We start from the raw sequence: 72,089 nt of genomic DNA, 5'->3' as shown, positions 1-72,089 counted from the left end.
AACCAAGCTCAGTACATATATACACCATCAGAACCAAGGTCCGTACATATATACACCATCAGAACCAAGGTCTGTACATATATACACCATCAGAACCAAGGACCGTACATATATACACCATCAGAACCAAGGACCGTACATATATACACCATCAGAACCAAGGTCCGTACATATATACATCACCGGAACCAAGCTCATATATATATATATATATATATATATATATATATATATATATATATATATACACACACACATATACATATATGTATATCTATGTATATAAACAAAAGAAATCCCACAGCACTACGATGGTTCCAAAAAGTATGTGATTTATTCAGTCAACAGCAGCTGTTGACTGAATAAATCACATACTTTTTGGAACCATCAGAGTGCTGGGGGATTTATTTTGTTTATGTCTTATAACCCACGGATCTGGATTACCTGCTTGCACCCATTATCGTGTTGGAATCTGTCGCAGAGTGCTGCTTATCTCCACACACACACATATATATATATACATATACACACACACACATACATACATATATACATACATACATATACATACACACAGCATCTGAACCAAGCTCAGTACATACATACAGTATCAGACCCTAGCTCAGTACATAAACAGCACCAGAACCAAGCTCGGTAGACATATACACAACACCAGAACCAAGCTCAGTACATATACACAGCATCAGAACTTAGCTCAGTACATAAATACAGCACCAGAATATTACATAGATACAGTACTGAGCTTGGTTTTGGTGCTGTATTTATGTACAGAGATTGGTTCTTGTGAGTATATATTTACTGAGCTTGGTTCTGGGGCTGTATATATGTACTGAGCTTGGTTCTGGGGCTGTATTTATATGCTGAGCTTGGTTCTGGTGCACTTTATATGTTCTGAACTTGGTTCTGGTGTTGTATATATGTACTGAGCATTGTTTTGGTGCTGTATTTTTGTACTCAGCTTGGTTCTGGTGTTGTATAGATGTATGAGCTTGGTTCTTGTGCTGTATATATGTACTGAGCTATGTTCTGGTATTGTATATATGTACTGAGCTTTGTTTTGGTGTTGTATATATGTACTGAGCTTGGTTGTGGTGTTGTAGTTATGTACTGAGCCTTGTTCTTGTGCTGTATATATGTACTGAGCTTGGTTCTGGAGCTGTATATATGTACTGAGTTTTGTTCTGGTGCTGTATATACGTACTGAGCTTTGTTCTGGTGCTGTATATATGCATGAGCTTGGTTCTGTATATATGTACAGAGCTTGCTCATGGCACCGTATCTGCGCATTAGCTGGGAGAGTTATCGCATCTTACTGCGCACGCCGCACTCTCCTCCACCCTTCTCACAGTCCACAGCCTAACTAAATGGGCTGAGCACGCTTAGGATATTGAATGTGCACATATAGGTCTATACGTAATGGGTGAGTTTAATCTAATTAGCGTCGGTAGTTATGTACGCTTTTCACACGAAAACATTCTGGACAGGGAATTTCTGTATTTAGAGTCCACTTTAATATAGGGTGTATTTGGAATATCGTAATTGTTTTATTTTATTATTAGAATAATTTTCCATGGCGCGATCAAACACCGCGACCCCCCCCCCCACGCGTATGTGTTTGTCCACAAAACAGGGAACCTGTTATTAAAAATATAAAATTTTTAATCCCAACCCTGTTTAGATGCCTTGACCAGAAACACTTGACGGATTTTAGACTGTCCTAGTGACACCTCCAACTTCATTTACATATTGAAATAAAGAGAATTATCTTTGCAAAAGAAGATGATAGGATGTCAAACAAAGGTATGTGGGCACATGGTTTTAAGAGGCTCACTGAATGTTGGTACTTATTTGGTAGGAAAAAATTAACTGACAGATTCCCTTTAAAGTGTAAGATATCCTTTAGTGCACATTAGGTAACTGCATAAACAGCAATTCCGTGTTATTGGAAATACTGCCTTTAAAAATTTATGACCTCACAAGGCAGTAGGGCTGGGCAATTTATCGAAAAAAAACAAAGAACGAAACCAAAATTCAGCGCAATTAACTGACATCTTGCACATTTGGTCTTTAAAAAACAAATTCAATAAAATTCCAGGTTTTAACTCTATCTGCATGTTCAGGGTTAGGTATGTATTTTATTAGGCACTTTTGGGGCTATGTGGGGGCAACTATTGGGACGTCGTACAGCATGGGGTATTATCCTGTGAGGGCAGCTATGGGGGACTTTATACTGTGTGGAGGGCAGCTATAGGGGAATTATACTGTATGGAGGGCAGTTATAGGGGCATTATACTGTGTGGAGGACAGTTATGGGGGCATTATACTGTGTGGAGGACAGTTATGGGGAAATTATAGTGTGCAGAGGCAGCTATGGGGGCATTATACTGTGGGGGCAGCAGTTCAGGGGCATTATACTGTCACGAAGGGTCTGTGGACCCATTGGGCCGTATCGCCTTGGCGGTAAGGCAGCTGGCCAACAGAGAGCAGGTGATTGTCTATAGTTCTATAGGTACCTGTGGCAGCTCAGACAGCAGCAGGACAGGCTCGGCTGGGACTTAGGTAGCAGGCGGATGTCAGGCGAGGTGAGGCCGGTCAGACGTGGATGTAGCACAGCACGACTTTGGCACAGCTCCGTGCTAGACCGGGAAGGTATGGATTGCTAGGAACAGGAACCAAGTATAGGTACAGGGACTGGAACAGGAAACACACTAGGAGGCCATCACATAGACAAACTATAGGAAACACAACGCTCAGGCATAAAACTAGGGGGCTGGACCCCTCATAGTCCAGGGTACTCACGGGTCAAAATTCGTCCATGAGGTACGGTGCGCGCGCTGCCCCTTTTATCCCTACGGGATCCGGCAGAGGTGAGTGGACGCGAGCGCTGGCGTCTCCTGAGGAGGCTGGGACCAACGCTTGCCGACTCGTGGCTGCGGCTGTCAGGGGGAGGTTGGAGCTGACAGCCCCCAGCCACGGACATTACATACTGTGTGGATAGCAGTTATAGGGGGCATTATACAGTGTGGATAGCAGTTATGGGAGGATTATTGTGCAGGGGCAGCGATAGGGGGCATTATACTGTGTGGAGGACAGTTATAGAGGCATTACACTGTGTGGGGAGCACTATGGGGGCAATATACCATGCAATCGCAGCAATGGTCACCCACGCGATCATAATCACAGGGCTGGTTATGGGGACTGTGCTGGGCCTAACAAAGTCCCATAGGGCAGTACAAGAATAATTCCTGCTAGGGCATAAATTACGCATGCCCAAATAACTATCTGTGCATCTTACAGAATATGGCCAAAAGTATGTGGACACCCTTCCTAATTATAGCTTGGATGTTTCAGCCACACCCATTGAAAAGATCAACGCATCACTCGCGAACTGCCTCGAGAATCAGCACAAGAATTATAAGAATGGGCTTCCATGATCGAGCAGAGGCACACAAGCCTTATTTTACTATACGTAATGCCAAGCGTCAGCTTGAGTGATGTAGAGCATGCTGCGGCCGGAGCAGTGGAAACTTGTTTTCTGGTAAGATGAATCTGGCAGTCTGATGGATGTATCAAGGTTTGGTGGATGCTAGAAGAATGCTACCTACTGGAATGCATAATGCCTTCTGTAAAATTTGGTGGAAGAGGGGTAATGGTCTGAGGCTGCTTTTAATGGCTTGGACGAAGCCCCTTGTTTCCAGTAAAGGGTAATGTTAATGTTATTGCTACATCATACAATTGTGTTCTTCCAACTTTTTGGTAATAGCTTGGGGTAGGCCCTACCCCTGATCCAGCATAACTGCTCCTGTGCACAAAGAGAGGTCCTGAATGAGATGGTTTGACCAGTTTAGTGTGAAGGAACTGGAGTGGCCTGCACAGAGCCCTGACCCTAACTGCACTCAACACCTTTGAGATAAAGTGGAATGCATATTGCATGCCAGACCTTCTCGTCCAGCATCAGTGGCTGACCTTACAAAAGCACTTTTGGCTGAATGGCAACAAATTTCCAGACACCCTCTAAAATCTTGTAGAAAGCCTTCCTAGAAGAGAGGAGGCTGTTAAAGCAGCAGAAAAGGATCCAACTCCATATCAACCTTTAGGCCAGGTTCCCATAGGTCAGATACGCTGCGTAAAAACTGTGAGGCGTATCCGACCTGGAACCCACAGCACCTTCCGCGGAAAGCAGCGCTGGAAAAACTGTTCATACTTACCCCCTCCCTCTCTTCTACACGTAATGCGGCCTCCTAAGAGGATGTTGCAGACCATGTGACGCTGCAACCTGTGATTGGCTGCAGCGGTCACATTTGATCAAACATCATCACAGGAGGCCGGACTGCAACAAGTAGTAGGGAGTTCTGCCGAAAAACTTGCCTTTCTGCTGCAGGTTTTGCATCCCCATGGAATTCAATGGGGAAAACCCGCAACAGAAAACTGTTTAAAGAGGCTCTGTCACCAGATTTTGCAACCCCTATCTGCTATTGCAGCAGATAGGCGCTGCAATGTAGATTACAGTAACGTTTTTATTTTTAAAAAACGAGCATTTTTGGCCAAGTTATGACCATTTTCGTATTTATGCAAATGAGGCTTGCAAAAGTACAACTGGGCGTGTTGAAAAGTAAAAGTACAACTGGGCGTGTATTATGTGCGTACATCGGGGCGTGTTTACTACTTTTACTAGCTGGGCGTTCTGATGAGAAGTATCATCCACTTCTCTTCAGAACGCCCAGCTTCTGGCAGTGCAGATCTGTGACGTCACTCACAGGTCCTGCATCGTGTCGGCACCAGAGGCTACTGTTGATTCTGCAGCAGCATCAGCATTTGCAGGTAAGTAGCTACATCGACTTACCTGCAAACGCCGATGCTGCTGCAGAATCATCTGTAGCCTCTGGTGCCGGTGTCCTCGCTCGTCTGACAAGATGCAGGACCTGTGAGTGACGACACAGCGTGATCTCTCGAGAACACGGCTGTGTCTGCACTGCCAGAAGCTGGGCGTTGTGAAGAGAAGTGGATGATACTTCTATACACAACGCCCAGCTAGTAAAAGTAGTAAACACGCCCCGATGTACGCACATAATACACGCCCAGTTGTACTTTTACTTTTCAACACGCCCAGTTGTACTTTTGCAAGCCTCATTTGCATAAATACGAAAATGGTCATAACTTGGCCAAAAATGCTCGTTTTTTAAAAATAAAAACGTTACTGTAATCTACATTGCAGCGCCTATCTGCTGCAATAGCAGATAGGGGCTGCAAAATCTGGTGACAGAGCCTCTTTAAATTGACATGCTGTGGATTTAAATTTTGCATCGTGGGTAATATTTAATATATTAAAGTTTACACTGCATTTTTTTCCGCAGCGTGTGGGCATGAGATTTTCTAAATCTCATCCACTTTGCCGCTACTGTAAATGCTGCAGAATTTCCTCACGCGTTTACACTACGTGGGAGCCCCGCCTCATGGTTTTGGAATGGGAGGTCTTACAAGCTTATAAATGTGTGATATTCAGGTCTTCACATACTTTTGGCCAGATAGTATGAAATATCTTATGCCTATTCACTATGTATAACCTTATTCAGTGCAAAGGAAAACCAGATTCTGGCAAAAGAAAGTGGCAATGTACCCTATTCGTGTAATGATGCACAATTATTTTTACGGTCTTAAAAAAAACAACACAAAAAGGCTCTTAATTTTTTTTAAGCTTTTATTATTACAGGGAAAAAAAAAACGTATACGTCAAAACTTACACCCTTTGATGAATATTTAAAGGAGTCTTCTTCTATAGACCGAGCCCTTCTTTGAGTGTTTTGGCATTGGATGGAGAACTATGCAAAGAAAGCAGTGCTGAAAAATTAACTCTCAAATAAAACATTTTTGTTTGTGTTTTAACAGTCACATTCTTTTATGCATGAATTCATTGCACCACGAACCGCTATGATTGCAGCCTTAGGCCCCCTACACACGGCCGTGGCTGTAATCCCAATCCGTGATTACGGCTACGGCCGGCCGTGCTCCCATTATAAAGTATGGGGGCACAGTCCGTAAAATAAAAAATAGAACACGTCCTATTTTTCTGCGGAGCCTTTCTATTGCTTCCCATAAACATACGGGAAGGGGTCCGTGGGCAATAGAAATTAATGGGTCCGTAATTGTGGATCAAAATTACAGCTGTGTGCATGGAGCCTTAGACCATATTCAAACGGTCCAAATGTGAACGCATTTTAGCGTCCGTATTATGGCTTCAACACTCCCGCAGGTCAACTGAACCGAACGAAAATCAACTTAAGTGTTCTATGGCGATCTAAGTTCACCTAAATTGTACCACGGAAGTACCGGGCGTTGCGGCCATAATGCAGACCCTAAGATTTGCCCGCCTTAAGGCTGTCAGAATTCATATTTGTGTATTCACATGTTGCGGATTGAGTAACACGTGTATAATTTTTTCCGCAATGTGGGAATACAGTATTATTTGGCCGTTCAAGAATTATGATAGGCATCCCCCGACACACTGCGGTACATGTCAAAATAAGAGTTTTCTTAAAATTTGGCATGTTACTTCTTGAAGCTGCTAACAAGAGCAAATTCAAGCGAATAACATTTATTAGCTATTCACTGTATATGTGATGTTAGATTAATGGCGGTCCGACAACTGGGACCTCCTTCAATCACTAGAATGGGGACTCCAGTCCCCCCCCCACCCAACTGTGATGAGGAAGTGTCTGTATGAAGTGAAGTTCAAGCATGCGTGCTGCCGCTCAATACAAGTCATTGGAGTGAGAACATTTGGCTGTTCCTGTAACGCTATTGCAGTTGTGTAGATTAATGGGGATTGGGGTTTTTAAGGCATTTGATCCCCACCTTTTGCTTAATTGAAGGAGTCCAATCGCTCAGCTAAGTGCTCCCTTCCCCCATTCTGTCATTTTGACGGGTCTGCAATAGAGACTGCAGATCATTTTGTGTACAATGCAATACTAAACCATAAAAGAATCTTTTGACTCCAAAAAGCTGAAACACTGCAGTCTATGATGTTTTGTTGATCCAGCTGCCCTAAGGTGTGCGGTGCCTGATGAAAGCCGCTTTACTCATTACTGCTCTTCCCCGAGTGCGGAGTCTTGTTCTGTGTATAGAACTTGTGATCAATACTTACGTAGCATGAGCCAAGCTCAGTGTCTGCTGCTGAAAGAAGGTGGCAGTGCTGCTAATGGGATAAAGTGCACACTACTTCACTACACATCACAAAAACATGAATTGTAGAGTCAGCAAATGCACTGCACCCTCCTCTTGCTGCAGTCCCCCTGTAGGACACCCATCAGCAGCAGTGTCATAGCAGGCGTAGCTAATACAGGAGATTTTACGGCTTGCCAAGCATTGCAGATGCAACTTCTCCTCTGCAGCCTGCTGTTTATTGTGGGATCCCATTATTTACTACTGTAACTAAACACGGCCATAACTGTTTCATCTGGTCATCAATAACCAATAGATTAAGAACAGAAAATCTGTTCCACCAGTTTAAAGACATTAAAATGATATTAGGTTGCCAGTCGCTGCATACCCACGAGCTTTGTCCTGATCTCCCATTCATCTCAATGAAGAGTAATGAGGCATGTGCAGCCACCCCTCTAAAATTCACAACTCCTCATTTTTGGGATCAGTAGTGACAGAGGATTACATACATACATACATACATACATACAAGACGACTAGTCCAAAAGCAAAGATAAAAGTTAGGGCCCCTGTCAGATTTTGCTTGACACCTCCACATTAGACGGTCCTAGTGCCACCATGCATTTTTAGCTTTCTTGTTTTTTTTAATATTGTAGAAACTGTGGCGATCACAACCCTGTGCCGGTTCGCACAACCCAATAGAATAAAGACGAGACTGAAATGGAATGAACCCCATCTCGCCAGGGGCCTTATTGCTGCCACATGGGCTGCCTCTATCGTACGTATGCCATAGGGAAGTGGTTAGAGTGGCCCAATTGACATGTCATAAAAGTTAATCATGGCAAAATCTTTTTAGGTTCTGACTCCTCATACACATTACATGGTCAGCCAGTCCCATTGAAATCGGCAGGTCCGGCCAAGATACATGTAATGTGTAAGACCAACCTAAACGCTAGTTTGGCTCGACTTGGCCGAGTGTGTTTGTGTTCTCAAAAGTGATAAAGTCGCTGTCAAAGACCTCTGGCAGTGGCTTATACCCTTACAAACAATAGATTTAGGCATGTTAAATACTAACTTGCCCGACCCTTCTTTCCCCTGACATCTGCCTTTGTCATACATATTAGATGGTGATGCAGCAATAGCTATGGGTGCTTAACAGATGGGTGGACACATTGCTCTAACCAGATCTATAATTGGGGTATACAGGATTTGTGATCTGTTGTAGATTTTGTATACTGGACAGTGGACATATAATAGCACACATAAGGCTCTTCACTTTTACTACTGCTTATGGTCTTTACCTTTTCCAATGTTACCTATAGATTTGGGATCCAGTTCTAACTTCTGACATGCACATCCTACCATCAAATGCTCAAGAATTGCAAAAAGTTCTAATTTTTGTTTGAAGTATTTATAAAACCCAGAAACCCGACAGCCCAGTGAATAGTGGTGCAATGCTTTTTGCTTCAGCATTCAAAGAGGTATCTGAATTTTGCTGTAGTGTCAATGAAACTGTTCTGTTAATGAAACTCTCCAGTCATTAAGAGGTCAACACGAGCATGTGTTTTTCCAAGGCAGAACACTCCCCGATAGCATTAAGGCTCATTCACGCTTATGAATACGTATTAATTACGTTTTTTTCATTGAAGAAACGTTGTTAATACATTTAAATGGTTTTATTGACATTTGATCCAAATACAAGTGTGAATGAGCCCTATATACAATTCTGTAGGATTAATGCGACGAAGATAATAACACATTACAGTAAAAGCTCCAACTAATCCCTTTGAAACCCTCCCTTTTATCTTCAGATTAACCTTAAGACTGAAGCATGTTTCTTTTTGACACATACACAATTTGCTATATTTGACGGTGAGCTCTTATAGACAGGTCTGGCACGCCGGACATGAAACACATCCATAATGCATGAGATTGTCAGTCTTCCAGCGAGACGTGTGTGACTGCAGCCTTATATGGAGCGGTTGGGGATTCTCTCCAGCCCTCCGCTTGTGAGGGGGTGGAGAGAGGGTGATGTGCTATCCTACGCTCAATAGTGCTTTCCGGAGCCATCATCACAGGGAACAAAATGATTGTTTGCCTTAGGTGGGAGATGAAAGCAAATCCCCCCCCCCCCTCTCGTTGATGCACTATGGAAACTACGCTCATTCAAAACACATGACTTGAAAAAGGAGAAGGAGAAAACAGAGGGAAGACAAACACGTGTCATAACTACATCCCACAGGCAATACAGTGACCTAATAGGTGTAGTAGCTATATACACGAGATGTGGGATACCCGAGACATGTCCATCAATGAGAAATAGACAATTGAATGCGTTTCTCACGGGTTTCTTCCTCTTCGACCGGTTCTGACTGGGCAGCCAAAACTAATCTATGACCTATAGACCTGCATTGGGGTATAGCTTTTTACTTCCTGCATCTCTATAGTCTCTGCTATTATCATAGCGATCCCCGGGAACATTAGGTTGTTTACCTGTAGCTTTATGGGCAGATAAGCACTCCTAAAAGGGTCTCCTGCTATGAAACACGTAACATAGGCAAATGCTGAGCAAGCTGCTGTGCTCCTGACTGTGGCACAAACACTTTGACCCCGCTGAGGACAGGGAGGAATGCATGTGCATTCATTGTACGGCGCTGAAACAATATTTGGCACTATAAAAAAAAGAAAAAAGCTTGCATCAATGATTTTTGAGCGTTTTTTTTTTTTTTTAGGATCTATTACTCCAAGGAGAGATCTATATTAGAGAAGTCATCAGTGTATCACAGGGCTTCTACATCAGGACAACCGGTCTATGTTTTACTAGAGATCCCCCTACTGGGTCTCATGCACATATTTAGGATCCATATTTCATGGATCCTAAATGCAGAGCAAAGCCTTTGACCAGGACCATACGGAGAAGAAAAAAACGTAGCATTCTTTATCAGATGCCATACACTGGACTAGGTTGGAAAACGCAGTCCAGGATATAGTAGCGTACACAGAACTCTGCAGCCCGCAATACAGGTCCGGATTATGGGCAGAAATGAACGCATTCGCGTGGAAAGAGCTGGCATTCAGAAGGACCAGGAATTCCATTTTTGATAATGGGCGCTGTGTAATAAAACATTTCCTCTGCCATGTTGCTGGAGGGAAAATGTGTAAGCCCTGGTATTCTCCCTGGCAATAACGTCTGATTGTTAAGGGGTTCAGCAGCCCGACCCCCAGGATCAGCTCATGCTTGCGGGAGCAAACGGTGGGTGTTTTGCATGTTCCCAGCAATGTTCAGAGTAGTACTACACGCCTGCTGGGAGTCGTATGACTCACTCTGATCCTGGTAAACAACAAGGGAGCCTCCCATGTACATTTGTTTACAGGCGACTTTCCCATGGCCATTACACCAAACCTAATGCAATGTAAGCCTGTAGAAATAGCAGGATCGCAGCTCGCTCAGGCGACATAAACAGGACATATATACATCCATTTATTCTTAGAGGACATATAGCAGCAGCACTTCTACTCTCTGGGTGGTATTCTGCCACGTGATGGTCCACAAGCCCTCACCACTCAGCCTTGTGAAGGGGGAAGGGAGTGATCATCATTATCTCCACTACTACTGAGCATTAACCCTTCACACCCCAAGGTGGTGTTGCTTTGCAGTATAAACATGAATCACTAAGGTACGCTTACCGATGCACCACATCCCTCCCCAGCGCCAGAAGGGTTAAAAGGGGCGCCCCTGCTGTCTGCACACACACATGGGGTGAGTGCAGGGAGGTCACACTGTATCATGCATTCTACGCCGTCATCTCCGCACTATTTACATCACGGTCACGACGCAGGGAGTGACACATCAATATAGCGGCCCTCTAATGAATCACTCATACATAATGGAAAATGAGTGGGGCACATACGGGCAGGAACCCCGAGTCATTCTCTTACGTTGGCACTTGACAGCTCAGTCTAAGGTGGGGGTGGGGAGGAGAAAACGTTAGTAGACGCCGTCTGCACATTCAGCCCCTCCCCCTCCAGTCATATATGGTGCGCTCTTCCCTGTGTAAATAAGACGCTGCTGATAGAAGGACGCGCGCGCCCCCCCCCCCCCCCCCGCTTGATATAAGTGCGCTATATACCAACGGGCTAAAGGATCCGTAGGTGAAATGGCTGCTTTCTTTCATGCAGCAACAATCTGTCAAAAAATGTGATCTACCAAATCTTGTCATTTATCAATCACACGTGTCAATCAGTAATGGGTGTTTGTCCTTTACTTATAATGCTATTTTCTACAATATTGGCACACATCATAGCTGCTACACACACAGCTCTGCATCATAGCTGCTACACACAAAGCTCTGCATCATACCTGCTACACACACAGCTCTGCATCATACCTGCTACACACAGCTCCGCATCATACCTGCTACACACACAGCTCCGCATCATACCTGCTACACACACAGCTCCGCATCATACCTGCTACACACACACACAGCTCTGCATCATACCTACTACACACAAAGCTCTGCATCATACCTGCTACACACACAGCTCTGCATCATACCTGCTACACACACACAGCTCTGCATCATACCTGCTACACACACACAGCTCTGCATCATACCTGCTACACACACACAGCTCTGCATCATACCTGCTACACACACAGCTCTGCATCATACCTGCTACACACAAAGCTCTGCATCATACCTGCTACACACACAGCTCTGCATCATACCTGCTACACACAGCTCCGCATCATACCTGCTACACACACAGCTCCGCATCATACCTGCTACACACACAGCTCCGCATCATACCTGCTACACACACACACAGCTCTGCATCATACCTACTACACACAAAGCTCTGCATCATACCTGCTACACACACAGCTCTGCATCATACCTGCTACACACACACAGCTCTGCATCATACCTGCTACACACACACAGCTCTGCATCATACCTGCTACACACACACAGCTCTGCATCATACCTGCTACACACACAGCTCTGCATCATACCTGCTACACACAAAGCTCTGCATCATACCTGCTACACACACAGCTCTGCATCATACCTGCTACACACACAGCTCTGCATCATACCTGCTACACACACAGCTCTGCATCATACCTACTACACACAAAGCTCTGCATCATACCTGCTACACACAAAGCTCTGCATCATACCTGCTACACACAAAGCTCTGCATCATACCTGCTACACACAAAGCTCTGCATCATACCTGCTACACACAAAGCTCTGCATCATACCTGCTACACACAAAGCTCTGCATCATACCTGCTACACACACGCAGCTCTGCATCATACCTGCTACACACGCAGCTCTGCATCATACCTGCTACACACAAAGCTCTGCATCATACCTGCTACACACAAAGCTCTGCATCATACCTGCTACACACACACAGCTCTGCATCATACCTGCTATACACAAAGCTCTGCATCATACCTGCTATACACACACACACACACACACACACACACACACACAGCTCTGCATCATACCTGCTATACACACACACACACACACACACACACAGCTCTGCATCATACCTGCTACACACACAAACCTCTGCATCATACCTGCTACACACAAAGCTCTGCATCATACCTGCTGCACACACACAGCTCTGCATCATACCTGCTACACACAAAGCTCTGCATCATACCTGCTACACATAAAGCTCTGCATCATACCTGCTACACACACAAAGCTCTGCATCATACCTGCTACACACAAAGCTCTGCATCATACCTGCTACACACAAAGCTCTGCATCATACCTGCTACACACAAAGCTCTGCATCATACCTGCTACACACACACAGCTCTGCATCATACCTGCTATACACAAAGCTCTGCATCATACCTGCTATACACACACACAGCTCTGCATCATACCTGCTATACACACACACACACACAGCTCTGCATCATACCTGCTATACACACACAGCTCTGCATCATACCTGCTACACACACACAGCTCTGCATCATACCTGCTACACACACAGCTCTGCATCATACGTGCTACACACAAAGCTCTGCATCATACCTGCTACACACACAGCTCTGCATCATACCTGCTACAAACAAAGCTCTGCATCATACCTGCTACACACAAAGCTCTGCATCATACCTGCTATACACACACACACACAGCTCTGCATCATACCTGCTATACACACACACAGCTCTGCATCATACCTGCTACACACACAAAGCTCTGCATCATACCTGCTACACACACAAAGCTCTGCATCATACCTGCTACACACACAGCTCTGCATCATACCTGCTACACACAAAGCTCTGCATCATACCTGCTACACACAAAGCTCTGCATCATACGTGCTACACACAAAGCTCTGCATCATACCTGCTACACACACAGCTCTGCATCATACCTGCTACACACAAAGCTCTGCATCATACCTGCTACACACACACAGCTCTGCATCATACCTGCTATACACAAAGCTCTGCATCATACCTGCTATACACACACACACAGCTCTGCATCATACCTGCTATACACACACACACAGCTCTGCATCATACCTGCTACACACACAAAGCTCTGCATCATACCTGCTACACACACACAAAGCTCTGCATCATACCTGCTACACACAAAGCTCTGCATCATACCTGCTACACACACACAGCTCTGCATCATACCTGCTACACACACAAAGCTCTGCATCATACCTGCTACACACACAGCTCTGCATCATACCTGCTACATACACAGCTCTGCATCATACCTGCTACACACAAAGCTCTGCATCATACCTGCTACACACAAAGCTCTGCATCATACCTGCTACAAACAAAGCTCTGCATCATACCTGCTACACACAAAGCTCTGCATCATACCTGCTACACACAAAGCTCTGCATCATACCTGCTACACACACACACAGCTCTGCATCATACCTGCTATACAAAAAGCTCTGCATCATACCTGCTATACACACACACACACAGCTCTGCATCATATCTGCTATACACACACACAGCTCTGCATCATACCTGCTACACACACAAAGCTCTGCATCATACCTGCTACACACACACAAAGCTCTGCATCATACCTGCTACACACAAAGCTCTGCATCATACCTGCTACACACACACAGCTCTGCATCATACCTGCTACACACACACAGCTCTGCATCATACCTGCTACACACAAAGCTCTGCATCATACCTGCTACACACAAAGCTCTGCATCATACCTGCTATACACACACACAGCTCTGCATCATACCTGCTATACACACACACACAGCTCTGCATCATACCTGCTATACACAAAGCTCTGCATCATACCTGCTATACACACACACAGCTCTGCATCATACCTGCTACACACACACAGCTCTGCATCATACCTGCTACACACACACACAGCTCTGCATCATACCTGCTACACACACACAGCTCTGCATCATACCTGCTACACACAAAGCTCTGCATCATACGTGCTACACACAAAGCTCTGCATCATACCTGCTACACACACATCTCTGCATCATACCTGCTACACACACAGCTCTGCATCATACCTGCTACACACACAGCTCTGCATCATACCTTCTACACACAAAGCTCTGCATCATACCTGCTAAACACACACAGCTCTGCATCATACCTGCTATACACAAAGCTCTGCATCATACCTGCTATACACACACACACAGCTCTGCATCATACCTGCTATACACACACACACACACACACAGCTCTGCATCATACCTGCTACACACACAAAGCTCTGCATCATACCTGCTACACACACAAAGCTCTGCATCATACCTGCTACACACAAAGCTCTGCATCATACCTGCTACACACAAAGCTCTGCATCATACCTGCTACACACACACAGCTCTGCATCATACCTGCTACACACAAAGCTCTGCATCATACCTGCTACACACAAAGCTCTGCATCATACCTGCTACACACACAAAGCTCTGCATCATACCTGCTACACACAAAGCTCTGCATCATACCTGCTACACACAAAGCTCTGCATCATACCTGCTACACACAAAGCTCTGCATCATACCTGCTATACACACACACAGCTCTGCATCATACCTGCTATACACACACACACAGCTCTGCATCATACCTGCTATACACAAAGCTCTGCATCATACCTGCTATACACACACACAGCTCTGCATCATACCTGCTACACACACACAGCTCTGCATCATACCTGCTACACACACACAGCTCTGCATCATACCTGCTACACACACAGCTCTGCATCATACCTGCTACACACAAAGCTCTGCATCATACGTGCTACACACAAAGCTCTGCATCATACCTGCTACACACACAGCTCTGCATCATACCTGCTACAAACAAAGCTCTGCATCATACCTGCTACACACAAAGCTCTGCATCATACCTGCTATACACACACACACAGCTCTGCATCATACCTGCTATACACACACACAGCTCTGCATCATACCTGCTACACACACAAAGCTCTGCATCATACCTGCTACACACACAAAGCTCTGCATCATACCTGCTACACACACAGCTCTGCATCATACCTGCTACACACAAAGCTCTGCATCATACCTGCTACACACAAAGCTCTGCATCATACGTGCTACACACAAAGCTCTGCATCATACCTGCTACACACACAGCTCTGCATCATACCTGCTACACACAAAGCTCTGCATCATACCTGCTACACACACACAGCTCTGCATCATACCTGCTATACACAAAGCTCTGCATCATACCTGCTATACACAAAGCTCTGCATCATACCTGCTATACACACACACACAGCTCTGCATCATACCTGCTATACACACACACACAGCTCTGCATCATACCTGCTACACACACAAAGCTCTGCATCATACCTGCTACACACACACAAAGCTCTGCATCATACCTGCTACACACAAAGCTCTGCATCATACCTGCTACACACACACAGCTCTGCATCATACCTGCTACACACACAAAGCTCTGCATCATACCTGCTACACACACAGCTCTGCATCATACCTGCTACATACACAGCTCTGCATCATACCTGCTACACACAAAGCTCTGCATCATACCTGCTACACACAAAGCTCTGCATCATACCTGCTACAAACAAAGCTCTGCATCATACCTGCTACACACAAAGCTCTGCATCATACCTGCTACACACAAAGCTCTGCATCATACCTGCTACACACACACACAGCTCTGCATCATACCTGCTATACAAAAAGCTCTGCATCATACCTGCTATACACACACACACACACACAGCTCTGCATCATATCTGCTATACACACACACAGCTCTGCATCATACCTGCTACACACACAAAGCTCTGCATCATACCTGCTACACACACACAAAGCTCTGCATCATACCTGCTACACACAAAGCTCTGCATCATACCTGCTACACACACACAGCTCTGCATCATACCTGCTACACACACACAGCTCTGCATCATACCTGCTACACACAAAGCTCTGCATCATACCTGCTACACACAAAGCTCTGCATCATACCTGCTATACACACACACAGCTCTGCATCATACCTGCTATACACACACACACAGCTCTGCATCATACCTGCTATACACAAAGCTCTGCATCATACCTGCTATACACACACACAGCTCTGCATCATACCTGCTACACACACAAAGCTCTGCATCATACCTGCTACACACACAGCTCTGCATCATACCTGCTACACACAAAGCTCTGCATCATACCTGCTACACACAAAGCTCTGCATCATACGTGCTACACACAAAGCTCTGCATCATACCTGCTACACACACAGCTCTGCATCATACCTGCTACACACAAAGCTCTGCATCATACCTGCTACACACACACAGCTCTGCATCATACCTGCTATACACAAAGCTCTGCATCATACCTGCTATACACACACACACAGCTCTGCATCATACCTGCTATACACACACACACAGCTCTGCATCATACCTGCTACACACACAAAGCTCTGCATCATACCTGCTACACACACACAAAGCTCTGCATCATACCTGCTACACACAAAGCTCTGCATCATACCTGCTACACACACACAGCTCTGCATCATACCTGCTACACACACAAAGCTCTGCATCATACCTGCTACACACACAGCTCTGCATCATACCTGCTACATACACAGCTCTGCATCATACCTGCTACACACAAAGCTCTGCATCATACCTGCTACACACAAAGCTCTGCATCATACCTGCTACAAACAAAGCTCTGCATCATACCTGCTACACACAAAGCTCTGCATCATACCTGCTACACACAAAGCTCTGCATCATACCTGCTACACACACACACAGCTCTGCATCATACCTGCTATACAAAAAGCTCTGCATCATACCTGCTATACACACACACACACAGCTCTGCATCATATCTGCTATACACACACACAGCTCTGCATCATACCTGCTACACACACAAAGCTCTGCATCATACCTGCTACACACACACAAAGCTCTGCATCATACCTGCTACACACAAAGCTCTGCATCATACCTGCTACACACACACAGCTCTGCATCATACCTGCTACACACACACAGCTCTGCATCATACCTGCTACACACAAAGCTCTGCATCATACCTGCTACACACAAAGCTCTGCATCATACCTGCTATACACACACACAGCTCTGCATCATACCTGCTATACACACACACACAGCTCTGCATCATACCTGCTATACACAAAGCTCTGCATCATACCTGCTATACACACACACAGCTCTGCATCATACCTGCTACACACACACAGCTCTGCATCATACCTGCTACACACACACACAGCTCTGCATCATACCTGCTACACACACACAGCTCTGCATCATACCTGCTACACACAAAGCTCTGCATCATACGTGCTACACACAAAGCTCTGCATCATACCTGCTACACACACATCTCTGCATCATACCTGCTACACACACAGCTCTGCATACCTGCTACACACACAGCTCTGCATCATACCTTCTACACACAAAGCTCTGCATCATACCTGCTAAACACACACAGCTCTGCATCATACCTGCTATACACAAAGCTCTGCATCATACCTGCTATACACACACACACAGCTCTGCATCATACCTGCTATACACACACACACACACACACACACACAGCTCTGCATCATACCTGCTACACACACAAAGCTCTGCATCATACCTGCTACACACACAAAGCTCTGCATCATACCTGCTACACACAAAGCTCTGCATCATACCTGCTACACACAAAGCTCTGCATCATACCTGCTACACACACACAGCTCTGCATCATACCTGCTACACACAAAGCTCTGCATCATACCTGCTACACACAAAGCTCTGCATCATACCTGCTACACACACAAAGCTCTGCATCATACCTGCTACACACAAAGCTCTGCATCATACCTGCTACACACAAAGCTCTGCATCATACCTGCTACACACAAAGCTCTGCATCATACCTGCTATACACACACACAGCTCTGCATCATACCTGCTATACACACACACACAGCTCTGCATCATACCTGCTATACACAAAGCTCTGCATCATACCTGCTATACACACACACAGCTCTGCATCATACCTGCTACACACACACAGCTCTGCATCATACCTGCTACACACACACAGCTCTGCATCATACCTGCTACACACACAGCTCTGCATCATACCTGCTACACACAAAGCTCTGCATCATACGTGCTACACACAAAGCTCTGCATCATACCTGCTACACACACAGCTCTGCATCATACCTGCTACAAACAAAGCTCTGCATCATACCTGCTACACACAAAGCTCTGCATCATACCTGCTATACACACACACACAGCTCTGCATCATACCTGCTATACACACACACAGCTCTGCATCATACCTGCTACACACACAAAGCTCTGCATCATACCTGCTACACACACAAAGCTCTGCATCATACCTGCTACACACACAGCTCTGCATCATACCTGCTACACACAAAGCTCTGCATCATACGTGCTACACACAAAGCTCTGCATCATACCTGCTACACACACAGCTCTGCATCATACCTGCTACACACAAAGCTCTGCATCATACCTGCTACACACACACAGCTCTGCATCATACCTGCTATACACAAAGCTCTGCATCATACCTGCTATACACAAAGCTCTGCATCATACCTGCTATACACACACACACAGCTCTGCATCATACCTGCTATACACACACACACAGCTCTGCATCATACCTGCTACACACACAAAGCTCTGCATCATACCTGCTACACACACACAAAGCTCTGCATCATACCTGCTACACACAAAGCTCTGCATCATACCTGCTACACACACACAGCTCTGCATCATACCTGCTACACACACAAAGCTCTGCATCATACCTGCTACACACACAGCTCTGCATCATACCTGCTACATACACAGCTCTGCATCATACCTGCTACACACAAAGCTCTGCATCATACCTGCTACACACAAAGCTCTGCATCATACCTGCTACAAACAAAGCTCTGCATCATACCTGCTACACACAAAGCTCTGCATCATACCTGCTACACACAAAGCTCTGCATCATACCTGCTACACACACACACAGCTCTGCATCATACCTGCTATACAAAAAGCTCTGCATCATACCTGCTATACACACACACACACAGCTCTGCATCATATCTGCTATACACACACACAGCTCTGCATCATACCTGCTACACACACAAAGCTCTGCATCATACCTGCTACACACACACAAAGCTCTGCATCATACCTGCTACACACAAAGCTCTGCATCATACCTGCTACACACACACAGCTCTGCATCATACCTGCTACACACACACAGCTCTGCATCATACCTGCTACACACAAAGCTCTGCATCATACCTGCTACACACAAAGCTCTGCATCATACCTGCTATACACACACACAGCTCTGCATCATACCTGCTATACACACACACACAGCTCTGCATCATACCTGCTATACACAAAGCTCTGCATCATACCTGCTATACACACACACAGCTCTGCATCATACCTGCTACACACACACAGCTCTGCATCATACCTGCTACACACACACAGCTCTGCATCATACCTGCTACACACACACAGCTCTGCATCATACCTGCTACACACAAAGCTCTGCATCATACGTGCTACACACAAAGCTCTGCATCATACCTGCTACACACACATCTCTGCATCATACCTGCTACACACACAGCTCTGCATCATACCTGCTACACACACAGCTCTGCATCATACCTTCTACACACAAAGCTCTGCATCATACCTGCTAAACACACACAGCTCTGCATCATACCTGCTATACACAAAGCTCTGCATCATACCTGCTATACACACACACACAGCTCTGCATCATACCTGCTATACACACACACACACACACAGCTCTGCATCATACCTGCTACACACACAAAGCTCTGCATCATACCTGCTACACACACAAAGCTCTGCATCATACCTGCTACACACAAAGCTCTGCATCATACCTGCTACACACAAAGCTCTGCATCATACCTGCTACACACACACAGCTCTGCATCATACCTGCTACACACAAAGCTCTGCATCATACCTGCTACACACAAAGCTTTGCATCATACCTGCTACACACACAAAGCTCTGCATCATACCTGCTACACACAAAGCTCTGCATCATACCTGCTACACACAAAGCTCTGCATCATACCTGCTACACACAAAGCTCTGCATCATACCTGCTACACACAAAGCTCTGCATCATACCTGCTATACACACACACAGCTCTGCATCATACCTGCTATACACACACACACAGCTCTGCATCATACCTGCTATACACAAAGCTCTGCATCATACCTGCTATACACACACACAGCTCTGCATCATACCTGCTACACACACACAGCTCTGCATCATACCTGCTACACACACACAGCTCTGCATCATACCTGCTACACACACACAGCTCTGCATCATACGTGCTACACACAAAGCTCTGCATCATACCTGCTACACACACATCTCTGCATCATACCTGCTACACACACAGCTCTGCATCATACCTGCTACACACACAGCTCTGCATCATACCTTCTACACACAAAGCTCTGCATCATACCTGCTAAACACACACAGCTCTGCATCATACCTGCTATACACAAAGCTCTGCATCATACCTGCTATACACACACACACAGCTCTGCATCATACCTGCTATACACACACACACACACACACACACACACAGCTCTGCATCATACCTGCTACACACACAAAGCTCTGCATCATACCTGCTACACACACAAAGCTCTGCATCATACCTGCTACACACAAAGCTCTGCATCATACCTGCTACACACAAAGCTCTGCATCATACCTGCTACACACACACAGCTCTGCATCATACCTGCTACACACAAAGCTCTGCATCATACCTGCTACACACAAAGCTTTGCATCATACCTGCTACACACACAAAGCTCTGCATCATACCTGCTACACACAAAGCTCTGCATCATACCTGCTACACACAAAGCTCTGCATCATACCTGCTACACACACACAGCTCTGCATCATACCTGCTATACACAAAGCTCTGCATCATACCTGCTATACACAAAGCTCTGCATCATACCTGCTATACACACACACAGCTCTGCATCATACCTGCTATACACACACACACAGCTCTGCATCATACCTGCTATACACAAAGCTCTGCATCATACCTGCTATACACACACACAGCTCTGCATCATACCTGCTACACACACACAGCACTGCATCATACCTGTTATACACAAAGCTCTGCATCATACCTGCTACACACAAAGCTTTGCATACCTGCTACACACACAAAGCTCTGCATCATACCTGCTACACACAAAGCTCTGCATCATACCTGCTACACACAAAGCTCTGCATCATACCTGCTACACACAAAGCTCTGCATCATACCTGCTACACACACACACACAGCTCTGCATCATACCTGCTATACACAAAGCTCTGCATCATACCTGCTACACACAAAGCTCTGCATCATACCTGCTACACACAAAGCTCTGCATCATACCTGCTACACACACACACACACACAGCTCTGCATCATACCTGCTATACACAAAGCTCTGCATCATACCTGCTATACACAAAGCTCTGCATCATACCTGCTATACACACACACAGCTCTGCATCATACCTGCTATACACACACACACAGCTCTGCATCATACCTGCTATACACAAAGCTCTGCATCATACCTGCTATACACACACACAGCTCTGCATCATACCTGCTACACACACACAGCTCTGCATCATACCTGCTACACACACACAGCTCTGCATCATACCTGCTACACACAAAGCTCTGCATCATACCTGCTACACACAAAGCTCTGCATCATACCTGCTACACACACACAGCTCTGAATCATACCTGCTACACACACACAGCTCTGAATCATACCTGCTACACACACACACAGCTCTGCATCATACCTGCTACACACACACAGCTCTGCATCATACCTGCTACACACACAGCTCTGCATCATACCTGCTACACACAGCTCTGCATCAGACCTGCTGCACACACATCTCTGCATCATACCTGCTATACACACACACACACACACACACACAGCTCTGCATCATACCTGCCACACACACACACACACACACACACACACAGCTCTGCATCATACCTGCCACACACACACACACAGCTCTGCATCATACCTGCTACACACACAGAGCTCTGCATCATACCTGCTATACACACACAGAGCTCTGCATTGTGTAACGCAGAGCCGTGCGAAGGGGGTGATTGCACACGGTTCAGAGATGTACGGTGCAGAGCTGTGTGTGTAACATGTAGGTACGGTGCAGAGCTGTGTGTGTAACATGTATGTACGGTGCAGAGCTGTGTGTATCATGTGTGTACGGTGCAGAGCAGTGTGTATCATGTACGTACGGTGCAGAGCAGTGTGTATCATGTACGTACAATGCAGAGCCGTGTGTAACATGTACGTACGGTGCACAGCTGTGTGTGTAACATGTAGGTACGGTGCAGAGCTGTGTGTGTAACATGTAGGTACGGTGCAGCGCTGTGTGTGTAACATGTAGGTACGGTGCAGCGCTGTGTGTGTAACATGTAGGTACGGTGCAGAGCTGTGTGTGTAACATGTAGGTACGGTGCAGAGCTGTGTGTGTAACATGTAGGTACGGTGCAGAGCTGTGTGTGTAACATGTAGGTACGGTGCAGAGCTGTGTGTGTAACATGTAGGTACGGTGCAGAGCTGTGTGTGTAACATGTAGGTACGGTGCAGAGCTGTGTAACATGTATGTACGGTGCAGAGCTGTGTAACATGTATGTACGGTGCAGAGCTGTGTAACATGTATGTACGGTGCAGAGCTGTGTAACATGTATGTACGGTGCAGAGCTGTGTAACATGTATGTACGGTGCAGAGCTGTGTAACATCTATGTACGGTGCAGAGCTGTGTAACATCTATGTACGGTGCAGAGCTGTGTAACATCTATGTACGGTGCAGAACTGTGTAACATCTATGTACGGTGCAGAACTGTGTAACATCTATGTACGGTGCAGAGCTGTGTGTGTAACATCTATATACGGTGCAGAGCTGTGTGTGTAACATGTAGGTACGGTGCAGAGCTGTGTGTGTAACATGTAGGTACGGTGCAGAGCTGTGTGTGTAACATGTAGGTACGGTGCAGAGCTGTGTGTGTAACATATAGGTACGGTGCAGAGCTGTGTGTGTAACATATAGGTACGGTGCAGAGCTGTGTAACATGTATGTACGGTGCAGAGCGGTGTAACATGTATGTACGGTGCAGAGCGGTGTAACATGTATGTACGGTGCAGGACTGTGTAACATGTATGTACGGTGCAGAGCTGTGTGTGTAACATATGTACGGTGCGGAGCTGTGTGTGTAACATGTAGGTACGGCGCGGAGCTGTGTGTGTAACATGTAGGTACGGCGCTGAGCTGTGTGTGTAACATGTAGGTACGGCGCGGAGCTGTGTGTGTAACATGTAGGTACGGTGCGGAGCTGTGTGTGTAACATGTAGGTACGGTGCGGAGCTGTGTGTGTAACATGTAGGTACAGCGCGGAGCTGTGTGTGTAACATGTAGGTACGGTGCGGAGCTGTGTGTAACATGTAGGTACGGTGCGGAGCTGTGTGTAACATGTAGGTACGGTGCGGAGCTGTGTGTGTGTAACATGTAGGTACGGCGCGGAGCTGTGTGTGTAACATGTATGTATGGTGCGGAGCTGTGTGTGTGTAACATGTAGGTACGGTGCGGAGCTGTGTGTAACATGTAGGTACGGTGCAGAGCTGTGTGTGTAACATATAGGTACGGTGCAGAGCTGTGTAACATGTATGTACGGTGCAGAGCGGTGTAACATGTATGTACGGTGCAGAGCGGTGTAACATGTATGTACGGTGCAGGACTGTGTAACATGTATGTACGGTGCAGAGCTGTGTGTGTAACATATGTACGGTGCGGAGCTGTGTGTGTAACATGTAGGTACGGCGCGGAGCTGTGTGTGTAACATGTAGGTACGGCGCTGAGCTGTGTGTGTAACATGTAGGTACGGCGCGGAGCTGTGTGTGTAACATGTAGGTACGGTGCGGAGCTGTGTGTGTAACATGTAGGTACGGTGCGGAGCTGTGTGTGTAACATGTAGGTACAGCGCGGAGCTGTGTGTGTAACATGTAGGTACGGTGCGGAGCTGTGTGTAACATGTAGGTACGGTGCGGAGCTGTGTGTAACATGTAGGTACGGTGCGGAGCTGTGTGTGTGTAACATGTAGGTACGGCGCGGAGCTGTGTGTGTAACATGTATGTATGGTGCGGAGCTGTGTGTGTGTAACATGTAGGTACGGTGCGGAGCTGTGTGTAACATGTAGGTACGGTGCGGAGCTGTGTGTGTAACATGTATGTACGGTGCGTAGCTGTGTGTGTGTAACATGTAGGTACGGTGCGGAGCTGTGTGTGTAACATGTATGTACGGTGCGTAGCTGTGTGTGTGTAACATGTAGGTACGGTGCGGAGCTGTGTGTGTGTAACATATAGGTACGGTGCGGAGCTGTGTGTGTAACAGGTATGTACCGTGTGTTTTCTGATGTTGATAAAGTACAAACCACCATTACCTGCTCATGAGGACGTTTCAGAGGTAACCACAAGGAACTCCTCCAGCAGCGCAGCCTGACTCCTCCTACACATGGTCGTGACATCATGAAAGGTCCTTCAGCCCACTAAGCCCGCCTTCCCCTCCCCTTGCCCGTTTGTGAGTGTTCACTGTCGGTAACTTGGTACGTCACATGTTGTTTTGCTTCTCTACTTCAGTCACTGGATGAGATGCGCTATTTACACGGTGACCGATACCAGGAGAGTAAGCGTATGGCTGGCAGCCGGAGCTGAGGAGCATGGCTGCACCTGACAGAACTGCTGCCTGTTTATTCCCATTCTACTGCTGCACTTCAGGAGTAAACAGCGTCTGAGGCAACGTCGGGACTCACAACATGTTTTTACGGAGCTGAGGACTCTCCTTCAGGAGCGCTGTAAGGTCTGTCACTTGTCTTGTGTAAACAGCTCAGTACTCTGTATAGCGTTACTATGTCTTCATTCAGAGATCTCCTTATTTTCTGCTGCATTGGTATTACTGTAATGATGCACTGTCCTGTGCAGGAGGCTTAGATCAGGTGTGTGTATATATATATATATATATATATAATATATATATATAGTGCGTATTCAGCTATGTGTATAATGATGCACTGTCCTGTGCAGGAGGCTTAGATCAGGCGTGTGTGTATATATATTTATATATATAGTGCATGTTAGCTATGTGTATAGTGATGTCCTGTCCAGGAGGCTTCGATCAGGTGTGTGTGTGTGTGTATATTTATATATAGTGCGTATTCAGCTATGTGTATAGTGATGCACTGTCCAGGAGGCTTCGATCAGGTGTGTGTGTGTGTGTATATTTATATATAGTGCGTATTCAGCTATGTGTATAGTGATGCACTGTCCAGGAGGCTTAGATCAGGTGTGTGTATGTGTGTGTATATATATATATATATATATATATATATAGTGCGTATTCCGCTGTGTGTATAGTGATGCACTGTCCTGTCCAGGAAGCTTAGATCAGGTGTGTGTGTGTGTATATATATATGTATATATAATATAGTGCATATCTGCTATGTGTATAGTGATGCACTGTCCTGTGCAGGAGGCTTAGATCAGGTGTGTGTGTGTGTGTATATATATTTATATATAGTGCATGTTAGCTATGTGTATAGTGATGCACTGTCCTGTGCAGGAGGCTTAGATCAGGCATATGTGTATATATTTATATATAGTGATGCACTGTCCTGTCCAGGAAGCTTGGATCGTGTGTGTGTATGTATATATATATATATATATATATATATTAGTGCGTATTCAGCTGTGTGTATAGTGGTGCACTGTCCACTTATACAGGAGGCTTATATTAGGCATGTGTAGAGAGTGGATTACGTAGGTGTGTGTATATAGATTGCTAATACACCTCCTAGTGTGTGTGTGTGTGTCATATTTGCGAATGTGTATGCACGTGTGTGTATGTTACTGGATTATTACTACATTCATTGTAAATCGCTCCCTGAATTTACTACACCTTACTCAAGTCTTCTCTTTTTTTTCATGTTGAAGGTCAAGGTAACGCAGGTGGAAAACTACTAACGCATTATCTGTCATCATCCTTGCGACTGAACTTAAGCAGCAGCGGTTCGGAAGTAAGAAGAGGATGGCCAGCCCTCCCACTCCAGGACAACCAGTCCTCCTTGCTGCTGGCTCTAATCTCAACCACAACAACAACAACAACAGCACCAGTGTAAAAAAGTGTGGCTATTTACGCAAGCAGAAGCATGGCCACAAGCGTTTTTTTGTGCTGAAAGAGCCCGGAGAGGGGTGCCCTGCTGCCAGGCTTGAGTACTATGAGAGTGAGAAGAAGTGGAAGAGCAAGTCTGCAGCAGCCAAAAGGGTAATTTCTCTGGACAGCTGTCTTAATATTAACAAGAGGGCAGATGCTAAAAACAAGTACCTGATTGCCCTTTACACTCGGGATGAGTATTTTGCTGTGGCAGCAGAGAACGAGCAGGAACAGGAAAGCTGGTATCGGGCTCTCACAGAGCTGCTTGGCACTGGCAGAGGAGAGGGAGACCGAAATGGCTGTGTAGGTACCGGTGGATGCTGCTGTTCAGGAACTGCCAGCTGTGGTACAAGCTGCAGCAGCCACCTGACACTGAGTGAGGACCCAAACTATGGACTAATAACACCAGCCAATGCAGCCTACAGAGAGGTCTGGCAAGTAAACTTGAAGCCCAGGGGTCTGGGCCAGATTAAAAGTCTGATTGGTGTGCATCGACTTTGCTTGTCTGCAAGAAGCATCTGTTTTGTGCGTTTGAATAGTGAAACTCCCTCCGTGACCCTTCAGTTGATGAATATCCGACGTTGTGGTCACTCAGACAACTACTTTTTTGTAGAGGTTGGTCGTTCTGCTTCCACTGGACCAGGGGAGATCTGGATGCAGGTTGACGACAGCGTGGTTGCCCAGAGCATTCATGAGACTATTTTGGAGGCTATGAAGGCCATGAAGGAGTTGGCTGAATTTAGGCCTCGCAGTAAAAGCCAGTCTTCTAGCTCTAACCCTATTACAGTCCCAGGCAGACGGCATCATACTCCGTTGCCTCCAAGCCAGACAGGACTGGCCCGAAGGACCCGTACAGATCTTCCTCCCTCTTCTTCTAGTGTTCCAATAAACCAATCTTCCCGACTCCGAACTGCTAGTGAAGGAGATAACTTGAGCAACAGGACAGTCGTAAATAGTCCGTTAAGTCCTAGTATTCTCCGAGCACCACTAAGCCGTTCCCATACATTAAGTTTGGGTGGTCGTAGTGGAAAATTGTTTCCAGCACCAGGACCCTTACAGCACAGCAGGTCCATGTCCATGCCAGTTCCCCGGTCTCCACCAACTGCTGCAAGCCCAATCAGCTTATCCTCTGGAAGCAGTGGTCATGGGTCTGCCTCTGATCCCCTTATTCTCCCACGACCTTCTAGCTGCAATGCTTCAGCATCTGGGTCACCTAGTGACACAGGTTTCATGTCTTTGGATGAATATAGCTCTAGTCCAGGAGAATTGGCACGTGCGTATTTGAGCTGTAGAAGTGGAACTCCAGATTCTATTTCAGGTACTCCACCCCAAACGGGGGACATGAATGGATACATGTCTATGGATAAGCCATTTCCAGGTGGCTGTGTATGTCCTGCTCGGCGACTAGAATGTTCAGCACTGGAAAAGTGTCCCCGAAAGAGAACATACTCCTTAACAACCTCAGGAAGACAGAAAGCAACAACTCCTCAACTTTCCTCTGCTTCCCTTGATGAGTCTACTCTGATTCGTGCCACATTTAAGGGAAGTCCTGGTCTTCTGTCCTCATCTCCCAAGACACACCACCCCTATCGAGAAGACTATGCAGATGTGGAGATTGGGCGTCATGAGGATGATGGGTATATGCCAATGAGCCACGGTGCTGCTACTGTTTCTTCTTCCACAGATTATGTTGCGATGAGCCCAGCTAGTGTGTCTGCACCTCAGCAAATCCTACACCCACGTTCTTGCACTGAGTTCTCTGCAGGTTCCCAGGAGGATTCACCAGACGGTTATATGCCTATGTGGTGTGGTAAAAAAGCACGACCAGTATCTGTGCACCATCGACTTTCACCTGCAGAGTCGCCATCATTTACTCCTCCTGATTATTTCTTCATGCAGCCTAAAAATAATTGTTGCTGTCAAAATCACACAATACCACCTCAGACTATTAGCCCTGCAGATGCGGAACCATATGTAATGATGAGGTCCACTGCTTGTTCTCCACATGGTCGAGTAGCTCGACCATCCCGGCTTGCGCTGCGCACGCTGCCCAGTATGAGTGAGCATCCTCCAGAACCACCTAGTCCACCTGGAGGGGAATATATTCATATATACTTTGGAGAAACAAGGTCCCAAGATACTCTGACTTTGCCTCCTCCACCTGTTCTTTCAGGTTCTACATCTCTACCTGCTGCTGAAAGTCCATCATCTTCATCGTCTGGATCTGGACCTCAAGAATCTCCAATTTCAGACTACATGAATTTAGATTTTTGCCCTCCATCTCCAAAGTTAAAAGTCTCCTCAAATTTATGTCCAAATTCAGACTACACAGAAATGAGTCCAAGGAAGGCTCCACCACAAACATCTCCTCCTGCATCTTTAACGGATAATAAAACATTACCTATAGACAGTACTGTTTCTAGTGTGCAGCGCCTTACTTTGCTAATGGACCAGATGAATGGGGGCTTTAATCTACATAGTCCTCCCCCAGATCCTAATAGGGGTGCGAAGGTCATTCGGGCAGACCCACAAGGTGGGCGGCGTCGCCACAGTTCTGAGACTTTCTCATCTACTACCCAAGTGACTCCTGTATCTCCTTCCTTTGCACATAGTCCCAAGAGGCATAGCTCAGCCTCAGTGGAGAATGTGTCCCTAAGACCTGGAGAGACATTAGAGGCTGGTGAATGTGGCAGTCCTATGTGCAGGGAAACCTCAGCTGGATTCCAAAATGGACTGAACTACATTGCCATTGAGTTGTCGCCTGAAGAGCGAAACCTAGTGCTGCTAACACAAGCCTCTTCCAGGGGGCACTTACCCACTCTTGGACTTGCCAGTATGGACATTGGATCCTATCCAAGCATAGACTTCCTGGGACATAGGATGAAGGGTGCCACCACTGGCAGAGGTGAGGCATTAACTTTTCTGAATTAATATTCCTAATCTGTCTTAATGTAGCCAGAAGATGTGTAATCCATTAACAGCCTATATACAATAAGCATGTATAGCAATACATATATAACACAAGTGTGAAAATGACTTTTTTCTTTTATTTAGTAATGAAATGCTCATGATTCTTCTCGGAGTGACGGATGTGAGTAGCTTGTTATTGAGTGCATCGATTACTCCATATCATAGAACAATACAGCTAGAAGTGATACCATCTCACATGGGATAAGAATTAAACAGCAGTGTTCAGAGTAGCTTGTCAACTTCCATGTGGTGTTGTAACTATAAGTCTGAGTTCACGTCCAATTGAGCACTACGTTTGGTGTATACACTGGAAAATGATTCCGGCGTATATGCTAAACATACATAAGGCTCCATTCACCACGACGGAGGTCAAGAGTGTCCTTTTGGTCTCCGCCAGACTAGTCGGTATACCTTTTTTTTTTTTTTTTAGGTTTATAAAAAAAAAACTGTATAGAAAAGCGCAGTCAATCAAGTTTTTCTATGTAGAGACATCCCACCAAAAATGTATACTGTTCGGAATACATTCCCCCCCCCCCAAATATTGGAGCCTATACATATACAATGGCATATATAAAATCCTTCGTTCAGAGGTATACATTGGATCAGATGTGATCAGAGTTTTAATAATGGTTGCCCACAGTATTGGAGACTTCCTTACTTTGCATTGGCTATGGTGTGTAGAGAAGTCCTGCCAAGACCTTACAGGACGAGACATCCTGTAAGGTTAAAGTCTTCTGAGTTATAAGGGTATTATTTATGCAAATTCCTAAATACGAGCTGAAGGATTTTCTACTTTAATTCTTTTAGTTTTGAAAATTTTGTTATTCAAAACCCTAAAAAACATTTCTCTCTCTCTGTATACGGAGAAATCAAAGGCTTGATGTCTTTTAACCTTTAACCAGATGGTACATAGACCATTCTTTCTATTCTGCCTGTCAATGACATGGGGATAAAGAGGTCAGCCATCTCTGTCAGCACTATTCTTCCTATGCATTTGATTGGGTAGCTTTTACTCCAAAACCTAGCCTCCCAATTCCAGAAAGCTTGGGTTGTTTTGTGGATCGGTGGAATACTTGATTGATGAGTAGTATGTCTCTAGACACCCACCGTGCATGTCATTGCGTAGTTCTCATTCAGGGTAAATACTACTTTTGCTGTGCATTGCAGTATTATTTGCTAAATCTGTTTGTTCTCTGGACTTTGCACTTGTAACTAGATTGAGGTGGCTTAAAAAAAAGACGACTTGCTGAAAATAAGCCCATTTACATGGAGAAATTGTCTCTTTTAATATTGGGTCGGTGTGACAGATAAACATGTTTGTTTGTTACATGATGGTTACTTTTTACACAATATTGTGTTAGGATTGTAACAAAATGATAGGAAATCGCATTCCATGGATATAGGACTTGTTACTTGGGAAGCGCTTTTCTCTCAATGAATGTATGTTACACAAGATGATATTCATGCGTCTGAAACCGGTTTCATAAACCAAGAGTATAAGCTCCGGAAGTGCCATGTAATCCTCTTTTGTAAGGGAAAGGTTAAATAAGTGAAATGTTTCCACTCTGCACATAGTCTGCAGTTATGGAGGGGAAAGTGTCAATGGCTCCTTAGTCTGGCGTCTACTCTTCTACTGTTACGTTGTAATTCGGATATTGCTTATTGTTGACATTTATGAATGTCTTCTTTCTGCTGCTCAGATATTGGCGTTTTTTCATTTGCTTGTCAAAGCGTTGCTTCTAGTTCTGCTTTCCCTGCTCAACCATTAAAGAGCAGCTTGTCAGAGATTAGCATTGAACGGGGAGGGTTCATTCTTGTTTTGCTTTGTAAAAGACTCTTGTGAATTGTGTACTAGTCCTTCTTCTCTTTTTTTTTTTTTTCTCCAATGGGACCTGCAAGTGGTCTGGTTGTGTAGTAAATAAAAGGATTGCAGTCTGACGCTTGCACGCTCAGCTTGCATAGAGAAAAAAATGGAAATATTAGGAAATGCCAGATATATACCAACCTCTCAGGGAGGCTGAAACCTGGCAAATATGTAGAAAATATGATAATTGCAGAGCAGCGGCTTCATTAATAATTACAGGAGTTTACATCTCAGCCCCTTATCGGAATTCTATATTTTGTAATTGCCGAGATTTCTTGATCGCCTCTGCTTTACCTCTTGGTACAGTAATTCTACCCTCCCCCTACTTGTTTATCTTCTCCTCCCCCCACCCCCCCTTCTCTGAATCCAGGCACCAGACTTCACTAGAGCTCAAAGCTGTGGTTGGATTGAACCCACTAGTGCCAAGAGCTTTGGCATGTGCTTGCTTTCTGCTTTAGAGAAAAAGGGGTTCGCAGTGCCACACCATTTCTTGTATTCCGAACATGCAGCTTTCTAATGGATCAAATGCCAATGTTGCTTACCCTTGTGGATATGTTAATTTTGTGTTTTTAGTGTCTAAATGTATCTCAATGTTTACCATTTCATACATCAATGTTTTCCAACCAGGCTTCCGTAGAAGACCGCAACAGAAAGAAGTGTCCCCTTTACAGCAGGGGTTGGCTAGTTATAGGGGTCCCCTGAGGTGAACATTTTAGTTAGAAGGTTCCTCTGTGATAATACGGTTGAATTGCTGCCATACGCACTAGTGACAATGAAGGGGACATTTTCTACCATCTGGAAATGGCTACATTTGATAAAAAGACAATTGTTCAGTTCAGTCATGAGCATTTCAGCTTTGTATGCTTGAGTTTAGATACACTAGCTTGTGACATAAAGCCCTTACCAGACATTAATATCTCTGTTATTAGCGTAAACTGATTGATTTAGAAGTGTAGGCTCATGGTAAGGACACAGAATGTATCTGATCACGTTCAGTTATTCAATTCTTTGATATCCATTTAATGCAGCAGGATGTAGATCACTAAGGTTCAAGTGAGAATCTTTTTGTGCTTGCTCTTATATCAATAAACGTAGCAAAGATGGTGAAGGTTTTTTTTTTTTAATTTGCCTTCGCTATATGAGGAATTTCACATTTCTAGTAGTTATCCTATTGGCAAACTACAGGTTTTGTTTGTCTGTCAATTTCACCAGCTTGGAGCATTTAGTGCAGCTCTGTAAGGCCCTGCTAGTAATTCCCTTAAAGCGTACCTAACCTTTCAGGTGACGTATCAGAATAAGCTGTCAGATGTGTGTACATGAGGAATAACACTATTTCTGGCCATTGTAGGATTTGTATTCTGCATTTTTTTTAGCAGTTTTGCCCTCTGCAGGCTCTATCTATAATTCTCAGTTTTCTCTGAACTAGTGGGTGGCCTAAATGCTACCATGTCTTCTATACACAGCCCACAGAAAATAATCTTGCCCTCCTATCTCTATCGTGTGTGTGTGTGTGTGTGTGTGTGTGTGTGTGTATATACTGTAGCCGCATGGAGGAGATAATACAGCAGTAAATAGTAGGGTAGCTGAGAATCCGGCACTGGGGTGAGACCGTAAGCCCTTATGCACACGACAGGGTTTCTCGGCCGTCACACAAAAAACGTCCGTCACACGGCTGCAGTAGGAACAATAGACCCCTAAATGGGGCTATTCACACGACCGACTTTTTGACAGCCCGGGAAACCCAGCCGTCAAAAAAGGGACATGCCCTATCTTCGTCCGTTCTCCCTGTCCGCCTGGCTTCCATAGAAGTCTATGGGGCCGGGTAATACACGGCCATCACTTGAATGTGTCCTGAGTGACGGCCGTGTCTTCTGTCGCTCGCTCTCGCCTCCTCCTACTCACAGTGCGAAGTGCATGTGAGGAGGAGGAGGAGGAGGGTATTTTTTATTTTTTTTGCTCCCTGTAGGAGCGGAATCCCTAATCCCCGGCCACAGCTTCAGAAATGCTTTGGCCGGGGATTGGGGATTCCGCTCTAGCAGAAGTCCCTGACCTCACTGTGTCCATATATGGGGGCTGTGTGGCACTGCCTACAGAGGGAAGTGTGTGGCAAAAATGTACAAATGAAATTAATCCGATTTTTAAAACGGACAAGGAAAAAAACTGATGCAAGACGGGTCAACATCGGCCGTTAAAAATGGCAACACGGCCCGGAACCGATGCAAACCGGCCGGGAAAAACTGCCGATTTTATCGGCAGACACTTGGACCCTGTCGTGTGAATAAGGCCTAACACTTACCAGGAAGCTGCAGCATGTCTATGTGTATCTTTCTCACTTTGCTCCTGTTTTTCCCTCCCCTCTCCATAGACTTGTATTGGCAGCATGTCTGTGTCTCTTGTTCTCTCTGCTCTCCCTTCCCCTTTCCGTAGACTTGAATAGGCAGTGTAGAGACTCGCCTCCACCTCTTGCAGTATGGCTGTAACTAGGGACAGTTTGATTGACAACAGCGGGATGGACAGCAGCTTACAGAAATGGAGACACCTAATGGCAGTAACTTCACACAGAATTTGCATTGCCGGTGCAGCGAGCGCCGATCAACTAGACATCGTTGATCGGCGCTCGTTTGCTCTCGTCACACGGAGCTATAGATGGGGACGAGCGGTCGTTACTCCGATCACTGGTCCCCATACATTATTATCATGTCGGCAGCGCGTCTCTGTGTTTGCACAGGGAGATGTGCTGCTGACAACGATAATATTTTACTTTTTTAAAACGACACGACCAGCAGATGATCCAGTGTTCGCACCTTCATCTGCTGATCGTTCCCCTGTTTACACAGGGCAATTATCAGCAACGAGCGTTCTATTAATGTTCGTCTGCCCGATAATCGGCCTGTGTAAAACCCACTTTAGTGTCAATGTTATATCATTATATAAGGGCATTGCTATTCATGCAGATCCCTAGGGCTCGGTTTCTACACTGCCACTACCTCTGCTCCGCAGGATTTCCATTTTGATTACAAAAAAAAGTGCAGTCTCGAGCACTATTCTATGTGTTTAACGAAAAAAAATAAAAAAAAGATGGAAACCTGATGGATGCTTCATAAATTAATGGGATCCACCTGGAATTGTTGGAAAGTGGAATCCTTGGTGCTAATGGGAACAGAGCCCTAGATATTGTCTTGCGTTCATCTACTAGCAAATGGCTCTTTCAATATACGTGTGTGAAAAAAAATAACCTGAGCGAAAGGAGACTCCAGGCCTCAACAACATGTAGTAACAGAAAAGTTACAGATTGATGTATTATTGAGACACTCAAACAATACATAATGTGACAGCCTAACAACCTGAAACCTTCATTAAAATTGTCCAAGAATTGTCAGATTACACGAGCTCATCGCATGTAAACCTATTGTAAGATTTCGCTGAGATCTTTAATATTTTGTTCTTGGCCCCATAATCCCCCATGATCTGCCTCTATAGACACTCTGACTGAGATTGGTATCTTGACAGAACATTAAACAGGCAAAGACAACAACATATCCTTATATAGAACCCTTCTCGTGAGCTGAAATCTAAGCAGTGCATTCTTTAGACCTGGCCAAGTCCTCTTTACGCTACCCCGGTACTAGAGGCAGCATCTGGAAGCTTAGGAAAACCAGATACTACAGGCACTGTCTCAGGCTGCACAGCAGATCCTAAATCTGTATTTACTGATTGTAGTAAAGTACATGTGTAATGTCATAGATTTTCGTGCAGGCGTATTGTTATAGTAAACATAACACTATTACGAATGAACATGCAAGATAATGATACTTGAACACAATATGTACGCTTGACAACATCCATAATGGCGATAAATTGATTGTAATATACTGTAATAAATTGATGGACCGTGCAATATAAGCCTGACACATTTTACGTTGCAGACTGGTCGACGTTGCCTATAAATGATCTGTAGTTTGGTAACCCAGACACCAGCAGATGTTCTCAATTTCAAGGTGGACGAGTTGCAACAGTCATACTAAATGCTGCAAACTGGCATAATCTATAGGGCATCATGTACATGGCAGAGCTGTGCACAGAGTCGGTGTGGTGGCACACCCGAGGCCCTAAGACTCCTTTCTACGCAGCTGTAGACACTCCGTGTGCCATTGTGTGGTGCTCTGCATTGCAATGTTTTTCGGAAATATTCTTTCCTAAAATCAATGCTTTTAGGGGAGAATTCTTCCACAATTCCCTATGGAATATGCCACAATCATGCCATAAGGCTGGGTTCACTGAAATTTCTAAAACTGTGACTATGAAAGCAGAAAATACCAGGCTAGTAGGCAAAGAGTACATCGATAAATCCCCAAGTTTCCCATAGCGAATGTTATTAGCTATATACATATTTTAGTATATTACACCTGCAATTGCAGCAGATAATAAGATTTGAAGAAATGTTCTTCTTTTTAGTCTTGGTGGAATAAGTTATTTGTGTTTTTGTTTGCGAACGTTTTACTTTTGCAGTCTTCTGATACAGCTATAGGTCTGTATACTTGTTATTTGTTAAGTTTCCACGTAAGGGTCTGTTCACATAAACGTTTGCCTTCCGTTTGGGCTTTCCGTTAATCTGTTCCGTCGGAGAAATAGATGAACGCAAAGACAAACGGAAGGTATTGTTTCCGTTTGCAATACCATTGATTGCAATGGTATTTTTTGGTTTTCAGTTCGCGTCTGTTCTGCTAGGTTTTAGTTTGTTTTTTTTTAACTGAAACAATAGCGTAGTGTGCTGTTCTATTATTTCTGTGAAAAAAATGGAAACCTAGAGGAACGGACTCAAAACTCAAACCATAAAAATACCATTGGAATCAATGGTATTGAAAACGGGACGGGGACAAAAAACAAACCCAGAGTGCTTTTTTAGTTAACAGAAATGACAACCATTTTTTGTTTTTTTTTGTGTGTGTTCAGCCAAAAATATTCCCTTTGATCCCCGTTCCACTAGCTACACCGCATTATGCCCGGATTTTAGAATCGAGGTTTCCAGTGATACACTGAACATTTTTGTTTCATTCTGGCGACGTTGTTTCAGATTATAAATAATAGATTGGCTTAATATGGTAATTCCTAGAGCTTGTCTGGGCCATTGCCATCACGGTCTGGTTCAGCAATGGGCTTGGAAAATTGGTTGCACATTTGTAGGAACTTCTGCATAATTGTGGCATCAGTCAGTGACCACAATAAGCAAATGCTGTTTTTGTATATATATTTTTTTTATTATTTTTTTAAAGACCAAAAACTATTCATTTACATAAAAAACATGTTTTGGGCATTACTTATGTGATTTTATTTATTTTTACTTTTCAAATATTCCTACATGCAAGAATAGAAGGCCCCATAATATTACATAAGCCTGATTTACTCCTTAGCTTATTCAGCTAGCGGTATTGACAAACACCGTCTGCTGCGCTTTACATACGGGCTCGATGCTGTGGACTCTGGCATGTTATGTTTTTGTAGGGGTTGGTGTAAATATTTGGGGTTTTAGACTCTGACCTTGAAACTGGACTGATGAAGGTCAAGTGGAGTTGTTCTGTGTTTTTTCTACGATAAAAGCTATTCTCATGTCTGGTGTGTTAGAGTTGTGTTTCTGCATAAATACGGTTACACAGAAGAGTTTAGAATAAATAGTGTGCGGATATTGTGAATGGAGTGTTTGTTTTAAAATAAACCTAGAACAATGGTTGCTTAAGGCAAAGGAAGTGCTTAGCTTGAGGATTGCCTTTTATTACTTTGAAGATAGGACAAGCTTACATTGACTTTCTCTATATACAGAGGAGAGAACATTGCAGATATTTTATGATGAGCCACAACCCGTGTGTGATCAGAAGAACTCAAGGACAAATGTCCCCTGAGAAATTCTACTTCATGTGGCTATCATTTTGAGTAGCCTATAAGTTAAAGGGGTTGTCCATCAGCACATGATCTGTGGGTGTCCGACCCCTGTACCCCGCATCGATCAGCATCTCCGGCTGCCTCCAGGCATCTGACGTACATGCCGGAAGCAGTTGGCTCTGGCCACGGAATATTCAAGTGAATAGGAGCGGACCTGCAGTTCTGCAGCACAGCCGCTATGCTATGTACGGAGCCAACTGCTTCTGGCTCCATACGTTGCATAATGGGCAACAACATCGAGTGGCCGCAGGCCAAAAGAGTGGCTGATTGGTGTGGGGTCAGGGTGTCGGACCCACACCGATGATATACTGATGACCTATCTGGTGGATAGGTCATCAGTTGTCTGGTAGTGGACAAACCCTTTAAGCACTAAAGTTTCTGTTTTCAGAGAACTGGATGTTTTAGTATAAGGTTGTTTTTGTCACTTTGTATAAAGTGGTTTTTAAATGTATTTATCTGCTTAGTGACGCGCTTGTGTTCCTACTAAAGCATTGTTAGGTTTTGTTTTTTTTAATGTTTTTAAATGATCGTTCAAGTTTTGTGAAAATAGCAGAGCTGCTTATAGACCTGAATGCTGCAGAGCTGTTTTCCCAGCCATGAGAACTTGAAATTGGAATTTATGATTCATAATTTTCTTCTAGCATTTGACAAACAGATGCTCCATATTAGCTTGTAAGGAATGCAGGCGGGTACGAACGTGAAGACTATTTCAAAGAGAAGTGATATATAGTAATAGACTTCAAAGAGCAGTAAGATGCCAGCAATATAACACCTCACTACCACATCCATTAGTCTAGTAGAATAAACTGGTTGTTTTGAACAATGAGTTGCTCACACCTCTCGATAGAAAGTTCCTTGATATGAGTAGCTTCTGTTTGTCACTATCTGTACATCTTCATAGTGCTATGATAAATACATGACACTCACTGAAACACAAGTTAGCTGCTTCTTGGCAGCAGCGTCTCCGGCAGATGTAAACTACAGCTTAGTGTTTGCTAAGGCTAATTAGCCATACAAGACTCCATGGTGTAACCTGTATACGCAGTGCCATGCGTAACACATCTCTGATGTAGTAAATGTACGTGGCCAGAGGAGCCTTAGAGGGCTGTTCCACAGGATAGGTGATATCTGGTCACTGGGACCTCCACCAATCACTAGAACGGGGGTACCAAGATCCCCGTTCCTCTTAGTCTGTATGGGACTAATGGAGACCGCCGAGTACGGCGCTCTGCTGTTTCCATCAGGCCCATAGACATTGCGTGGAATGGCAGCGCACATGCTGAATTGCCGCTCTATTCAAGCTCCTCCTCCCTGTGGGGAGAGCTCGGAACTCCATTCTAGTGATCGGTGAGGGCCCCAGCGTTCAGACATTTATCTCCACCTATCCTCTGGATAGGAGATAAATGTCTATTGCAGGAGAACCCTTTAAATGCAGATGAATGGGGCATGGCATGAGTAAAGAAAGATGAATGATATCTGGAAGGTTACTGCTAAAACCGTATAAGAGAAGAAAGGGGAAAAACAATATGGCAAGCACTGTTAGTTATTACTGGCTGGGTCTTGAATTGATCCCAGTGTAGTACCCAGGTCCTTCATATCTGACTACTAAGTAGCTGTAATAAAGGCAAAAAAGGATGCTGCCCTTAAAAGACCCCAGGCTTTGCCTGGGAGTGCGGGATTAGACTGCTGAAGCTCAGCATGTGCAGTGTGCCGAAATTGTAGTCCAGGTCACTGCATGTCTGAATAATCTGTTTTATTGGGAGTGCAAAGGTACTTGTTTTCTGTGCATGTAATTCTGTATGAGCAGATGTGAGGACCGCGGTTTGGGGATCATGCTTTTTGGTTCCATCAAGTAGAAAGTGAAGTGAGTGTTTTTTATATAGTTTTACAATACAATCACGCCCACACTTTGTGTGTGTGTGTGTGTGTGTGTATATGTGTGTATATATATATATATATATAATATATGTATGTATGTATGTATGTATGTGTCTATCTTTTTTTTTAATCCAGACGATATAATACTTTAAAGGATATGTTAATCTTATATAACAGGATCATTGACTATCAGTCATTTTTTAGGCCGATATGTTGTGTTTGCATTGATGGAGCAAAGGGCAATATATTGACAATAACAATGTTCACCTTTTGAAGACATCTGCATTAATCTGTACAGAGTTCCACCATAAAGCAGTCTTTATCAGTCTCTCCAGAACTGCATTGACATCGACTACATTTCTAATGACTTATTGAATTATAAATCATTTTGTGTTGATTTTCTTTGAATCTGCACTTGCCTTCTCCTTCCTGCCTGGCTGCACAGATCTATATGGTGAAAGCTCCAGTGATTTCCTCACGATCCAGTTACGTTATTTGCTGAGGTTGCTTACAGACATTCGGAGGATCTCCCATGATGACATTTGCATAGAGAGCTGTTTTAGTTCTACCAATCAGTAGAGATTCAATGTTGTTGTTTACATTTGTCCAAGTCCCATTCACATCTTGCAGGAGAACGCTTCCTTCCTCGGCAGATGGCAGCCTCCGGGCCATGCACCTGCCATGACAAGCAAGACACACTAGTAATCTACCCCGGCTCTGCTGCTGACAATAGGCTAATGATTGCTGCCATCTGCCTCCCCGGCCTACCACAACATAGAGGAAGAGATTTCTTCTTTCCAGAGTCAACAATGACAACGCAAGTGAGATTAGAGGACAGTGCAAGGCTTGTTTTGTAGGGGCTTAGTCTGAGCTCAGCACTGGGTACTATCGCTTTCATTCTGCAACAAGGAACCCCTGGGAATTTTTGATGGGCATGTTAAATATTGTTCACAGGCTTTTTTTTTTTTTTTTTTCCCCCTCTTACCTGTGTTTTTTCTGCTGCGCCTTGTGCCCATGTACTATGATACTTTCTAATCAACATTCAGAAAATGCAAAAATATCTATACAACCCTCTTCCTGACTGTTGTGCACACTTAAAAGCTGGTCAAAGTACATTTCAAGAATATCTGTAGTAAACGGCTTGCAGACTGGAATGTGTAATCTTGTGGAGCAGGTTCAAAGGGTTTAGAAAAAACATGTTGGAATTCATCATTTCACCAGGTCAAGACGGCACGCACTTGTTAGAGTAAACGCTTTTGGATTTTCTTTATATAACATAAAAGCACTAAACTAGTTACTTACTTTTATTTTTGACAGGGAGTTTAAGGCTACATGCCCACGTTTTGCTGCAAGAAATTGCAGGAAAAAATAACGCACCCGAAGGTTAGTTTTTTGATGCGTAAATAGCTGTTTTTCCGTGCTGCCGTTTTGCTGCAAATTTATTTAGAATTACAGGGATTCGAAAGCGGAATCGCAAGATAATTTGAAATGCTGCGGTTTTCGAAAATACGGGCCAATTTATGTCCCGAAAAATACCGTGGGGTGGAAACGAAATTACATGGAATCTCATAGACTTTGCCGGGACTGTATTACGCTGCCTTTTTTCCAAATGCGAAACCGCACATAATGTGCATTCGGCCCAAGGAGTATTGTTTTTGAAATTCTGTACACCTACACAGAGCAAAAAGTATACAAAATATAACATTTGAAGAATGAATGTGTGTGTGTGTACTCCAAGTTAAAACCGCAAGTGACATGAGAGCTTACCTCAAGTCTTCCAGTTATTTTTCCATTCAGGGTCTAGTCTAGACAAGGTAGCACTATGGGTTCCTTGAAATAGGCCAAGATGTTCTTGCTAAATTAAAAAAAAAAAATGTCCAAACATCACCCAGAGTTTATACAGTATTAAGGAGGATTATATGACGCATGGATTAGGCATTGTTGAGCAGCTTGGTTTAATGGATAGGGTCAGAGATGGTGGCATTAGTGTAATACTGAACTGGCTGATACCAGTATCTACAGGGAAAGTTCGCTATAACTCACAAGATCCAAGTAAGGCACATGTTCTATGACTTCCCTAAGTCACGGATTAACCACAAATCGCTGAATATTGCACTCCGTATGTGTTAGTAGAATTTTGTGTCCAGTCTTTAATAAACTGTATGGGCCCTAAATGCTCAACATTTATATTATTTCCTCATTGGTTTTGAATTATTGCCTATGGAATGAAGAGTTGTAGTTTGCAGACTGAGCGACACATAACTTTGAGGTTACTACAGGATAAGTTTCGCATCCCTTTCTGCACATATTTGCTGAGCAAACTCCAAGCTGCCGTTTGAACTTCTCATGAGCTATGTTCTGTTTGTGCCAAAAGCAGCCAAGGAACACTATGCCATAATAGCCGTTTCATTCATTCGTTCATAGTTACTAGACGTCAACCGTTTTTGTACAAAACCCGAATTTGATAGTAATCTTGTGTCAGGTGTGAGTCACAGTAAGAGTATAACATGAAGAGGTATATAGCCAACAATGCCACTGAAGGCTCTCTATCTGGGTGGTTCACCATCGGCTACCACTCCTGTCCAAATGGTGACTCCAGATATCAAGCCTGGGCAACTCCCTACATTATCTAGCCAGAGCTGACTACCACAAGATTCCTGGGACCTCCAGCAACCAGCTGTAATGTGTGGGGATCCCAGCAGCAAATGTTCAATTCCCCTGCAGTACCACTTAAAGAGGCTCTGTCACCACATTATAAGTGCCCTATCTCCTACATAAGGAGATCGGTGCTATAATGTAGGTGACGGCAGTGCTTTTTATTTAAAAAAAACAAAACTATCTATTTTCACCACTTTATTAGCGATTTTAGCTTTATGCTGATGAGTTTCTCAATGGACAACTGGGTGTGTTTTACTATTGACCAAGTGCGCGTTGTACAGAGGAGTGTATGCCGCTGACCAATCAGCATCATGCACTCTTCTCCATTCATTTAGGCAGCGCATAGGGATCCCTTTAGATCGCTATGTGCTGTCTTATACTAACACATTAACAATGCTGAAGTGTTTAGACAGTGAATAGACATTCCACGGGATGTCTATTCACAATCTCTGCACTTCGTTACTGTTTCTATGGTAGTTACAGCTGAGGAAGCGTGATCTCGTTGTAACCTGTCATTTACCGCGTAATCTCGCGAGATTACGCTTGCTTTGCTGTAACTACCACAGAAAGAGTAACGAAGTGCAGAGATTGTGAATAGACATCCCGTGGAATGTCTATTCACTGTCTAAACACTTCAGTATCGTTAATGTGTTAGTATAAGACAGCACATACTGATCTAAAAGGATCCCTATGTGCTGAGGAAATGAATGGAGAGAAGTGTATGACGCTGATTGGTCAGCCTCATACACTCCTCTGTACAACGCCCACTTGGTCTAAAGTAAAACACTCTCAATGGACAACTGGGCAACTCATTAGCATAAAGCTAAAATCGCTCGTAATGTGGTGAAAATAGATAGTTTTTTTTAAATAAAAAGCATTCCTGTCACCTACATTATAGCGCCCATCTCCTTATATAGGAGATAGAGCCTCTTTAAAGTGCCCTGTCACCACATTATAAGAGAACCTTTCACCTCCCCATACATGTGCAGCATGTAATGGGGACGGCTGCACAAACCCTGTACTGTCAAGGGGGCGTGTTACTATGGCTGTGAGACTGTCCAAACAGATATGGACAGTGCCACAGCAAAAGCGAGGAGAGGGAGTGTGCGATTGCAGTCTTTTCACCCGAACTGGCAAGGGGGCGTGTCACTGCTACAGACAGTGTAAGAGCTGGGGAGCGTTTAAACTGTCCGTAGCAGAAACACGCCCCCTTGCCAGTTCGGCAGAAGACTAATCTTGAAAGCTGAAGAGTGAGAGCGTGCGCGCACACTCTGTCCTCGCTCTTGCTGCAGCACTGTACATATCTGATTGGACAGTATCACAGCCATAGTAACACGCCCCCTTGCCAGTACACATCCTGTTGACTGTTCAGGGGGTTATTTAAATATCGGGCGCCAAATTGGGGAAATAAGATTGTGAGCCCCATTAGGGACAGGGACTGATATGAATAAAGGCAATGTATACATAGCACCAACATATTTCACAGTGCTGTATAGAGAACTATAAATAAATAGCTTAAATCAATGGAGTGTCTATGTAATGCAAGGTCGTCCTGAGTCCTTCAGGCTCTCCATTTTTTTTTATTTTTTTTTCTATACCTGCTTTTCTAATTGATTAGAGGTCCTAAATGATAGGCTCAACTCTGTTAACTCCGAATGCTTTAAGAGGACCTGTCACTAGGCCATATAAGTTAAACTAGTTAACTGACCTCAATAGCGCTGTCTCAGCTGACTGAGTGTAGCTATCTTTCCTGACTCTGATTCTGACCAATCAGCGTGAGGCAGCTTAAAGAGGCTCTGTCACCAGATTATAAGTGCCCTATCTCCTACATAATGTGATCGTCACTGTAATGTAGATAACAGTGGTTTTTATTTTGAAAAACTATCATTTTTGAGGAAGTTATGAACAACTTTAGATTTATGCTAATTAGTTTCTTAATGCCCAACTAGGTGTTTTTTAACTTTTGGCCAAAGTGGGCGTTGTAAAGAGGAGTGTATGACGCTGACCAATCAGCATCATACTCTTCTCTCCATTCATGTCCATTTGTATTCACAGCACAGCGTGATCTCGTGATCTCACGCTGTGCAGTGTGAGTAAGTCCCACAGAAACTTTACTGAGGTGTCGGGAGTGTGAATAGACATCGCGTCCTGGCTGTAGGTGATGTCTTTTCACTCTCGACACCTCTGTAAAGTTAATGTGGGTGTATGTGGCAGCACAGCGCGATCTCGCGAGATCACGCTGTGCGGTGAATACAAATGGACATAAATGGAGAGAAGTGTATGCCGCTGATTGGTCAGCGTCATACACTTCTCTTTACAACGCCCACTTGGTCAAAAGTTTTAAAAAAAAGCCCAGATGGGCATTAAGAAACTAATTAGCATAAATCTAAAATTGTTCATAACTTCCTCCAAAAATGATTGTTTTTCAAAATAAAAACCACTGTTATCTACATTACAGCACCGATCACATTATGTAGGAGATAGGGCACTTCTAATCTGGTGACAGCCTCTTTAAGGACAGTTCACACCCTGTTGGCTAACTGAATACAGGAAACCAACACAACAGTGGGCCATATCTCTGCAACGGGGGTCCAGGAAAAAAAAACAGGGATGGGATCGGGGAGACAACGCTGATCAGGTCAGTTAACCAATTCTACTTATGACCTAGTGACAGGTCCTCTTTAATATTGTATTTAAAAATGTTTTCTCTAGATTGGATAAGCCCCTTTTAAAAGTTGCCAGAAATTGAAATTTTGAGCATTGATTAGCAGATTGGTGCAACCTTTTCCCAGTCTCCTCTGCTAATATTTGTATCCGTAAATATCAGGTAGTTTATAAAATAGACATGTATTTAGCTTCAGCTTGACATGTACATAAACACCAATCCAAGAACCAAACAAGTCTAAATGTTTTAATTTGAATAGAAAGAGATTATCATTTTTCCCTGCACATATGAAAAATAGATGTTTTGCTGGCTTCTGGTGATGTGTGTGTTCATTGAGAGCCCTGGGGCGGACACAAAGCTAGACTGTCAAACTGAGATTGTGTTTGTACAGTAATATAACCGAAGGCTAATGTGTAAACCCTCTGATGGGCTGGGATACTGCAGCCGTCCAGGACAGCCTTCCTTTCATACTTACAGGCATAGGACTTTTATTCAGAACACTTTGATCATTGGATTTTCTTGAGAATGTTTTGGGTTGTTTGTTTTTTTTTTTTTTTTTTGTTTTTTTTGTGACGCAAAAAAAATAATTTGAGTTTTAAGTTCTAGGAAATTCTCATTTCACCTTGGTTAAGTGCATATTAATCCGTAAGGAAGTTTGGAAATGCCTTTGCTTCAAAGTTCCGCATAGCAACGTTCCCATCATGAACATGAATGCAGACTACTTTACTAGAAATCTAGTTCAGTTCACGTTTGTATAAAATGTATACATATCTACATGTAAAAGTTCTCTTTAAATGTGCAGATTTGGTAAAACAAACTCTATAAAGACGTATTAAGGCAATATTTGCATGTTGACCTAATTTTTCCATCAGCGTAAGCAGTTCAACCTTCGCTTACCTTTTGTTTGAGGGAATCTCCTTGTGTACTTAAAGTAAAGGAGATCGTCAAGTCTTGAGCTGATGATGAGGTTGAAGATTTTCCCACGTCATCACAGATCTATATGATGCAAATATTAATGTGCTGTTGATCTAGGACATGATAAATCAACATCACATTCATTGTAATACCAAGTGATTTATGGCATGTAATTCATGTATATAGTTGAGCAAACATTGAGCAACTCCTTTGGCAAACTTTCTTTCAGTGCCGGATTCAGACCGGAAGCAGGAATTTCCCTTTTTTCCCTCTCTTGTGACAGATGGGCAACAGTAAAAGCAATAGACAGCTGTTCAGACTTGTGGCAGATCACAAGAACACTGGGAAATACCTTAACCCTTTCAGCATCTGCTGGTGTTGACCACAAGCAAGTTAAGCAGACGGCAACAACTTTTAAAGTTTGCCATTAGTTTAGATTATTAATATTGTTATGATTCCATATTGCCCACAACAGATAACTGTAGCCACTACAGATATACACTTTTTGTTGGTTTAGGCTGCCCAGATCTAACATAGAAGTCACATGTTCTAGGTCTTTTGAACATTTTGTAATGGGTTTATAGAGTCTGTGCTATAGTATTTTGTGTCCGGTCCATTTCCAGTATTGTTCATGTATCCTGGACAGCACAGTGTGATTTCTTTGTGGATTAGCAGTGAACAGAGGAGGTTCAGGTGAGGCATGCCACTGCTTTGCGTGATGTAACCTGATCACAGGTGAATAATTCAAAAACACTTCTGGAAAGCACTTTAGGGAAACCAATATTTCCTGCAGTTCTAATCCGGTGTAATTTACATGCTTACTTGACTTCAGAATAGACTAGTGTAAGGCCTCATGCACATCCGCAGGCTGCATTTTCGTGCTGTGCCCCCATACAAAGAATGGGAGCACGGGCCGTGAAGAACAAAAAGTAGGACATGCTCCATAATTCCCATCAAGGTTCTACGGCACGGACGCCCTTCCGTAGAGATACGCAAAGGTGTCCGCGGCCAATACAACTGGGTGTGTCTGTAATTGCGATCCGCTATTACGGAGATTATTCACGGTCGCGTGTATGGGACCTAATGCTGTGTTCACGTCCAGTTTAGTAAACCCGTTCGGAGTTTGTTCCAAATGTAACCTAGGCCCCATTCACCCAATGTAGGCCAAAAGAGTGTCCTTTTAGCCTCTGTCGGCGTGGTATGTGTTTTCATACCCCTTTTCACTCTAGGACTGCGTTTTACTATACAGTGGGTCACCGCCAAAAAAAAAGTATGCCTTTTAGCATTTTCACTAAATGTTTTTCAAATGAAATGATATTTCATGGATTCTCTTCTGGTATACAGTACGTAGCTTACTGCTTCTGTTTGTTGCTGTTAATTTAATACTTTGTCACTAAAGAGGTCATAGAATTCAAGTGTAGTGTTAGGACTTGTTAGGGCAAAGCCCCACGTAGCGGAATTGCTCTTGAATTCCGCTGCGGACACTCCGCAGCGTTAATCCGCAGCGGACCCGTTTCTCCATTGCCTCCCACTTCTTTTTAGTAGGCTTCGTTTAGACGAGGCTGAAAATTCCGCTGCGGAGCATAGGCTGCGGTGCGGAATTTGGTGTCTGCAGCATACAATGGATGTTGCGGACCAGTGGCGGACTGGTTGCGGACTCATTGCGGAAGTTCTCCATTGACTTCAATGGAGATTCTAAATTCCGCAATGAAGTCCGCAGATGTCATGCACATGTTGTGTGCTGCGGATGCGTATTGCTTTTTTAATATGACATTTCTTCATTCTGGCTGGACCTATGTATTTATAAGTCTACAGCCAGACTGAGGAAGTCAATGGGGCTCCCGTAATTACGGGTGACTGTCTGCACCCATATTTACGGGAGCGTTGCTAGGCGACGTCAGTAAATAGTCACTGTCCAGGGTGCTGAAAGAGTTAAGCAATCGGCAGTAACTGTTTCAGCACCCTGGACAGTGACTACCGATCACAATATACATCAACCTGTAAAGAAATAGAAGTTCATACTTACCGAAAACTCCCTGCTTCTTTCTCCAGTCCGGCTTCCCAGGATGAAGTTTCAGTCTAAGTGACGGCTGCAGCCAATCACAGTCTGCAGCGGTCACATGGACTGCCGCGTCATCCAGGGAGGTCGGGCTGGATGCCGAAAGAGGGACGCGTCACCAAGGCAACGGCCGGTAAGTAGGAAATTATTTTACTTTCACTAGGAAAAGTGCTGTGCCTACTCTCTATCCTGCACTGATAGAGAGAAGGGAAGCACTTTCACCTCAATACGCAGCAGCCAGTCCGCATCAATTTACTGCACATTTTGGGCAGATCCGCCACAGAATCTGCAACGCAGATTCTGTGCGGCATTGATGCGGACAGTTGCGGAGGAAAACCGCCACGTGGGGGCATGCCCTTAGGGTGTGTTCACATCAGCGTTCGATTTCCATTGATGGGTTCCGTTAGGCCTTTCCGTCGGAGGAACCCATCAACGGAAAGGCAAACGGAAACCATAGCTTCCGTTTGCATTCCAATTAATTTCAATCGTAATGCTTCTGTTGCAAATGGTTCCCGTTTGTCTCCGTTCTGTAAGGTTTCCATTTTGACAGTCGACTGCGCTACTTACGCCATAAAAAGGGAAACCTTACGGAACAGAGACAAACAGAAGCCATTTGTAACGGAAGCATTACCATTGAAATCAATGGTAATGCAAGCTACGGTTTCCGTTTGCCTTTCCGTTGATGGGTTTCTCTGACATAAAAAGGTCTGACGGAAACCGAACACTGATGTGAACAGGCCCTTACTTGCTGTAAGTTAGTGGCATAGGAGACATTCACAGCTATGTGTACTGGACTAAGTGTAAAAAAATATTCTCAAAGTAGACAGTCGCCTTTTAAAGCACACTCTAGCTTTGAAGTATGATAAAGCTGGTAAAAAGTTATTTACATGCCTAAAAATTTTTGCACGTGTAATAAATAATTTCTTCATTTAATGCATTTCAGAGTGAAGGCACTGGCTCCAAACCTCACCACACTACAGAAGAGATCTGTGGGCCTACATTGTGACCAAATGCTGCTAAAGTCTCACTCTTTCCGCTCCTGCGGTTTGAATTTGTTTCCGCTCAGGTACACATGTGGTGGACATACTTCAGAAACTTACCATGACACAGACCTGCTTCATTCATTGAATGGCATTATTTATATTCTGTCATTTTTACACGGACGACACGAAACCAACCATGTACTTTCAAGTCCACATTGAATGACGAGGCCTTCATCAAACTTCCTTATTTATTCTTCAGTAGACCAGGACATGGCAGTAACATCAGACGACTTTGAAATGACAAGTACCAGTCGCCCTACCTCAAAAAACAAGTGAAAATAATAAATCAAGAGGTTTTTTTTTTTGTTTTGTTTTTGGTTGTGCAATGAAGTTTTTTTTGGAAATAGAATTATATATGACAAATATACACTATATTGCTTGATGGATCAAAATGATTGGCTGCACAGTTTACTTGGAAAACGGACACACCATGGCACCAAGTGATTAGGGAGCTTTAAAAAGAAAGCCTTGGTGCACACATGCTGTTCATGATTCCAAAAGTGGACCAAAAATGGTACTCTAACTGCTACACGGTTCCTTGGAAATTCTAGCAGATTACTGTATGTACAATAATAGCAGCCAGTGGAAAATGGTGATTTGTTAGGGCGTACGTAGATTTTATGTGCTGATACACTTACTATTATCATGTCCTAATAACTTCCTCATGTTTTAGGTACTTTTTACTATAGCCTACATTGATTTTAATATTGATTGTAGGAATACAGACGCACACTTGGCTGCATTGCTCTTAACCAAAAACTTCCAAATGTTTCCCATTCTAGAGTATTTATCCAAAGTGCTGCGCTGTTCCAACACTGTAATGATCGGCCTGGTCATATGGCACGATACTTCCTGGCTGAACAAATCCCTGCAGTCATGTCTTGCGGATGTCACATAGTGACATCGTTTGACATGTGACTATTTGCATACTCAGAACGTGGTACGTGCACTTTTTGTTTTCAGCATACTGGAGCATGCAGTGTTTGCAACATCACACATATAAAAAAGCGCTGCAGTTTTAAATATCAATATTTCACAGCCTATTTTTTTTATGGAAATTTTATGACAGATCTTTAATTAAAGGGGCCATAGCTTGTTTTTATCTGGTACAAAGACACACCATGCCCATTTTTATTGCTAGAACTTTCCGCCACTTGGAAAAAATCTGTAACGTCGCAATCTTGCTGAATGTCTCCGATTTTTTTTTTTTTTTTTTTTTTTTTTTTTTTTGGGCAATTTTTTTTTTCCAGTGCAAACAATCTGTGATGTCAAGTCGGATGGTGGTGGTCAACAATTAAAGGACAAAATCATTGTCTTGGCTTTGAATATGTAATGATTACATTGAAAAGCTTCATGTCTTCCTACTTGCTCAACAAAAGTCTTACTAACAAGGATTGTATTGCCAGACATAAATGAATGTAAATTCATATCTTTTTCTATTGCTCCTTTTTATAGTTTGATTCTTGTTGAAAGAGGAAGGTAGCGCTTCATAAAACGATGCACAGGCCTCGAAGTAATCGGCCTGTTTATGGAAACCTGTATAGTGTAGTTTTCTATATAAATATAATGTAAAGATGTAAAACTTTGTAAACTATTTTGGCCTAGTCTGCAAATGATTAGAATTAATATTTGCTACATACGAACCACAACAGCACTGATTGTTGTTAGCTGCTGACGTCAAGATATGATTTATACTGAAAATACAATGTCGAAATGTCTATGGATTGATTTACTAGTGTAGTTGGGCACAACCGGCTTAAATCTTGCCAACTCTGTAAATTTCACATAAGGCATATGCAATATTTAAATCTGAAGTTTAGTTTACAGAATGCAACCAAAATGTACAGGTTTTGCAGAAACCCCATAATGTATATTTAAATATTTGTACATTCTTGCCCAGTGTCCCTTAAATTTAAAATATTTTGCTATCATAAACGCAAGTTATCAAACAGTATTTTATTCTCTCTCTACTGGGTACATAATGTTTCTGAATATCAAGATGTTAAATTTATTTCTATTTGTGGTATGACAAGAGACTTAACTTATCTTGCAGTGTCTTCCAATGTACAGTGGAAATATATATATATATATATATATATATATATATATATATATATATTTCCTATAAATTAATGATGAATGATGCGATGCTGCTGGAGACAACAAACAAAACTAGGATAGTGCATTGTATGTAGTCTTTATTGATCTTGGATGCTGTCTTAATAGCCATATGCAATAATTATAAACATTATTTATGATTAGGATTTGGTTTTGAGTGTGCTTTCTGTGGATTTGTAACTTCAAATATGATATTATTATTATTCTAATTTATTCTTACATTTTTCATTATATGACTTAATTGGGATTATGGCGTGCACCGCTACAGTTAATGTCTGCTATAATTTATTATATTCATTATTAAAAAAAATCTGACAAAACGGTGCTGTCAGTTCTCTATAGTCTATATAATGTTTTTGTTTGACTTATGCCATTTGCTGATCATGCTGAAAAGTACTTTTCTTTGCCACCTTTTATAACCATAAAGATATGGGTGAATTTTATAAGTAAACAGTCCTTATCTGCTTTCGATTTTCACAATTTTTTTTTTCATATGCATTAAAGGTGTAAATAAAGTTTGTTAAACTTTCACTGTATTCGCTCATAGTTTCTTTTATTTATATATATATATATATATATATGTGTGTCCGTGTAGTGCCTAAGAGCCATCATTGTGGACAACTACTTGCGCTGATGTATGTGATTCCCACCTTGTTTTGACAGGTTTTTTTTGGGGGGGGGGGTTTATGGCCCTGTTCGCATCCTGGATGTGGGTTTGTGTTTGCCAGAGAAGCTCCCAGCGTGCACGCTAAATGGTGTCCATAGGTTCCCATCAGCCTGACGGAGGGCAAAAAAGTGTCCTTTGGGCCTGGTGTACATTCTTTTCATTTATTTTTTTGTCTTTTATATATAATATATGGACTATGCTATTCCAGTCACCCCCTACTTTTAACATACGTCAGGAGTAGAGATGAGCGAACCGGGACAACCGAACCCGGTTTCGGTCCGAACTTCAGGAAAAGTTCGGTTCGCAGCGAATCCGAACTTTACCGGGTTCGGCCGAACCCGTTTTGACCGAACCCGGCTACATTTTGGCGCCTGCCACATGTTACATCTAAAATGGAGGATTACAGAAGATCACCTGACATCAGGCTACCCCATAATGCCTTGCAAACGGCTCTCCCAGCCTATCGGGAGGCAGCATAGGGGCGGGCTCAAGCCTGCAATAAAAGTCTATGCACGGAGCTCAGCGGCCATTTTACAGACAGGAGCTGTAGGAATAGCATCTCTGTGCAGTAAGGGAAAGCTTTAGGAATCTAAAAGGCAGGAATTCAGAAATCGAAGGGGCTCATCCACTACTCACTACTCAGCCAGTGTGTGAATACGCTTTTATAAGGGGCTCATCCCCGTTGCATCCAACTTGCAATACAGGCAGCCTAGTAGTACTATAAGGCCCAGCATTCCCTGAGTGCACTGCAGCGAGGCTGATTGAAATTCTCATTCATTGCCATTTGCCAAGCCAGTGTCCGTGTGTGAATACGCTTTTAAAAGGGGCTCATCCCTGGAATAACAATCCAACTTGCCATACAGGCAGCCTAGAAGTACTACAACGCCCAGCATTCCCTGAGTGCACTGCAGCGAGGCTGATTGAAATTCTCATTCATTGCCATTTGCCAAGCCAGTGTCCGTGTGTGAATACGCTTTTAGAAGGGGCTCATCCCCATTGCATCCAACTTGCAATACAGGCAGCCTTTGTAGTAGTGGTAGTAGTAGTACTACAAGGCCCAGCATTCCCTGAGTGCACTGCAGCGAGGCTGATTGAAATTCTCATTCATTGCCATTTGCCAAGCCAGTGTCCGTGTGTGAATACGCTTTTAAAAGGGGCTCATCCCTGGCCGTTATTAACAGGATAACAATCCAACTTGCCATACAGGCAGCCTAGAAGTACTACAACGCCCAGCATTCCCTGAGTGCACTGCAGCGAGGCTGATTGAAATTCTCATTCATTGCCATTTGCCAAGCCAGTGTCCGTGTGTGAATACGCTTTTAAAAGGGGCTCATCCCTGGAATAACAATCCAACTTGCCATACAGGCAGCCTAGAAGTACTACAACGCCCAGCATTCCCTGAGTGCACTGCAGCGAGGCTGATTGAAATTCTCATTCATTGCCATTTGCCAAGCCAGTGTCCGTGTGTGAATACGCTTTTAAAAGGGGCTCATCCCTGGAATAACAATCCAACTTGCCATACAGGCAGCCTAGTAGTACTACAAGGCCCAGCATTCCCTGAGTGCACTGCAGCGAGGCTGATTGAAATTCTCATTCATTGCCATTTGCCAAGCCAGTGTCCGTGTGTGAATACGCTTTTAGAAGGGGCTCATCCCCATTGCATCCAACTTGCAATACAGGCAGCCTTTGTAGTAGTGGTAGTAGTAGTACTACAAGGCCCAGCATTCCCTGAGTGCACTGCAGCGAGGCTGATTGAAATTCTCATTCATTGCCATTTGCCAAGCCAGTGTCCGTGTGTGAATACGCTTTTAAAAGGGGCTCATCCCTGGCCGTTATTAACAGGATAACAATCCAACTTGCCATACAGGCAGCCTAGAAGTACTACAACGCCCAGCATTCCCTGAGTGCACTGCAGCGAGGCTGATTGAAATTCTCATTCATTGCCATTTGCCAAGCCAGTGTCCGTGTGTGAATACGCTTTTAGAAGGGGCTCATCCCCATTGCATCCAACTTGCAATACAGGCAGCCTTTGTAGTAGTGGTAGTAGTAGTACTACAAGGCCCAGCATTCCCTGAGTGCACTGCAGCGAGGCTGATTGAAATTCTCATTCATTGCCATTTGCCAAGCCAGTGTCCGTGTGTGAATACGCTTTTAAAAGGGGCTCATCCCTGGAATAACAATCCAACTTGCCATACAGGCAGCCTAGTAGTACTACAAGGCCCAGCATTCCCTGAGTGCACTGCAGCGAGGCTGATTGAAATTCTCATTCATTGCCATTTGCCAAGCCAGTGTCCGTGTGTGAATACGCTTTTAGAAGGGGCTCATCCCCATTGCATCCAACTTGCAATACAGGCAGCCTTTGTAGTAGTGGTAGTAGTAGTACTACAAGGCCCAGCATTCCCTGAGTGCACTGCAGCGAGGCTGATTGAAATTCTCATTCATTGCCATTTGCCAAGCCAGTGTCCGTGTGTGAATACGCTTTTAAAAGGGGCTCATCCCTGGCCGTTATTAACAGGATAACAATCCAACTTGCCATACAGGCAGCCTAGAAGTACTACAACGCCCAGCATTCCCTGAGTGCACTGCAGCGAGGCTGATTGAAATTCTCATTCATTGCCATTTGCCAAGCCAGTGTCCGTGTGTGAATACGCTTTTAGAAGGGGCTCATCCCCATTGCATCCAACTTGCAATACAGGCAGCCTTTGTAGTAGTGGTAGTAGTAGTACTACAAGGCCCAGCATTCCCTGAGTGCACTGCAGCGAGGCTGATTGAAATTCTCATTCATTGCCATTTGCCAAGCCAGTGTCCGTGTGTGAATACGCTTTTAAAAGGGGCTCATCCCTGGAATAACAATCCAACTTGCCATACAGGCAGCCTAGTAGTACTACAAGGCCCAGCATTCCCTGAGTGCACTGCAGCGAGGCTGATTGAAATTCTCATTCATTGCCATTTGCCAAGCCAGTGTCCGTGTGTGAATACGCTTTTAAAAGGGGCTCATCCCTGGAATAACAATCCAACTTGCCATACAGGCAGCCTAGTAGTACTACAAGGCCCAGCATTCCCTGAGTGCACTGCAGCGAGGCTGATTGAAATTCTCATTCATTGCCATTTGCCAAGCCAGTGTCCGTGTGTGAATACGCTTTTAGAAGGGGCTCATCCCCATTGCATCCAACTTGCAATACAGGCAGCCTTTGTAGTAGTGGTAGTAGTACTACAAGGCCCAGCATTCCCTGAGTGCACTGCAGCGAGGCTGATTGAAATTCTCATTCATTGCCATTTGCCAAGCCAGTGTCCGTGTGTGAATACGCTTTTAGAAGGGGCTCATCCCCATTGCATCCAACTTGCAATACAGGCAGCCTTTGTAGTAGTGGTAGTAGTAGTACTACAAGGCCCAGCATTCCCTGAGTGCACTGCAGCGAGGCTGATTGAAATTCTCATTCATTGCCATTTGCCAAGCCAGTGTCCGTGTGTGAATACGCTTTTAAAAGGGGCTCATCCCTGGCCGTTATTAACAGGATAACAATCCAACTTGCCATACAGGCAGCCTAGAAGTACTACAACGCCCAGCATTCCCTGAGTGCACTGCAGCGAGGCTGATTGAAATTCTCATTCATTGCCATTTGCCAAGCCAGTGTCCGTGTGTGAATACGCTTTTAAAAGGGGCTCATCCCTGGAATAACAATCCAACTTGCCATACAGGCAGCCTAGTAGTACTACAAGGCCCAGCATTCCCTGAGTGCACTGCAGCGAGGCTGATTGAAATTCTCATTCATTGCCATTTGCCAAGCCAGTGTCCGTGTGTGAATACGCTTTTAGAAGGGGCTCATCCCCATTGCATCCAACTTGCAATACAGGCAGCCTTTGTAGTAGTGGTAGTAGTACTACAAGGCCCAGCATTCCCTGAGTGCACTGCAGCGAGGCTGATTGAAATTCTCATTCATTGCCATTTGCCAAGCCAGTGTCCGTGTGTGAATACGCTTTTAGAAGGGGCTCATCCCCATTGCATCCAACTTGCAATACAGGCAGCCTTTGTAGTAGTGGTAGTAGTAGTACTACAAGGCCCAGCATTCCCTGAGTGCACTGCAGCGAGGCTGATTGAAATTCTCATTCATTGCCATTTGCCAAGCCAGTGTCCGTGTGTGAATACGCTTTTAAAAGGGGCTCATCCCTGGCCGTTATTAACAGGATAACAATCCAACTTGCCATACAGGCAGCCTAGAAGTACTACAACGCCCAGCATTCCCTGAGTGCACTGCAGCGAGGCTGATTGAAATTCTCATTCATTGCCATTTGCCAAGCCAGTGTCCGTGTGTGAATACGCTTTTAAAAGGGGCTCATCCCTGGAATAACAATCCAACTTGCCATACAGGCAGCCTAGTAGTACTACAAGGCCCAGCATTCCCTGAGTGCACTGCAGCGAGGCTGATTGAAATTCTCATTCATTGCCATTTGCCAAGCCAGTGTCCGTGTGTGAATACGCTTTTAAAAGGGGCTCTGAAATGTCTGGGAAAAAAAAGGTTGTGAAAGGACGGGGTAGAGGAAGAAACACCCATGCCGTCTCCTCTTCCAGTCCAAATGTTGGATCTGTTGGTGCCAGACCCAGTAGCAGCATTTGTGGCACAAGACATGTGCCCAGTTCCACTAGTAGCAGCTGCCATGTGCCTGCTAGTAGTAGTATCAGCAAGCCAGACTTGTCCATCTCCTCCGGTGGGCGGGTTACTTTAGACAATACGGCCATTGTGGACTGGTTGGCTGGCTCGCGGTCATCTCAGCAGGAAGACTCTGACGATCTGGCTTCAAGCCAGGTTTCGTTGGATTCCAGATCCTCTACAGTTCCTTGGCACGGTGACAGTAGTAATATAGGTATTTCTAGCGTTTCCATTCCATCATCTATGTCTTCGCTCCCCCTTCCTAGCGGGAAGCCATCTTTCCTGAGAGTCCTAAGAGACATCTCCTCGGGTGCGAAGGAAGATACTGAACAACATAGTGATGATGATGATTTGTTTTCCGCGAGTCAGCCAACGGAGTGTGTTGCGGCGGTGGTGGAGGTGGAAGCGGTGACCGAGACGCATAGCTGCGGTAGTGGGGGTGTTGGTGGTGGTAGCCGTGGTGGCAGACGCAGTAATGAGGGGGGGCATGGAGCCCGCCATGATGTCACATCACATTCACAACACAGTGACAGAAGTGGCGGGGATGATGAGGAAGGCTATGATGATGATGTTGTTTTAGACAGGACGTGGGAACCAGGTGACGAGGTGATGACGGCGTCAGAGGAGGAGGGTAGTAGTGGCGGCACTGGATGTGATAAACAGCCAAGCCGAGGTAGGGGCAGAAGTCAATCTGCAAAACGTTGCAGCGGTAGGGTCAGCTCAGGAGCCGGTGACGGCGACACAGATGCTGGTGTAGGTTCCCGAAAAAAGCCTGCCAGACAAGGGGCAAGCTCGGGTGGTTGTGGTGGTGGTGGTGGTGGTGGACGTGGTACTACCTCTTTACGGTACTCTGCCGTGTGGCAATTTTTCTGTACCTTCCCAGAGGAGGAAAACATGGCACAGTGCCGTATCTGCAAGCAGAAAGTAAGGCGTGGGCAGGGCAGCAATGTAGGAACTACTGCTCTACGTAAACACATGGAACGGCATCACAAGGCCATGTGGGACAATCAACATGCCCCACCATCATGTACATCTAATGAAGACCCCTCTTCCGCTGCTGCTGCTGCTCCGAGTCCCTGTCATCTAAGTAGTAGCCAGGCCTTATCCACCATGTCGTTGTCATCATCATCATCACTGTCATCTAGTGCTCCTCCTATGTCCCGTCAGTTATCCATTACGGAATCGTTGTCCAATAAGCAACAATATATACCCAGTCATCCACTTGTCGTGCGGCTTAATTCACACCTGGCAAAGTTGTTGGTGGTGCAGTCGCTGCCATACCACCTGGTCGACTCCGCCGGCTTCAAGCAATTGATGGCGTGCGCTCAGCCTAGGTGGCGAATACCTAGCCGACATTACTTCTCCAAAACAGCTGTCCCTGCCTTGCACAAGCATGTGGAGGAAAAGGTGTCCAAGTCCTTGCAATTATCCGTGTGCAGCAGGGTACATGCCACCGTCGACACGTGGAGCAGCAACTATGGGCAGGGACAGTACATGTCTTTCACGGCCCACTGGGTCAATATTTTGCAGTCCGATGCACCACCGCAGCAATGCCAGGCATTACCACCTCCACGCTTGTATGTTTCTAGTTCAACTCCGGACACCAGGCGCCTACCATCCTTCTCCTCCTACTCCTCCTCCTCCTCCTTGCCTTCCTCCTTGGAGGTCTTCCCGTCCCCGACAGGACACAGCGTATCTTCCACTCCTCCTCCCTCCTCTTTTCATAGGTGCAAGGTGAAGCGCCACAACGCTGTCTTACACCTGCTGAGCCTGGGCGAGAAAAGCCACACAGGGCAGGAGCTGCTGCTGTGCATCAAGGAGGAAATCGCACGCTGGCTGTCTCCTCTGAAACTCACACTGGGCAATGTTGTCTCTGATAACGGCAAGAACGTTGTGGCTGCACTGCGTCTAGGTCACCTGACACACGCTCCTTGCATGGCACATGTGATCAATCTGGTCATAACACGCTTCTTAAAGTCATATGTTGGTTTGAAGGGTGTGCTGGCCATGTCCAGGAGGGTTTGCGTTCGCTTTAGACGTTCGTATGCATTTAAGCACGCCCTCCTGGACTTGCAGCGTCAAAACAATCTCCCAGAACACAGCCTGATTTGCGACGTTCCAACACGATGGAATTCCACCCTGCACATGTTGGACCGTCTGTACGAACAGCGGAAAGCCGTGAATGATTTCCTGATGCAGCAGACGGGCAGCGTTTGGAGCCAGTGTAATTTCGAGCTCAGGCACTGGCAGCTGGTTAGAGACGCATGTCGCGTTTTGAGGCCCTTTGAAGAGGCCACACGATTTGTGAGCCGTGACGCTAGCGGAATGAACGATGTTATGCCGCTGATATTCATTATGGAGCAAACGCTCACAGCGATGATTCAGCAAAGGATGGAGGAAGGATCACATCTGGCTATGGATGTTGAGGAGGAGGAGGAGGATGAGGAAACAGGACCTGAAGAGGAGCTGGATTTGGAGATGGAATCACAGGAAGGGATAGGGGACGAGGCAGCCGCACAACATGACAGTGATGGTGGTGATGACGAGTCTGACGACGACCTTGATGATGGACAACCATGGCAGTATGGGGCGGAGATGGAACCAACCGGGCCCTCTGAAACGCTGGCCAGGATGGCGAGCTGTATGCTTCGTTACTTGCGCGCTGACTGTCGTATTGTTAGCATGAAGCAAAGAGATGACTACTGGATAGCCACACTTTTAGACCCTCGGTATAAAGCCAGAATGGGGGAGTTTTTTGCGCCTTCCGAGAGGGAGGCAAAATTGGCTTATTATAGAGAGAAGCTATGCAGCCAGCTTGTCATGGCTTTCAAACGGCAGACACCCGCTGCAAGCATGTCTGACCGGGGGGCCACTCTCCGCTCCCCACTGTCTCATCGTTCCACCGCCTCTGGCAGAGCTACCTCTGCAATAGGCGGCAGCCGTGGCAGCAGCGGCAGCAGCAGCAGCAGCAGCAGCCAATTCAGTTTGGAAAATATGATGACAACATTTTTACATCCAATACCCCGACCTGACACACATCGTAGCACTAGTCACCAAAGGGATGTTCACCATCTCCAGGTGCAGCACCTAAACAACCAGGTTCACTCGTACTTGGACTGTGCCCTTTCTCCGTCAGAAATGCTGATCCCAGACCCCATGGACTTCTGGGTCAGCAGATTGGATCATTGGCAAGAACTGGCCCAGTTTGCCATGGGTGTACTGTCTTGTCCACCCTCCAGTGTAGCGTCAGAGAGGGTATTCAGCGCAGCAGGGGGCTTCGTCACCCCTAAGCGAACAAGATTGTCCGCCAACAGCTTGGAAAATCTCACGTTTCTGAAAATGAATCAAGCGTGGATCGGTGAGGATTTTAAAACCCCTGTGCCTGATGCCACTGATTAGATCTTACATTGCTGCTGCTGCTGCCGCCTGCTACTGCCGCCTGCTACTATGGGATTCTGTCCTGTCCACTCTTTTTTTAATGTGCCGCTGTTGGTGCTGCAGCTGCTACTACTTCTACCACCAATCCACCCCAGTGCCGTCTGCTACAAGCAGGCCTGCCCCACCAGAGGGCTTTGTCCTGTGACTCTCCAGTCTCTTTTTTTAATGTGCTGCTACTACTGCTACTACTGCTTGCACCCTTGCTGTCTGTGTTGGCTAGTACCTCTACTACCACCAATACACCTACACTGCCATCTGCTACAAGCAGGCCTGAGGCCTGCCCCACTACAGGGCTTTGTCCTCCTGTGACTGTCCAGTCTCTTTTTTTAATGTGCTGCTACTACTGCTACTACTGCTTGCACCCTTGCTGTCTGTGTTGGCTACCTCGACTACTACCACCAATACACCTCCACTGCCGCCCGTCTGCTACAAGCAGGCCTGAGGCCTGCCCCACCACAGGGCTTTGTCCTCCTGTGACTGTCCAGTCTCTCTTTTTTTTAATGTGCTGCTACTACTGCTACTACTGCTTGCACCCTTGCTGTCTGTGTTGGCTACCTCTAATACCACCAATACACCTACACTGCCGCCCGTCTGCTACAAGCAGGCCTACCCCACCACAGGGCTATGTCCTGTGACTGTCGTCCAGTCTCTTTTTTTAATGTGCTGCTGCTACTACCAGTCCTACCACCCTTGCTGTCTGTGTTGGCTAGTCTACCTCTACTACCACCAATACACCTCCACTGCCGTCTGCTACAAGCAGGCCTGAGGCCTGCCCCACCACAGGGCTTTGCCCTCCTCTGACTGTCCAGTCTCTTTTTTTAATGTGCTGCTACTACTGCTACTACTGCTTGCACCCTTGCTGTCTGTGTTGGCTACCTCGACTACTACCACCAATACACCTCCACTGCCGCCCGTCTGCTACAAGCAGGCCTGAGGCCTGCCCCACCACAGGGCTTTGCCCTCCTCTGACTGTCCAGTCTCTTTTTTTAATGTGCTGCTACTACTGCTACTACTGCTTGCACCCTTGCTGTCTGTGTTGGCTACCTCGGCTACTACCAGTCTACCACCAATACACCTCCACTGCCGCCCGTCTGCTACAAGCAGGCCTGAGGCCTGCCCCACCACAGGGCTTTGTCCTCCTGTGACTGTCCAGTCTCTCTTTTTTTTAATGTGCTGCTACTACTGCTACTACTGCTTGCACCCTTGCTGTCTGTGTTGGCTACCTCTAATACCACCAATACACCTACACTGCCGCCCGTCTGCTACAAGCAGGCCTACCCCACCACAGGGCTATGTCCTGTGACTGTCGTCCAGTCTCTTTTTTTAATGTGCTGCTGCTACTACCAGTCCTACCACCCTTGCTGTCTGTGTTGGCTAGTCTACCTCTACTACCACCAATACACCTCCACTGCCGTCTGCTACAAGCAGGCCTGAGGCCTGCCCCACCACAGGGCTTTGCCCTCCTCTGACTGTCCAGTCTCTTTTTTTAATGTGCTGCTACTACTGCTACTACTGCTTGCACCCTTGCTGTCTGTGTTGGCTACCTCGACTACTACCACCAATACACCTCCACTGCCGCCCGTCTGCTACAAGCAGGCCTGAGGCCTGCCCCACCACAGGGCTTTGTCCTCCTCTGACTGTCCAGTCTCTTTTTTTAATGTGCTGCTACTACTGCTACTACTGCTTGCACCCTTGCTGTCTGTGTTGGCTACCTCGACTACTACCACCAATAAACCTCCACTGCCGCCCGTCTGCTACAAGCAGGCCTGCCCCACCACAGGGCTTTGTCCTGTGACTGTCGTCCAGTGTCTTTTAATGTGCTGCTACTACTCACCCTTGCCAATAAAAAGGGTCAATTTTTGGAGGGCTTGTGAAAAGCCATTGCTTGTTGCTTTTACATCCATGTATGGAAGAACCCCGGCAGGCATCTGCCAATAAAAAGGGTCAATTTTTGGAGGGCTTGTGAAAAGCCATTGCTTGTTGCTTTAATGCTTTTACATCCATGTATGGAAGAACCCCGGCAGGCATCTGCCAATAAAAAGGGTCAATTTTTGGAGGGCTTGTGAAAAGCCATTGCTTGTTGCTTTAATGCTTTTACATCAATGTATGGAAGAACCCCGGCAGGCATCTGCCAATAAAAAGGGTCAATTTTTGGAGGGCTTGTGAAAAGCCATTGCTTGTTGCTTTAATGCTTTTACATCCATGTATGGAAGAACCCCGGCAGGCATCTGCCAATAAAAAGGGTCAATTTTTGGAGGGCTTGTGAAAAGCCATTGCTTGTTGCTTTAATGCTTTTACATCCATGTATGGAAGAACCCCGGCAGGCATCTGCCAATAAAAAGGGTCAATTTTTGGAGGGCTTGTGAAAAGCCATTGCTTGTTGCTTTAATGCTATTACATCCATGTATGGAAGAACCCCGGCAGGCATCTGCCAATAAAAAGGGTCAATTTTTGGAGGGCTTGTGAAAAGCCATTGCTTGTTGCTTTAATGCTTTTACATCCATGTATGGAAGAACCCCGGCAGGCATCTGCCAATAAAAAGGGTCAATTTTTGGAGGGCTTGTCAAAAGCCATTGCTTGTTGCTTTTACATCAATGTATGGAAGAACCCCGGCAGGCATCTGCCAATAAAAAGGGTCAATTTTTGGAGGGCTTGTGAAAAGCCATTGCTTGTTGCTTTTACATCCATGTATGGAAGAACCTCGGCAGGCATCTGCCAATAAAAAGGGTCAATTTTTGGAGGGCTTGTGAAAAGCCATTGCTTGTTGCTTTTACATCCATGTATGGATGAACCCCGGCAGGCATCTGCCAATAAAAAGGGTCAATTTTTGGAGGGCTTGTCAAAAGCCATTGCTTCTTCTTTTACCACCTTATATGTATGAACCCTGGCAGGCATCAGCCGCCTAAAATGGTAAATTTTTGTACCTTTTTTAACAATGCATTAAGCATACAACATGCACAAGTGCAGTGGTTTCTGTTAGTTATCTCCGTGTCCCATCCGTTTTCCTAGAGCCATACATGTTGGCGTAACTTTGACACCAACTTTGCATTAAAGACAGCTCAAAAGTACTTGGATACACTCATGGGTGACCTAAGAGTGTTATACAGGGCTTCTAGGGCTTTAAAACAGTGTTATACACGATTTTTAGGGGCTTTCTTGTATTACAGGTTCGGTCAGAACTAGTTCGGTCCGAATCGAACTTTTGCACGAAATTCGGCGAACTTGCCGAACCGAACTTTTCATAAGTTCGCTCATCTCTAGTCAGGAGCGTTTTCCAGCAAATGCATCAGACTTGGGGAAATACACCTGATGTGAATGGGTTCTTACGTAGCAGTGTTCATGGCCGGTGTGCTCTCCCCATATTTGATTCGACTCCGCTGAAGAAATAAAAAATGTCTTCTGAAATTTGTTCTTGTATTTTGCAACATACATTTAAAGGGGGCAGTTATATGTGTATATAATTAGTTCATACATACAACTTTTTGTGATGGAAAGGATACCACAGTGCCCCCATAAGAAAGCAGTAGCTTTGCTATTCTTTATGATTTGGCTGAGCACACAGGAGAGCTCCTGCCTGATTCTTGGGAGGGCAGCTGCACCATATGCATTTGCCTTGCACTGGCAGATGCACATGAGGTCCGCCAGTTTGGCATGACGACTTTAATAACTGAAAAGCACTGCTATCCACTTATTATAATATATTTCAGTTCTGGTACTATGTCTATTTCATAACTTGAATCTAAATAACCCATTTGTATAGTCATTTCAACTGACCTTGGATAAATACATATGGTACCTAGGTTTATCAAGCTTTTTTTCCAGGTTATCCATGTCTTTCAGTCCTTCTTCTTTCCTTTAATGAATATCCCCAAAAAAATGTTTGCCAAGGGACGATTGAGGTACTGGTACAAGTACAAATATATAAGTACGACCATGGGTAGTACATATATAGAGTAAGGCCACATGCACACGAACGTGCTTTTGCGGCCACAATTCCCCCGAAAATCCACGGGAGAATTGCGGCCCCATTCATTCCTATGGCGCCATGCACACGACCGTGGTTTCCACGGTCTGTGCATGGCCCCAGAGCCCGGACCGCAGAAAGAACGGGCAAGCCTTATTACGGCCGTGTTCTGCGTTCCGGGCTCATTGAAAGTAATGGCCGCAGCCATGTGCACAGCCCGTGATTTGCGGGTGGCTCGCGGCTGACACTCTGTGGCCGGCCGACCCGAAAATCACGGCCGTGCACATGGCTATGCTCGTGTGCATGAGGCCTAAGATCATGTTATATACTGTAACTGGAGACAATGTATAGTACAGTTGATGTACTTGGCTATAAGGCCTCATTTACACTGTCACATTGGTATATTTGATCAGTATTTTGCATCTGGTTTTCTAAAGGCCAAAACATGAGTGGATGCAAAGAAGATAATCCACTTGTATAGAAGAATTAGACTGGTATTGTTATGTCTATAAGAGTTGCACAAATCTCTCAAAGAGCATGCATAAACTATTAGTGGTTCCAACTGTGTTAGATTGCAAAAGGTGGTGCTCAGTGGTTAAGCAGAATTAGATCACAGAAAGGCAAAATTCCTTTTTATTACAAACTACGCCCATTTCACTTATGTTCGATCTTTGTCTAGGCCTCAGTGTCTCCTCTAACCCACCCCCTTTATATACAAATCACGGTAACCTGTAATGATACACCGTATACAAGCTAGTTAAAGGGTAACTAAATGTTCAACTAACTCCTGCCATATCATACTGACATGTCAGAAGATTTGATTGGTGGGGGTCCGAGCACTGAGACCCCACCAAACGCTAAAACGAAGCGGAAGAAGTGCTCGTGTGAGTACTGATCTGCTTTGTTTCTGTTTGGCTTTTGCCAGAAAGCCGATGTAGCGGTGTACGGGCTCATAGACTTTCTATTGAGCCCGTACACCGCTACATTGATTTCCGGAAAAAGTCGATCAGAGACTAAGCGGCTCAGCGCTCACACAAGCACTTCTGCCGCTTAATTTTAGTGTTTGGTGGGGGTCTTGGTGCTCACACCCCCACCAATCAAAACTTCTGACATGTCATAGTGACATGTCAGAAGTTTGAACATTTATTTACGCTTTTAAACACCATACATTTTTCAATTTAGCAGGATGTGCACAGTGGTATAAGTATATCACCGGTTCAGTTACTTATTTTAAGTTTAAAAATGCACATTATGCAATCATTATGATCAGTGAGACTCAAATGTCCCGAGGCTTCCGTCTTCAAAGTAAAGCGGAGTTCATGTTAGAGTAGAAGATTATGCCTATTCCCTCCTGAGGATGGTTGTTTTACACGTAATATACCTGCAAATCTCATTTCGGTAGGGTTACCACTATGATGCATCCACATATGTTTGATTAGCGGAGTATAACCTTCTGTCACAAGGGATCGAACATGTTCTCCAAAACCACTGAAATATCGGGTGGATCGTCTTCCTGATGTAGAAGAGGTTACAGGATCACATGACGACAGACAGCACATATTTAGTTCTGCAGATGATCATGTCATCCACCTCTTTCTCCAAGCGCCCCCCCCCCCCCCGACATGAGGTCCCTTGTAGGATTAAGGTGGCTACAAAATCTACGATTGCCTGTCTGCATCCGGTGACCCAACCAATTCCTTGGAGAAACCTGTTGGACAAACCGTCCTTTAGCCAAAACACCTCTCAGATTTTAATGTGCAGTAACCATACAAAAGAAACCATGCTGTTGATGACATAATAGAATTACAAACGGAAATGGTGGTTAAAAACGGAAATTCCAAATGTGAGAGATTGAAGAGAGGATAAAAACATGTTTTAAGTTGCAAAGTCACCAAATTATCTTTTAAAGGGTATGATAATGGGTAGACACAACCTAGAAATACAATATAGTTCTACAATCTAGCAGAAGTACTGTGTAATATTGAAAGTATGTAACAAACCGAACAATATCCCGAATGATACTAGTGGTCCTAGTGACTAATTTAAGCAGAACCAGAAAAAGAAACAAGTCACGACCAGGTGTTTGAAAAAATACAAATAATCTTTATTAAAGTCAATTAGACACATGGAGACAACGTATAACACTTAGACATAATAAAATGCCATGGACCCTCGAACACAAACGGAATCCGAACGTAAAAGCAGAGTAGCCCCCCAGATGTAAAAATGGTCTGACACAACCTATATATGGCTAAAGTGCATAAATACATATTAATGAGCAGGTACTAGGCATGGTACGCTTTGCACAGATGAACACATAAATAAGTATAGAGAATATATATAAAGTACAATCTAAGTAAAAACAACATGCAAAGTAGTAAACCTACGCCTGCGTATAAGAAGATAAATAGGAGATCAGGACCAGGAGGGGGACCTCTGCTTAACCCAAAGTATGAAAGTATGTAAGCAAAACTTAGATAAATCCTATGCCAAACAGTGGCATTTGTCACCCATAGACTATAACGGCATCTGTTTAATGGATAGGTCGTAAAAAGGGCCATGAGAGTTCATGACGTATCCATTGAAAAGCTCTTGGCAAATCCATTTAACGGATTCCTGTGACAATCGCCATACGGGGGCATCTGTGTTCCATAGGCGACCATGTTAAAATAACCTACACGTTTTCTTTTACGGACTCTGCGGAATGGAGTAGCGTAGTCTATCATGGTATTCCGTACTTTTTGCTGTATACTGGACCGATGGAGGCAAAAAGGACAATGAAGCCCTTTAGACACGTTTAGCATGAATATTGGGAGCTATAAGCGTAAACAAAAAATTTTAATAACCGGGTCTAAGACGAAACTTAGAAAAGGTCTACTTGTCCTTTATATTGTATCTCTGTTTAGTATTCACTCTTGTCTATGGCTAAACAAAATAAAAATAAAAGCTGCACCAAATTTGCTATGGGTAAAAAAGACTTAGGGTATGTTCACACGCAGTGGGTTCAGACGTAATTTGGGCGTTTTACGCTTCGAATTACGCCTGGAAGAAAACGCCCCTTATACGCCTACAAACATCTGCCCATTGCTTTCAATGGGAATTACGATGTTCTGTTCCCACAAGCCTTTATTTTATGCATCGCTGTCAAAATACGGCGCGTAAAATGACGGCTCGTCAAATGAAGTGCAGGACACTTCTTGTGACGTTTTTGGAGGCGTTTTTCATGAAAAACCGCTCCAAAAAATGGTCATAAAAAACACAGCGAAAAACGTGAGTTGTTATAAAAACGTCTGAAAATCAGGAGCTGTTTTCGCCTGAAAACAGCACCGTAATTTCAGACGTATTTTACTACTGCGTGTGAACATACCCTTAGGGCGGTAGCAACATTAAGGCGGACCATCCATGACCTGAATGTATGGGACAATTGGGTAAGAATTGGGTTGTGTTTGGATGAAATAAGAAATGCTCTTGCTGGGAAGAAAAAATATAAATCAAACAAATCCTTCCAACATATTTCAATACTACTCACAGAAAAGGGAAGGATGACTTGCTCATGGGTCAAAAGTAAAATGAATGTAGGAAATTCATGGAGGAAAACCTGGAGGCTAGAAGAGAACTGCAACTTGGGAGAAGATGTATGACAAAACAACAATGGTAAACACAAATCTTAATCTACACATGAAGAAACAAAGAGGTTTTTTTAATTCTACCACTATTGAGATATATATATATATAAACGAGAAGCAAGTGAGAATATGCGGCTGAATTAAAAAATAGCTGTCCCCCTGCAACGTGACTGGGCTTGAACTGTTGCAGTAGTGTTTGTAGAAACCGATGCATATAGACTAAAGGCCTCGTTTTCACGCGTGTCGTACGCACCTATATTAGTCTATGGGGGCAGTGCAGACACTCCGTGAGTTTTGCTCAGCGTGAGTCTGCTGAAAAAAACTCACGACATGTCCTATCTTTGTGCGCTGTTTGCGCATCACACACCCATTGAAGTCAATTGGTGCGTGAAAACCACGCATGCCGCACGGAAGCACTTCAGTGCGAACTGCATGGTTCGCGCAACAGCTGTCAGACTGAATGTAAACAGAAAAGCACCACGTGCTTTTCTGTTTACAAACATCCAAACGGAGTGTCATAATGATGGCGGCTACGAGAAAATCTCGCAGCCGCGCATCATACGCTGATGACACACGCTGTTAAGTGCCTTTTGCGCACGCAAAACACTGCGTTTTTGCGTGCGCAAAACGCACACGCTCTTGTAAATCAGGCCTAAAGCTGTATTTGTTAATATAACTAGCTTCCTATCTTTTGACCTGACCGTTTCTCTCCTAAATAAAGCTGGGGGCTTAAGGGGCACCGATACTGGGGCAGATTTACTATTTAAAATGTCTCGAAATTAACCAGAATTCTGGCGGACATGCCATGTGCCATATTTATTAACTTTAAAAAAAAACTCCCAACATTCGTGACAAGTGGCGGGGCTTAGTGACAAATGGGTGTGGCCTAGCAGAAAGGGTGTGATTAAAAATGCCACACCGTACGTCAAAATGGCGTCAACATTTTTCATTTTAAGCCATTCAAGAGGTGGTATAAGAAAGAGAAAAGTATGTAGCTGGATGCGCCAAATTTATCATACAGCATGCACCACATTGATAAATTTGGCGCGTTTTCTGACTGTCTTGTATAAGTTTACACTGTCTAAAACTTATGAGAAAATCTGCCACATTATCTTATAACATGTTTGAGGATACACTTTAAAGGGGAAATCCACTCAAAATTATCTTGTGATATGTCATTGATTTATGTGAGAAGATCACACCGATGAAATCTTCTCGGACCGTCTCTGATTTCCAGAAAGTGGGGGTTGTATGTGATTAGAAAAACACAGCTGCTTTCTTCCAGAAACCGTGGCATTCTTGTCCATAGGCTGTTTCTGGAAGAAAGCAGTCGTGCTTTTCTAATCTGATACAAACCCTTTGGCACTGCTCAGAGATTTCTATTACTGAAAATCTAACAAGAGATTCTAAGCCAACTACTGCACAACAATACACAACTGCTAACATAACATAAGATTGTTATGAGGAGAAAAGAAGAAAAACGTATACATTGCTGCAAGTATGAAAAAATGTGAGATTACACTCCGCGTGCGGCAGTGACCTTGACAATTGTAGCCGGAACCCTCTTACCCCCAGTGTACAAGGGCATCCTGATTTCTTTATATTCTTTAAAATATCGTTCAGACGGGTTATGCTATTATTTACTGTAAATGTGTAATTATTTTTTTGTCTCGTCGCTAAAGCAGCTACATTTACAGATCACTGCTCCATCATTTGTCAGAAAGGCAACACCATTATATTGTCCCTAAGAAAGGACCTATATTCCTAACAAAGATTAAGTGTCATGTTCATAATTGAACATTATAGAAAGAAAGCAGAAATAAATGAAATGGTTGTTACAATTTACAGTAACTTGCTATTTAAATCAATAGGTCTTTGGAAAACCTATTTGAAATAGCTTAAAAATAATTGATTTTATACAGGCATCAATCATATAGAGAAAGCTCCATAAACACATTACAGTGATCAGCTAGCAATGTCCTATGTGACACCATCCTTGATATAGGGAACTCTGCGTTTTGACTTTTAAACAATAAGTACTGAGTCTCTGACATTAAAGTTAAATAATAAAATAATAATATTGAATCTCCAATAAGGCTAATAGAGTAACATCTACAAAAACAGGGAAATAAATCAGCAGGAAAAAAAGAACTATCTGATGGACTTGGATGCAAAGTTCCCATTAATTGTTATTTAAGGAAGGTAAAAATACCTAAAAAGAACAATCTGTAACTGGGATTAGTAAAAAGACAGTAGAGGACCCCTCCAGTGTATGTGCAACTTTAACTATCACATCAGTAGGGTCCACGAGGTGGGACCAAACGGATTAGAAGAAAAAGTCTGACTTCACACAACTATCAGAGCCTCCATTTAGAGCCTCCGTCGACAGTTCCCTCATATTTCATGGGAAGAATAGCGCAGAATGAGCGGAATACTGCTCTCCTATCTTTATCATATATATATGAAAAAAAACGCTCAGAAATTGACCTGTGGTGTGGAATTTCATTCCGCAGCATGTCGATTGTATTTGTGTAAACGCGTTTTTTAAAAAAATTCAATGGGGAGGTAAGTCCTGCAACAAACGCAGTGTCTGTGTTCCTCCCTCCTGGGATGACGTTTCATCCCATGTGACCGCTGCAGCCGATCATAGGCTGTAGCGGCGGTCACATGGGATGAAACATCAGCCCAGGGGGCCGGCCTGGATGACTTCAGAAGGCCAACCTCCTGGGATGACGCTTCATCCCATGTGACCGCCGCTGCAGCTAATCACAGGCTGCAGCAGTCTCCTGGGATGAAACGTCATCCCAGGAGGCCGGTCTTCTTGCAGGCCGGCTAAGCGCTGCAGTTTTCCGCAGAGTTTGGTGCGCTTTTTCGCCTGGAATTCCCTGTCGATGTAGCTACTTACCTGCAAACGCTGATGCTGCTGCAGAATCAACTGTAGCCTCTGGTGCCGATGTGTCCTCGCTCGTCTGACACGATGCAGGACCTGTGAGTGACGTCACAGCGTGATCTCTCGAGAACACGGCTGTGTCTGCACTGACAGAAGCTGGGCGTTCTGAAGAGAAGTGGATGATACTTCTCGTCAGAACGCCCAGCTAGTAAAAGTAGTAAAAACGCCCCGATGTACGCACATAATACACGCCCACTTGGACTTTTACTTTTAAACACGCCCACTTGGACTTTTGCAAGCCTCATTTGCATAAATACAAAAATGGTCATAACTTGGCCAAAAATGCTTGTTTTTTAAAAATAAAAACGTTACTGTAATCTACATTGCAGCGCCTATCTGCTGCAATAGCAGATAGGGGTTGCAAAATCTGGTGACAGAGCCTCTTTAAGGTCAATGATATGTCAATGAAATGTTAAAGGTGTACATCCCCTATTAAAGTGTAGTGTAACTTATGAGCTATGATTTTCACTTTATATTAGAAAACAACTTTTACGGCAACTTCCTAATAAACATCAGGTTTGCAGAGGAGTCCAGCTATATGCAATGACAGGACAGCTTAAAGAGTTGATCACTCATGCAGCTGACACTTCGGGTAAGGCCCCACGGTGCAGTCACGTTGCGTTTATGTTGGGTTTTTAAACTGCAGCAAGTCATTTTTCAATAGAAGTCAATGGTGAGGTGTTTGTTATGGACAGACTGCTGCTAGTATATTACAATGTGTTTTTTGTGCAGTTAACTGCATCTTCATAATGTCCGACCGCATGCAGTTAATGACCGCGCTGCCAAAGTTGTTGCTGAACTGTTTGTGTTTTTGCTAACAGTTCTGCAATGCTTTGTAATGAACTATATACAGGAAGCACCTAACAAACTTCAAAACGGGTGAAAACTATGTCCATCAATTATTTCCTTTAAAAACGCAACAGATCTGCAGCATCACAGAGACAAAAAACACATGCAGTTGACCGCATGCGGTTTTCAAAAGCAACAAAACCGTGTCAATGGCGCACCGTGTGGCCTTACCCAGGGGCGTAGCTAAAGGCTCATGGGCCCCGATGCAAAAGTTCTTATTGGGCCCCCCCCGCAAACTTCTCATGGCCGACGGTCCGCAGCTTTCGGCTGCATCGCTGGGTCTCCTAAGTGACCCAACAATGCAGCACTAGCAGCCAGGGGCGTCAATAAGGGCTTAAAATGTCAGGGGAAATAGCCCCAATACATATGTGTCCGCCCCCAAAAAATGTGTGTATAGGAGACAGCATATCTATAGCACTATGACCCTATAAACTATGGATAGCATTAGATACATTGGCTCAGCAGACAGTATCACACATGATAGGATTAGATACAGTGGCTCAGCAGACAGTATCACACATGATAGGATTAGAGATAGGGCCCAGCAGACAGTATCACACATGATAGGATTAGATACAGTGGCTCAGCAGACAGTATCACACATGA

General features: G+C 44.5%; 1 protein-coding gene across 2 annotated transcripts; it reads left to right on the top strand.

The window, feature by feature from the left end:
* Positions 1-25,601: 25,601 nt before the first annotated feature.
* IRS2 (insulin receptor substrate 2) lies at positions 25,602-51,869 on the top strand. 2 transcript variants are annotated; one of them, XM_075852494.1, is made up of 4 exons: positions 25,602-25,883; positions 27,014-30,138; positions 30,288-30,324; positions 49,123-51,869. In XM_075852494.1, the coding sequence occupies exons 2-3, from the start codon at positions 27,108-27,110 to the stop codon at positions 30,302-30,304; spliced, it is 3,048 nt and encodes a 1,015-aa protein (XP_075708609.1). In that variant the 5' UTR covers positions 25,602-25,883; positions 27,014-27,107; the 3' UTR covers positions 30,305-30,324; positions 49,123-51,869. The 2 variants fall into 2 exon arrangements, with proteins under 2 accessions (XP_075708609.1, XP_075708610.1); XM_075852495.1 differs by lacking the exon at positions 30,288-30,324.
* Positions 51,870-72,089: the final 20,220 nt, after the last annotated feature.

This window comes from Rhinoderma darwinii, chromosome 2 (genome assembly GCF_050947455.1).
Source record: "Rhinoderma darwinii isolate aRhiDar2 chromosome 2, aRhiDar2.hap1, whole genome shotgun sequence".
Lineage (NCBI taxonomy): Eukaryota > Metazoa > Chordata > Amphibia > Anura > Rhinodermatidae > Rhinoderma > Rhinoderma darwinii.
This window is presented reverse-complemented; position numbering and strand designations above follow the sequence as displayed.

Bases quoted from the DNA above. Each gene is read 5' to 3' on its own strand.
- IRS2 (XM_075852494.1), top strand. From the start codon at position 27,108: ATGGCCAGCCCTCCCACTCCAGGACAACCAGTCCTCCTTGCTGCTGGC.